The sequence below is a fragment of the Diospyros lotus genome, chromosome 10 (genome assembly GCF_014633365.1).
Source record: "Diospyros lotus cultivar Yz01 chromosome 10, ASM1463336v1, whole genome shotgun sequence".
NCBI classification, from domain to species: Eukaryota; Viridiplantae; Streptophyta; class Magnoliopsida; order Ericales; family Ebenaceae; genus Diospyros; species Diospyros lotus.
In genome coordinates, this window is record NC_068347.1 from 8,435,854 (window position 1) to 8,507,942 (window position 72,089).

A 72,089-nucleotide genomic window follows, 5' to 3' on the forward strand; every position below is an offset into this window, starting at 1 on the left:
GAGCCCCAACAGAAGACTTAACCCCTCCGGCATCCCTCGAGCGCTTCCCAACCAACGATCACCCTTCATCAGTAGTAAGTCCCTCGGAATACAACATTGAATAGGCATCAGAAGCAGTTGAAAGAACTGGCGCAGTGGTAGAAGATATAGAATCTATGGTTGGAATGGTGGTGCCTTCCTCGCCGTCGTTGCTAGCGTTCTCTCTTTTTCCCTCAAAGATAACCTTTGACATTTCCCTACTAAGACAGGGAACCGCTTCTACCTGTAAGGAACTAGTAGGAAGAAAGACTTAGAAAATAGTGCACCTTTAATGTAAGGAATGAGAAACAATGGAAAACTCAGAAGAGAAGAGACACACGCTTTATACTATTTCACACGTCACGTCTAGAAGAAAGTAAAACGCCATCAGGCACTTAGCAAAGCGCTAGGGGCATGCCACCTGTCACTCACCTGTCGCACATTCAAATCTCTCAAGGAAATCAGGAGTCGTTGTGAATACCTATAATAGTGCGCCTTCTTGGCGTAACACTCTATACCCCAAAATCCCGTGCGTCGTATACATCGAGGAGCTTCCTCTATCGTCGAAGCCAATCCCTACCTTGCAAGGACAGGGAGGCTGGCTACAGCCAGGGCGACCACCCTCTGGAAGCATACTCAAAACCTCATCGAGGGGAGCGCTATCTTTTCCTTTCAAGTTTAAATAGCGTATGCGGATAAGAACTCGGCCATACCCTAAACATGTCCCAATAGCAGCACGGGACCCCGCCGACGCACACTCACGGTAGCTAGCTAGCCGCCATTATCGGACATCACCTAGATAACGCCCCCATTTCCTAGGTGAAACTCCTCGAATCCCAAAACCATGCGTACTACGGGTCAGCTCACGGAAAACAACCTTACCTCGAAGGTCAAGCCGACCTCGAACGACCTTAGAGCTAGCGTTTATTTAAACAAAACCGAAGAAAGCTCGGCCAACTGCCTAAGTCAGATTTTAATCCAACTCTCCAAAACCAGCACATGCAGCAAAAATTGCCTAGGCCTCCATCCTCTAGTTCGAACGCTCATTTCTCGAGCATATGACCTGGGGGTTGTGGACTATCCAGGCCCAATCTCAGCCTAACGTCAGCCTGCCAAGGCATCATTGCAAACTCACATTTAGTATCGACGTGGCTGCCTTAGATCTCATCCTCATTAATGATGGATCCCATCCACATTAATGAGGGTCTAATCCCACCATGCTGCTGCCTGGAAACCTCCACCGTCGCCTGATACTTAGTCTCATCACCTGCAAACGCACGATGCATGCAAAAAGACATCTCCTTCTCCTATATCAGCCAGCTCTTTTTAGAGCCAATGTATGTTTTGCCCTCAGACCTATTGTAACACCCTATTCCCACTTACAGATGTCACTCGCAAATAATCAACTAACTATTCACACGCTAAGGCAAAAATGAAGAGACGGGCTACGTTTCAATGAGAAACGACCTAGGTGGGAACTAGGCTTTGCCCTCCCTTCACTCCACTTAAGGATCTAGGAAAATATAGAAAGACCTCACGAGAATAAATTCTGAAACCTTGGTGAAGCGTCACCCCTCTCTAGCTCTTAATGAAGAGCCAAGGATGACATTTCCCAGGATACGACAAAATAAGCTAACACACTTGCTTCATTTAAATTATGGCATAAGGCCTTAAATATAAGAAAATAATTTTCTTTGCCCCAACTATTAACCCATTTTTCTTACTTCCAAATCCTTTAGAAAATATTTGGGTTAATATTTCTTTGGAAAAAAATTTAATAAAATTTTCCTTATCAAATCTCCATTGATTTTCCTTTTATTTATTTCAAAAATACCTCAAATTCCCAATCCTTAGGAAGTAAATTTTTAAAATTCAAACATCAAGCTTCCTCATCTATTTTCCAAAATTCAAGGAAAATACACCTTTATTTTATTTTCTAAATTATAGGAATTTTCCCAAAATGCCTCAAAATTTACATTAATTTAATAATTATTTTGGAGGCTCAAATCCACCTTTATTTATTTATTTTTAAATATGCCTTATTCCCAGAAATTCTAAATAGCATAAATAAATAAAAGTAAATAAAAAAAATAAAACAGCAATAGGGAGGGGCAGCGGTCGCACTAACCGCGCCCAGCAGGCAGGCCGTGTGCGGGCTGGCCGCCTGGCCTAACGCGCGCGGGCCGCCTGGCCCCTCGTACGCGTGCGCGCGCGCCTACTACGCGCGGCCGCGCCCGTCACGCCCTTGGCGCACCACAACGTGCGCCCAGCCTCGCCAGCCGACATCCAACCAAAAAAAAAAATTTATTTTATATATATATTTTTCTTTTTTAACCCAAATTTTCCAGAATACTTAAACACCTCAAATACCTTCCAAAACATCCAAGTTTTCCTCAATCCATCCTTATTAAGCATACATACATATTCCACTAAATAAATACATCAATACACAAGACAAACATACACCATCACACACACTTGTCTTGCTCCACCTCCTTCAACCTTCCAACACTTTCTTTCCTTTAGAAGATTTCCCACCTACAAATAGGTCAAAGGATCTTATGAGCCATTGCTCAGTAAGGGTGCTATGCAAAAGTAAATGTAACATGAGAAAAACATGTAATGCAAATGCAATGAAATAAATAGGTAGTCCTCCATGCCCTCATAACCTCCATAGGTTAAGGCACCAACCAACCCCTCCCACATCACTAGTCCTCCATATGGCCATAGGTACATCAGAACATAAATCATGCAAATGTGACCATTACATGCAACTCATACAAGACACTTACTAATGCAAGCAAACCCCACCACTTGGGGTCATCCCTTATCTCTATTTCCTTGAAGCTTCAAGTCCTCACTTGTCAAGACTCTCTTTGGTTCAAGCCACCTTAGAAGAAAAGGATTCTTAGAGCATTAGATGATCTTGAAGACTAGAGGAATGAAAGGAGAAATGAAGACTTTCTTTCTTTCTTCTAGAAAAGATTTAAATCAAATCTTACCTTCCTTTCCTTTGGAATCTCACAAGAGAACTCCCCCTTGTTCTCTAATTTCTTCCACCAAGCAAAACTTTCACTTAGAGATTTTTCTTCTTTATATAAAATGTCTTGACATCTCACAAATTCAAGACTAATTTCTAGCCCTTAATCATTCTTTTGGAGAACAAATCCTAACCCTTGAAACTAACACAATCCTTGTGCTTTAAGAGGGTTTATTCTTAGCCATAGATCAAGATGAAATTAAATCTCCACCCTTAAAGAAAAGCACAATCCTTGCCATCTAGCCTCTTTAAATCTCCACCCTTGATGATAAACTAGAGATTAAATCTCCATCATCCATTCTTTTTATTAGGCTCATTAGATATTTATTTATTTGCAAATTTGGCAATCCATGCCACTTCCAAGAATCAATTGTAGCCATTAGATTTTGATCCTCTCCAAGCTAAATCCTTAACCATTGGATCAAGGCTCCAATTCCCATAATTACCTAATTTTTAAAATTAAGAAATATTGACTAATTTCAAGATTGACTATTTTCCAACATTTCTCATTTAATTTAAATGTCTTAGATTTTTAAGCATTTAATGGAGACTAATATCTATTTCTTTTTTATTTAATTTAAATCACTCTTGAAAAACATAATCCTTTTTAATTTGCATTTACTTTAATCCACTATTTTCCCACATAAGTGCATGACTAATATCCAATTTAATAAAGAATTTCTTTAATTCACACCATGATGACTCTCATTTAATGCTTGAGAGACCATTTTCCTCTTCTTTTTGAATTTCTTTTAATCTCCCTCTTGCTTCACAAGATCATGCCAAGTGTCACCAATCTACCCTACTTGGCTTTCATTTTAATTTCTAATTATCCATGCATTTAAACAAGAATTAAATTCTCCCAACAAATCCAATTCCCCAATTTATAAATATTTTCTCCACAAAAATAATTTACCTTTATGGGACGGGACTCCAAATTACCGTTTTGCCCTTCTTACGGCATCCTATATATATGTGTCTTCTCTTTGATTCAAGGGAAATTATGGAAATTTTCATATATCATAATTCCCTTAATCGACAATTTTATCATGACTCATCAAGGGTATTACACCTATTGATATATTGTCATTTCCTTGCTCTCTTACTCACTCGAGCGTCGGAGTACTTGCAGATGCTAACCGGGCCCTGGATAGACCCTTTGCTAGAGCCCGTGACCTGTCGTCGCGACCTCGCCTCCGATTGCCCTCTTTTGGTTAAGAAGGAACACATGTAAACATGCCAATGCCACAACACAACATGCATCATATAAACTCAACATTTCAAAACATGAATTTATAATGCACAAAATTCAATACACATCCATAAAACAATTTGGGAGAAACCTCTCACATGAAAACAACCTTCCACAAGTTAAACTATTCACATTCAACAAACCATTTCCTTGAAATCATAACACGATTAGGTAGAACAAATACCAAGTTTTTATGGTAAGAACGCTCACAAGTTTGGGGTAAGAACCACTCACAAATCAAACCATTTGTATAAACAAGCCAAGTTTTGGTAGTAAACTACTCACCATAAACCAAGTTTTTAAGTCAGAACTCACATCAAACATAACTTAGAATGCCTTGAATAACGTGCCTAGTCCTCGATTTTCGTGTCAGTCCTCAAATAATCGCACTAATTCATGACCTCAAGCCCCAATGATTCCTAGACATCATATTCATTCAAAATAATATCAATATCTATTTTTTCAGTTTTTCATAATTTTCTTCTTATTTTGTCCTCGAAAATTTCATAATAAATACCTCCTCAAGGTTTTCTCAAATTTTCCTTCACAATAATTCATAAAACAATATTCCTAATTTTCTAGAATTTTTTTGGGAATTTTTCAGATCTTTATCCTATTTTTTCTCTAATTTCCATAATTCCGTTTTCCTCAAAATTACAAAATAAATATTTCCTTCAATATTTTCCGGAAATTTTTCCCACAATAATTCATAAAATAGAATCCTTGATTTTTTTGAAAATTTTTGGAATTTTTATTCTATTTTTTTCTTCTTTTTCTTTCTTTTTCTATTTTTCCTTACATTTCCACGCGCTACCACGCGCTCGTAGCCACACCTCACGAAACCTTGATTTCTTTCTTCCCCCTTTCTCTCCTCGATGATCCGATCACGATGGTACGCCTTGGAACTCAAAAAGCCATCGGAAAAACCTTCAAACGGCCTGCCAAAGGCTCGACCATGATGTCTGTTGTGATTTTGGCCATCTTCAATAACAGCTTCAAATCGACCCGAAAACACCCCAAAATTTCCAAAAATGCTCATCTTCTCTTGGGGAACAAGAGCCCCTTAATCTCACCTCCAAAAACTTTCCAAAATGAGAGAAATTCGAAGCTCAAACTTGCGAAAACCCTCAGCCAAAACTCAACTATTTATAGCCAAATTCATCCGTTTTCCGACCAATCAGAAGCCATTGCTTCACCCTTATGCAACCTTGGCCCATGCTCGGCCATGCCCTGTCGAAGTACAACTGTTCCATAACCGGATTTGGCTCCCATGATTTGCGGTAGGCGGCAACCATGCTGTTCAACCATGCCTTTGTGCAGAAGTTCCAAAAATTGCACATTTGCCCCCTAAAAAACTTATTCTTACATTTTGGCCCTCAATCTCAAGCCCCTGAATTATCCAATAATTCCACCAAGTCCCTTAAATTCCAAAATCTTCATTTCACTCCAGAAGACTTGGAAAAACCATCGTTTCGACCTCTCAGGCAAAAATAAAAAATTTCACTTAGCCCCAAATATACGTAGATCGTGTTTGACCGTAATTACTTTTGTTTCTTCCCGAAACCACTTAAGGGTTGTTCCTTATGCTAAATATGAGCTTACTCAGGGTCCCGTTGACTTCCTGAAAGTCCCTTACGATCATTCGATTTCTCAAGCCGAATCATAGCTGTATTGAAAACTATCTCGATTCTGATTTCTTTTAATACCACAAATCCTATTTTGGAATGCTCATCAATACCGTATTATTTTCCTTAGACATCCAAGTTCCAGGGCACTCCCTGCAGCCAATACGGCTATTTATTTTACTATCAAACCCATTTTTCGATATTTTAAACTCCTTTAAATTACGTGGCACCCTTATACCAATATGGAGTATTACAATATCCGTCGCTAATTAGCGACGGAATAATTCTATCACTAAATTCCATCGTTAAAAACTATTTTTCTTGTAGTGAAACTGATGTACAATAAAAACAAATATCAATCTGATAATCAACAAATATACCTAAATGAACATAACCTGATAATCAACAAATATAACATCGACATGAAAATTAAGTAATAATAATTTCACAAATTACAATAAGCATAATATCATTTATTGTATAAAAAGATAATCAAATTACTTGTTTAGTTATTTTCAAAATACAAACATAATCAAAATTACAATACAACAAAGATATTTTCAATTCAATTTTAAATTAGTTACTCCAAATATCAATCTACAATTTAAAATTATAATATTAATCAATAATCATAATTATATATCAAATCGCATATATCAACCTACAAAAATACCAACACATCAAAAGTTTCCAATAATCACATACCTTATTTAGTTTCATGTGGCAGAAGAATCTCAGTGATGTTATCTTATATATAAAAACATAAAAATTAATAATTTTTACCAATATCAACTAATAAGGTGCTCACAAACCTATAAACAAGTTAGCCCGCGTGCCTCTATTCGAGACAGCTCACAAGCTTATAATCGATCCAGCTCATGAGCCTCTATTCGAGCCAACTCGTAAGCTGATGAGCCTAACTTTACTAAGTCCAAACTCAACTCGTTTATAAATTGAGCTTTAAAGTTAGGCTTATGCTTGTCTCGTTTACCTTAACGAATGAACTCGAATGAATTTTATCGAATCGAACACCGAATCCAGCTCGAAGAGCTTGGCTTATTTGCACCCTTATATTTATCTCCTATTTATACCTTGAAATGAGGAGGTAGGGACAGTGGATGGACACTTGTCACCATCTCTTTGGCCATGCATGGAGAGTGAATTATTTCAGTGACTTTAGCACGAATTAGGCTAATTTTCCTTTTAAGGCATATGTAATATCATATTGAAAAAGGTTATAGAAAATGAACCTAACATGCACTCGTGCGAGACAAGCATTAAACATGAAATTGCTTGGGATAGTGTCCCGCACACAAGACTATGCGGGATAGTACCCCGGTAGACATTCACCAGGACACTGCCCCGCGTATAATTTCCCCAGGACAAAGACCCACGGTTAATTGCATGTGTAATTATTTAAGTTAGGACTGCGCTATTTGTACAAAAGGGGTTCACAGAACCCCTTTACAGACGCGATATATCGCGAGATTTTGACATAAAAAAATCGCTTCATATCGCGATTTGTTCACCCCCTTCTTTCTTTCTTCCTCTTTCCCTGCCTCCATCGCCTTCACCTGCAACCTCGTCGCCGCCTCGCCTCCTGTCGCAGCTGCAACCTCACTGCCTCCCGCCTCTTCTCGTTGCCTCTCGTCGCCTCGTCTCTGCACCTTGCTGCCTCGCCTCCTCACCGCTACAACCTCCAGCAACCGGCAACCACCCAAACCAACCGAGGTGTAGCAGGCGGCGGCGATCGGTAGCCAGCGAGGGCGAGGAGAGAGAGAGACAGAGGAGAGGAGGCAAGGCGAGAGAGATACAGAGGAGAGAGAGTGTGTGTTGGCTTGAACAAATCAAGGGTAATTTGGTCATTTCATGATTCTATAAAGCTATTTGTACGCCCTCTTCTGTACAAATAGTTTTATCCTTTTAAGTTATTGGTTCTAGTGACTTGAGGTTTATCATCAAATAAGGTCGACCGCTACTAACGATAATGGCTAAAGAATGCATTATATATATATAATCTTAGTATTTGGCTACGAGACAGCGGATGCATGCTTCCTTCAAAACTGACACGGGAGCCTTATATTAATGGATATTACAGAATTCAACATTGGCGGCCATATTATAACATTAACATTGTTTTATTTCCTTCTTAAATTCCCTATTATATCATTGGATTGGGTAAGTCAAGTCTCCTCTTAAATGTTAAGTCGTCGAAAATGGGAATTACATATTATAAGTTATGTTTTCAGGGTGGTTGAAGTCTTCGAATTATCAAATTTTTTATACACTTGATTGTGTATATAAAGCTCGTTTGGCATCTTGAGCCTAACCCCAGGCCAGAAGGCATCATCTTATTTCATTTGATTTGATTAACTTGGTTCCACAATGGCACCTCCCAAACAAGGAGTGAATGCCAAGAACGGAAATAATGTCTTTCGGGGTAAGGCGACTCAGAGAACGAGATACGGCGAAAACAGCTCCGGAGCTCCAGATCAAGAGATAAATGTGGATGGTGGAAAAAACATCTTTGAAGGAGATTTCTCTCAGGAAGCTGAAGAAATCGCCGCCACCGGCGGAGGCAACAATCCCTATCAGCCGAATATTATTATTATGCCCCCTGATAATAGAAGGCCTGATCCAACGCCAAATCCAGGGCCAAGACCTAATCCAGGCGGCTTGCCTGGCCATACGCCAGGTCAAAGCACAGTTTCAGTGCCTGGAGCAGGAATGCAAACGGTTTGTCCAGCCTGTGGAATCATTTGGGCTAGGAATAATTCCATGGCTAATTACCAGACGCTGTTAAGAGGAGGCCATATATACTCCTAAGTCCTAAGTCCCAATCTATAATTTATATATTATGTATGTATCCTTGGTCGGTCTTGAATAATGCATGTCCTAAGTCCTAATCTACTATGTGTGTACTATGCTTCCATGTATGGAGGAGCACTTTGATTTCTGCGTCTTTCGACTTCTTCTCTTGTTCTTCCTAAGGGGTTGACCTTCTTGTATTCTATAATTTGAAAGATTATTGTTGTGTGTTTCTACGTACTGTCTAAACAAGACATCTATCTTCATGGCTACAACATATGTGCTTCTCTCTCTCTCTCTCTTATTCTCTTCGTGGATCACTTCTTACTTAGGCATTCGAGGGTTGGTTGCAGGGAGGAGTCACAAATTTTAGGCAGGATGGGTAAAAAAAAAAATAACATAAAAAATTAAAATAATATAATAATAAAAAATATATTGAAAATTAAATTTAAATTAAAAAAATCAACATAATTTCAAATATGCAATTGACAAATCTTGTACAAGATGTTGGTTTGTGGAAAGAAAGAGAAAATCATTAAAACATGCCTAGTACAAGATACTAGATATTGCTAATTTGCTACAGAGAAAATTGTCCCTATTCTTCCCAAATAACTTTGACAGTCCATAACACAATAGCAGATTCAGCAAGGAAAAACTGTAACGTAATTGTTTAGGCCTACTTTTCTAGCCATTTTACTGTTTAACTCAGATCTAGATATACTGTTTTTAAGAAATGCTATCAGAATATAAGGGAAGATCAATATTTCTATTTTTTTTTCTGATACGTTCAATTGCAACAAAAGGAAATTCACAACAGAGTCCCACAATGGTTGAACTTATCATCTCAACCAATATAACTTCCAATCTACTATTAAAGTCAAGCATAACCTTCTATTAACTTTGAAATTGATCATGTGCCATGACTTTTCTACAACTTCAAGTTCCACAACAAACATTCTCTCCAGAACAATGCCAAATTGCAATCCCCTCAACATTTTCCAAATAAAGTTATAAGCATTTCTATCACTTTAACTACCTTATGTTCCAGACTTCACTGAATCACTATACCTTTTGTATCACTAAACATCCATTGTCAACTTTTTTCTTAATAAAGAAAATTTTCAAAGAGAGCTCATCAAGAGATTGTACACTGGACTCAAAAGAAAAAGGTAAACTCATAACCTACAAAAATAAGAAACCCATAAACGCTCTAACAGTCACCGTCGGCCACCGTAGCCGATGGTTTCTGGCGATCAGAGGTAACCACCCGACACCCTTATCCTCATCGACCAACATACCCAAAAATTAACAAAATCCAACGGCCAATTGGTTATTTATGGGAAAGACCTTAGGCAGTTCTATTTTCACTGCAAGTTGTTGCAGAATCATCCTAAGAGACAAGCCTAACAGAGATGAATGTGGAGTGGGCTATATATGTCCACTATTGTGGCCATGAACTATGCCTGATCTAACCCTATTCTTGCAAATAAGATTTTTCACGTCATCAACTGATGATGTTGTGTATGGAAGCAAAAGAAACATCAAATCAGATATCAATTTCCCACGCAGCAATGGATAACATTTGAGTTTTGGAGTTCTTACTGACTTTTTGCTCACACTCTAGGGTCTTGAAAAAGGGGTAGGTAACATCATGAAGAAATTGTTTCATTGATATGTTCCAAGAAAAGAAAAAAATACGGGAGCGAGAGAGATGATAGAGTTGGTCAACGCTTGCTAGCTTATTAGTCAAAAAAAAAAATAGAGTAATTGAACCTTGCATCAGCTATAAAAAAAGACATCATGAACTTACCAACTATTAATGCATAGTGTTCTTCGACTCATCATTACTCTAGATGGTGAAAATGTTATTGACAGCAAATCAATATTGTGTTATTTATACAAAGGAATGGAAAAATTTGCAAGAAAGGAGGAAAAGGCGAGGCACAATCTTAAAGTGGAAGTAGGTGAACCTTGCGTTAACCAAGCATGCTCAACCACCTTCAAGATTGAGTTGAATTTTGAAGGGTCAAATAATGACCAAATGAGCTGAGTTTTTTATGCATGATAGTCCCATGGATGGACTAGCCTTGGAACACCCTTTTTTTTATATATAAATTTTAGAAAAATTTAGGTTGATCTAAAAATTAAAATATGGTGTGGGATAGTGGATTATGGTGTAGAAAACCTAAGAAAAACTTAATTGGAATGTGAGAGAACAATATAGGGTTCATTATCCAAAAAATAGAAGTGCAAAAATGTGAGATCAATGATTTAAAAATTGAAACGTTAAAGTATGAGAATGGTTTAAAAATTGAAGTACAAAGTGTGAGAATAATCTAAAAATCGAAGAGCAAAAATGTGAGAATGGTCCAAAAATTAAAAAAAAAGCAAAAATCGCAAGAATTATAGAGGAAAAACCTAGCATCAGAAATGCGAAATGTGTGAGATTGCAAACCGAAAATGTAAAAACGTGAGAATGATCTAAGATAACCCAAAATCAAAAGCAATAAACACGTAAAAATGATCTATAATAACCTAGAGTCAAAAGCAAAAAATGCATGAAACCAAATTAAAGTCGCAAATGCAAGAGAATCATGAGAATGGTCTAGGGTCTATCATCTACAAAGGATTGGAGAGTGAGCATAATACCCCTCTTTTAAAAAAAACAAACTGTGTTAAAAGTTTTGAACGATTTATGATTTAAAAGTTAAATTGCAAAATTTTATATACTATGTGAGTTACTAAAAACATGTTATGTAGAGAAAAAAGCACAAACCCAAAATTAGAAGTTCATAAAGTGTGAGAATGACGTATAAAGCTGAAATTCAAAAATGCGAGAACGATCTAATTCAAAAATGCAAGAACAATCTAAGGCAAACCTAGCTACGACATTTGAAGCAAAAGATCTAAAGTTTTTTCAACCAAGTTAGAGGTACCTCCAAACAAAAATATAGGCAAGAACTCCACAAACAAGATTACCCTATTAGCATTATGTCTCGATCTCTCAAAAGGTAATTGAGGTCAAGTTCTCAACAATTAATATATATGGATCATCAACATTCAATAAATACGTCAATCATCTCAGGGTTCTCTTAGTCACTTGAACAAGGCTTCAAAAGACTAGATGGTTCTCCAAGTCATTAACCAAGATGGCGATAGTCCTCAAACACCACCAACCTATAACATTAAAATATATATGTAATTTCAGGCAGAAGAGAAATAGAAAATCCAAGAGATAGAAAAGACTGGCATTAATTAAGGAAAAACCCTCGTGAAAAGTCTTCAAGAGAAGGCAGGTTGACAGTTACTCTTCCCTCTAGGAGTAGGGAATAATTGTTGTGTCCAAGAAAGTGGGTCGATGCCAAATGATAGGCTCGATCCTAAAAAAAGAGGCTTAAAAGCCTATCGAAAGAAGAAACCATCAAATGATCAAGATCGAGAGGGACACCAATCCAAGAGACCGAGAGACCTAAATGAGAGGCTTGCGAGAGACTTGCGATAGACTAAAGCAAGAGACTTGGTTGAGGGGCTAGTGTAACCGAGAGGCTGGTAAGGTCACCTGAGGACTAGTATGGTTGAGTGACTAAGACCGAGATCAAGTGATTTCGATGCCAACAAAAAATCATCTCGAAAATTTATGAGTTACTTGACAATTTCTATTCAAAAGACTCTTGTGCTCAAATATCCTCAACTACATATCCAAAAGAGAGCCTGAAATGATTGTTGGAAATTATGGCTCTCCCTTCACCTGTTAGTCTTCTCCCCCTTATAAATGGGTGGCCTCCTACTCTGGCAAATGTATGCTCACTACTCTGCTAACATAATAACTCTGTTTACTTTTTGTATTATATACTTCGGGTACGAGATTGACTTAAGTATTGGAGGGCTTGCAAGTGAGGCTTATCCACTCCCCCGATTTTTTTCTCTGTAGGTCTCTAAGAGACTACACTTGAGACTCTCTCTTACACAAAATTTATTGTTGTATTTTGACAATAACAAATAATAATAGAACGAAATACAAGTAGCCAGGAAGAAAACAAAATAGATAATAGAGGGTTTTCTCTGGGGGAAGGTTCATCCACTTCTGCCAAAATGGAAAGGCGTATATATATCACAAAACGTTATCCACATACTCCTCAATTATATGGGTAGAGAGTCCAATCACATAACCGTAGTGAGTGGATAACTTCGACGACCTGAGGCAACTTAAATAATAAAAGTCTAAGTCAGCAAAAGATAGTAAAAAATAAAATTGAATAATAATGACAAAAATAAAATAATAAATCACATCCATCTAACACAATTTACCCTAATATTTATTGACATGGGTAGTCACCGCACAGGCATTTGATGCTGCCATGATCAGTAACTGGGAAAGTCATGATATCTACCTAACGTATGATTTAATATAATGGATTACCTACTTGACCTGTAATTCTCAAAATATAGACATATGGATTTGTTCCAATTGGTGGAGGGATGTCCAAACTTCTTTATTAATTAGATTAATCAATCTAATCAGTTGTTAATTATATATTGTGGGAATTTTTCTGGGTAGAAGTCTTCTCTTTTTTAAGGGTTTAAGTCTTCGAATATCAAATATTATATTTGATTTGATCGATTACATATATATACAGCTTAAATATTCAATTAAAATAGTTGGTGTTCTTTATTAGATTAATTGCCTGCGTCTGTTGTGAATTATTGTGACCAGAATTATCTATTATATATGCTTTCTGGGTTGAAGTCTTCGGATATCCAAATTTATATTTGATTTGATTAAGGAGAAACATGCTCAACTTTGGAAATGATCAGTGCTTAAGGCTCCAGGTGCTCAGCATATGGTCCAATACTAACTAAAATCTTTAGCAAAAGGAAGTGTAACATCCTAAACTAATAATATTAAAAGAGAAAAACGGATAAAGCCCGAGGTTTATTTTTGTATTTAATCTAAGGATGGGTGAAATAAATACAAAAGATAAACAATAAATGCGTATTTAATGTAAAGATGGTGTAATAAATACAAAAGATAAACAATAAATGCATGGAAGATAAAAGGAGACCAAGTCAAGCTTATATAATGGAAAAGATAAACAATAAATGCATGGAAGATAAAAGGAGACTAAGTCAAGCTTATAATGGAAAAGGATTGCACTTCTCTCCCTCCTTTGGCTGAGAGTGGTCCCTATATATAAATCATTGAGATTTTCTAGAAAGCAAGACAGTGTTAAGATGGGACAAAATCTTTGAATTTTGGTGGTGTGAAAGCATTAGGCGAGGGATTATTGTAAAGGGTCTTGTCTGCTAATACTACATTATTATAACTCAACTTGTAGAGAAGGAAAGAGGAGAGCAAATGCAATGAGCTAGGGCAGACAAGGTGTCTCACCCCTTTATCAGTTGTTCCCTCCATGTCAGTAGCCTCTTGATCTTGAACATCTTGTTGATGTCATTGACTATCAACCTTGACACGGCCAATTCTTTTGAGTTCGAAGATACAATTTTTGAGTTTAAACTTTGGGAGTGTTGAAAAGTTTTTAGTCAAGATTACCCCATAAGGTGGAGGAATAGATTGGTTTGTATTATAAACAGCCACGTGTAGTAAGCGATGATGAAAGATGTTAGGTTAATCACTACTAAAAATCAATCAATTAGCGACGGATTCTTAATTAGTAACCTATTTTAATTTGTTACCAAAATCAAGTTGTTGGAATAATGCTGTCACAAAATTTGGCAATGGATTTCTCTATTCAATTATAAATTTGTGAATGATTATTAAGTCATCACAAATTATAAAAGACGAGATTTGTGACAAAACTTTTGAGGAATTTGCAATGATTTTGTTTGTCTTCTTAACTCGTCTTATAATGTATTTGAGGAATTTGAGACGAGATTGCAAAAATAAAATTTATTTTTTGAACTAACTTTTAAATTATATGATTGAATATCAAATACTGACATGAATCTCTATATGTTGTCACGCTAATTCCGCACACTAAAAATTCCTAATTTTACACATATTTATATTAAACACATAAACCTAATCTCCATGTACTTATGTTTCTTTATCTCTACTCAATATAATGATTGCAATCCTAAATCAAATAAATACTAGATTAATTATGAAAAATCTATTTCTAATTTAAATAGATAATCCATGCTTGCTTTATATGCTCATATTGCCTTCCTTTTACGGCAAGATCTTCAAACTTCATCATGTAAAGGATCTTCCTCACCTTTAGGAATAATTTTGACTTCAATGGCATTGTAAAAATATCAGCAATATGATTTTTTTGTAAGAAAATACTCAATGATGATTTTCTTATTTTTCTTCAAATCGCGAATGAAGTGACATGTCATGTCAATATGTTTAATTGTTGGGTCCGTGAAAAACTATATTATTGGATAATGCAATAGCTGATTTTTTATCACAAAAAGTTTATGAGTAGTCTACCTCTGTAGTTGAAGGAATTGCATAGTGTTAGGAAGACTACTAAAATATGGATAAATTAATTAATATATGGCATCCATATCCATATATACTTTATCTATTCTCAATATTTCTTGTCGGATCTGTATCTGTATATCTAAGTTTCAACAAACTCATAATGATTTAGAATCTTAATAGAAAGTTTTATTATTCTGAATACCTTTAATATATCTCAAAATTCACTTGGCAACCCACAAATGAGATTGTTTGATAACTTCCAATTGCTAGGGAATCCAACATTGAAAACAATATCTAGCCTAGTAAAAATCAAATACCTCCGTTATTAAATTAAATTAATGGGGTGAATATCGTATGTGATCTATTGTTAATGTGGCAGGATAGTCCCTAATCAAGACAAATTAATTATCAAAAAAGGCATTTCCTAAGGTGTCATCTAGTCATATTAATGAGGCAAAACACATAGTTATTGAGTTTGTGAATTTATTACTCTATGACTTTCGCTTAATTGGGATGTTAGGTGTTAGAAGAATTATAGCACATGGTAAACATCAATTGTAATAGATTCTCTTGAAGTAGGACTTCACTATCACGTATACTGTCATAAACCATTGCTAAGCGCTATTCAGGAACTCTTAGATTGTCATCGGGATATAAAGAGATACGGGTGATGGGTCAAGGTGTTGACCAGTGCCGAAATGAGTTTTGGTAATATTTGATTGCTATAAGACATTGGACCTAGAAAGTCACACACCATACTGTAAGGTAGCTTGCAATGGTAAGGGATAAGCTCCGGCGATTGATCTGTTTGGGGGTGGCTGACACCTGCAAGCACTCTGACGCTCAAATGAATAAAGGAGTAGAAAGTGACAGAATATCAGCGAGTCAGAAAGAATAACATATCTTGGCTCTAAAGAGAACGGGTTCATATAAAATAAGGAAGGGTCCTTCTGCATGCATACGTCGTGCGTGTTTGCGGGTAATAAGATTGAGTATCCGATGTTGATGAAGATTAATTCCTAGGTGACAGCATGGTATCAACGGAACCCTCATTAATGTAAAAGGAATTCGTCATTAATGAGAATGGAATTTAAGTGGGGGCGGGAATACCTATTATGGGACTGCAATGATACTGTTGCAGACTAATGCAGAGCCAAGGCTAGGCCGAGATTGGGCCTTGAGAGTTGGGCTAAGATTTGACCATGAGAGATAAGCCGAGATTGGATCAGGATGGTCCAATAATAATTGAATACATCAATAGAATTGCCCATTACTAATGTAACAAAACAAAAAGGAAAGTAGAGTGATATTTGGTTAATGTGTGGGTAACTTTGAAGATCTAAGTCAAATGAAATAAATAAATAAAAAGTCTAAGTCAGCAAAAGATATATTACAAAATAAAATTAAATAACAACTAAAAATAATAATATATTCATTCTTTATCCCACTAAATAAAATAAAATAATATGAATAAAAAATAAAATAATATATCACTTCTATCAAACACAATTTACCCTCATAATTATTTATTCAGCCACGACACTGACAGAGATGATATCTATCTAATGTATGAATTAATATAATGTATTACCTAAATTATTTCAAGGCAGGTGCAGGAATGACAATTGCGACCAAAATTATGAGGAACCGGTCTGAAATTGAATCAGTCAACATAATTAAAAATTATTTGATTGGATAATAGTTTAGTTTGAGAAAAAATTAAACATTATTTTAATGGGTATGGTTTGGTTATGATTTTCACTAAATCCAAACTAAAACTCAAATTGAATGTGTAGGTAATCAAACTAAACCGAACCTAATATACATATGTATAATATATATTTATTTATTTAATATATTATATGTACACATAATATACATATTGACTAATGTTTACAAGTATTTTAACTAATGCATTACAAATATACAAAATATTTAACATTTATAAAGTAATTAAAAAATAAAAATAAAATCTAATCTTAAATTATTTTATTTTTATCAAGAATTAGGTAACTTTATTAGATTTTGTCTTTGTTTGTTGTGGAGTTATCAAAAAATTTTATGAGTGCTATTTGCAAGAATTTGTTTTTGTTTGTTGGTATGAATCAAATTAAAAAAATCATGATTAAAACTAAAATCGAACCACAATCGAATTATTTAGTTATGGTTTTTAATTTTTAAAATCATGGTTTAATTTTGATTTTAATAATTTAAATTTGATTTAATTATGATTTTGATAAAAATTAAAATCAAATCGAACCATTACCAACGCTACGCAAGTGGCTATTAATTTACATTGACTGGTAATTTTCCAAATATAAACATATGAATATCATCATCTGCAACATTATTCCAATTGGTGCATGCAGGGATGTCCAAACTTCTTTATTAAATTAATTAAACTAATCCCTTGATAATTATTGTGGGAATATTTCTGGGTTGAAGTCTTCTCTTCGTTCAGGGTTGAAGTCTTCGAATATCAAATATTATATTTGATTGATTACATATACAGCTTAAATATCAAAATTGGTGCAGAAGCCTATAAACATTTTTTTTGGATTACTGAAATTAATTTTTTCTGAATTATTGTCAATCGAAATTTATATACTATTTTTCTGAGTTGACGTCTTTGAACTATGATGCACGAAAATATTTTGGGAGTGTCATTTCGAGATTTTCAAAACATTTATGTTTTTGAAATATCAAAAAAAGTAAAAGAAAAAAAAAAAACGTTCTACAACCGTTTTTACAAATTCAAAAGAAAGGGACAATTTCATAATATTAAAAAAATATCATAAAAGTATTTTCAGAATTTTTTTCATCTCTAATGCAGAATTTTTTATTTTTTTCAAAATTTATTTAAATGTATTATGAAATTTATGTTTATTTTTAAATTAAATAACTATTTCTATATTTAAAATTATATTTATAAAAAGACAATTACATTTTTTTATTAATGTGTTTCACTCGCGTTTTTATTTTTTAGTTTTTAAAAAAAATATTTTTTTTATTTTTATTTCATATTATATCTATCTTTTTATTTTCATTTTGTATCATATTTATTTTTTATTTCTGTTCCCTTGCAATCTACATTTTGTATTTCCAAATTTATATTTAATTTGATTAACGAGCAGAGACTTGGTAGTTTTACCAAGTCTTTTTATAAGAAGTCAACTCATTCATGGAGTGTATATATATAGTTGGATACTAGTTAGGCGTCGTTCCATTTGGATGGTTTTGTTGTAGTTAGATTGTTAATTTGCTCTCTGTCCGTGGAGGGGTCAGCCGGACTGTTCCCATCATTCTGGCCGGCGGTTTTGGTGCCGATTCTCGACTTTCAAGCAACAAAAAGTCCCTTCCCCGATGACAGGCTCCGGCACCACAACTCCCAGTATAGGAGGAGTCTCTGCGGTTAATGGGAACAACATCTTTGAGGGAGACGTCGTTCAAGAAAATATCTATATAAACGGTACCGGCGTTGTGGTTAATCCGACACAGCCTCAGCAGCCGCAGCCGCAGCCGCAGCCTAATCCTAATACTAGTGGCTCTCTTCAGCATACATCTGGTCCAAGTACGTATAGAAAACCTGGGGGAGGAATTGAAACCACTTGCCCAGCCTGTAAAAGGATTTGGACTCGCAATTTCAGGTCCATGACTAATTATCAAACTTTGCTAGCAGGAGGACACATATATTCCTGATTAGTCTTGATTTGTTTCGCCTATCTAAACATGATTGAATAATATTGATCTGCAGATCATGTCTTGCTTAATTCCATGTATGGAAGGAAGAGAGTGATTCTTAAATTGTGTTGTAGTCCATGTCGACTTTCGATCGACGTCTCTTGTTCTTTCTCTAAGGGTTGATCTTATTGTATTCTATAATTCCAAAGAAACATTAATGTTATAATGTTATGTTTTTATTTTCTATTTGTTTTTGTTCGGTAAGTAAGTTTATGCCATTTGAAATTAAGAAATTTATTAAGGGTGGAACTGGAACTCAGAAGATGAAGGAAATCAAAACAACTTCCTGCGTTTGCTCTGTGTTTTTCCTCTAGCTCACTCTCGATTATCTGTACACGCAGAAGTATCTTTCTAAGCAGGATCGGGTCAAGGGTTTAGAGGGCCCTGAGCCATCACTAATTTAGGGGTCCCAACCCCTTAATGAAAAATTAAAAATTTATTAATTTTATTTTAATAATAAAATTAAAATAATTATTTATTAAGCTGAAGGGGTTGGGGCGCTAGACAATTACCTTACCAGCCTACCCCTTCAGCCGGCCTTGTTTCTAAGGAATAAGCACACCTTCCACTCTCATGTGGGGCTGACTACCTTTGGGTGTTGAAAAAGTCAATCCTATTTCATTTAGGGTTCTTCATTATCAATCCATATCCTAGCTGATCCTACTTTATTTTAATTGGTTTTAGATTATTTATTTCTAATATCATCTATGATGCATGAAAATATTTTGAGAACGCTATTTTGACAATTTTGAATTTCAAAACGTTTTTATTTTTAAAATGCTAAAAAAAATATTTTCGGTTCATTTCTGTAATTTTAGAAACGTTTTGCAACTATTTTGTAATATTAGAAAAATAATATACATGTGTTTCCATTCATCAAGAGGTTAGAGATGAAAAAAAAAAAAAATTGTCTCTGAGTAAGTTAGAGAAGGAATTATTTATATCTCTAACTCAAAATTTTAATTTTTTTTTTTTAGAATTTGTTTGGATACATTATAGAATTTATGTTTATTTTTAAATCAAATAATTATTTTTTTATAATTTTCTATATTAAAAATTATATTTACAAAAATATCCCTATATATATATATTTTTTATTTATGTCATTTCTTCGTTTTCGTTTTATATGGTACACATTTTTCGTTTCTATTTTCGCACGCAACTTAGAGTATCATGCATCACTAATTTAGCTAAGGATTGGTTTTGAATGTTCCAATTTCTAATAGGGTTTTGCTTAATTACTTATACCAATTTGTATATTTATTTTGGGTATTTACCCTAATCGAACTAACTATATCTATTATCTTTGTTACTTTTGTATTTATGACTTGCACCTAACTTAGGAGTCATCTTCGTGTTTGATAAGATCTACTCACATATATATCAAAAAAGAGCAATAACCATCTTATGTGCAGGTTTTCAAATTACGATCATATCTGCTTTTCTCTATTCAATATTTGTATCATTGATTGAGTTAATGGATCGTCCCCATTATTTGGAGATGAAAACGACAACACATTGAGATCGAATAATGTTCGTTTGCGTTCGTATAGAATATTTAAAATGATATATCAATATGAAAGGTCCAAATTCACAACTTCATGTTTATCACGAGGGGCCACTACTAAGCCACCGTTTACGACTCTGTGTATCATTTTAATTTTTTTTATAGAATATGTTTTATATTTACTCAAAAATATTCTTGTGTCAGTGTCGGGTTTGCTTGACGAGGACATATAAAAAAAGAGATAGATGGGTGAGAAGGGGGGAGGGATGGGGCCATGCCCCAAGTGGGTCCCAACCTACACATTTCCTCTAATTTTACCCATATCAAGTAAATGTTATATTGCCTGGCGTAAGAACATAACAATTTCGTATATTTACTATTATTAGAACTTTTAGATTTTATTTATTTTTTTATCTAACATTCTCTATATTAAGTTATATTTTTTATGAATGTTTATTTAAATTAAATAAACAATTATACAACTATAAGAGGAGGAAGAAATAACATGAGCAATAATTGTTTAGTATGATCTACATATATGTAGGTGGGTGAGTGCAAATTACATACTCCTCACCGGAAGTAGTCGTTTTCCGATTAGTCCACCTAACTTTAATTTAGGCATTTAAGGACTCTTACCATACAACTTTTTGCTATTCATGCGTTAGTCCACCTCAATTTAGGCTAGAAATTTATAAACTCAACCTTATTACTTGGATGTAATATTTTGAAATTTGAAAATAAATAATAATTATTCAAATTGATGGTTGAGGACATTATGAAATATTTGAAAATTTAAGAGGGAGTATTTATTAATGTGGTTTTGGAAAAATAATAAAATAAAATTATTTTGGTGAATTTCTGAAAAGTTGGGGTGTGAGTGTAATAAGAGGAAATGAGAGTGTGGGGTGTGAGTGGCATTTTCGGAAAGTTGTGGGTGTTGGTATAAAATATGAAAAGTGACTAAAAGTCACTTTAAATTTAATTAAAAGCATGTATATGTTGAAGGTGGGCGCAGTCGCGCACAAGGACGATGCGCGGCAGGTTGCGGGTTCGATCCGTGGGGCCGTGCACGCAAGGCTGGGTTTTTGGCTGATTTAATTTGGTCAGGGGGAATCGAAACGATGTCGTTTCGGTCCCAAAGGCGGTGGGCGTGTGCGCAGCCCAGCGGCTACCACGTGCCCGCGCTTCTGCCCTTTATTTTGGGCAATTTAAAGGCCGATTTCGACCTTCTTCGAGTAGCTATTTTAGAGGGAAAAATGGGAGAAGAAGCAGCACGCACACAGTGAAGAAAATGGAGGAATTTGGAAGAAAATAGAAGAAAAGTTAGGAAATTGAACGATTTTTCGAGGCTATTCGGTGTTTAAAATATTCTGGTAAGTGGTTTAAATTACTAGAAGTGTTATATATTTAAATTATGGATTTTTCACGGTTAGATTATGTGGATTGTGCGATTAAACTCAATTAATTTGAGTCGTGAACTTGTTATTTTTTATAGAACGTTTTACTTCGTATCGGGAGTGCAAAAGAGGCAAGAATCGGCCAAATAAAGGTAAGCTCCTAACCCTCTCCTCATGTTCTTCATTTCCTGCGAGAGTCTTCGTTATTTTTCATATTTTAAACCCTCCCTCACCGTGACTCGGTTCTACGCATAAATAATAATAATCTGCGTAGTAACCATTTTATGACTTTTATTTTATTAATGAGTTTATTGTTAATGGAATGAGCTAAGTGAGGATATCTTGATGTCTTTCTTTTAACCGTTACGGAGCTTCATATCGCTCCGTTTTCCTTGGGAATGATGCCGAACCCAATAGGTCAGGTTCTTAGAAGAGTTGGTATGATTTATGGGATTATGTTAAAGAGTATAATTGGAAAAGTAAGTGGTTCATTTCCATGTTTATAAGAGATGAGAATGAGAACAGTATTATGATGTTCATGGGATTATGTACATGAAGAGTTATGGATAAATGTTGTGTAATGTTAAGTTTAAAAGATATAAAATTAATAGTCTCAGTGAGTGTGTCTAAGGGTATGGGGTACAAAGCCACTGACTGGTTATATGGGCGCCAGTCATCGGTTATTACGATAAATGCTAGACGGGCCAGAAGAGCTGGTACTGTCAGATTCCTACCTTGGCTTGTGCATATCATGATGTGTGTGCTATAAGGGGTTGGGTCGCATTCACTTGGGGACATGTTTTGTTTGTGACGGGATGCGTGAGCATTTGCATGACCCGGTTAGTCTAAGAGCCAACTTGGGTATCCTAGGTAAGCGTATGCATTTAGAGCATGCCGCATGTGTGTATTCCTATGTGGGCATAGTAGGGCCTGATGCTTGGTTTATGGGGGCCTTGTCATCAAGTTTATGCTACAGAGGCCATTGCATTTCTTATGTGTTGCATTGCATGGTTCTATTGTTACGGTTATTCTGGGCGGGAGTATCGTGCCAGGTGTCGGGAGTATCGACTCGGGTGAGCTTTGGCTCGACTTAGATATTAGCTTGGGGTTGGCCCGATGGAAAACCAAGATCGCGGAAGTATATGATTATGTGATGTATGATAGGAATAACATATGAGGGTATGATGGGTATTAGGAAAAGCATGTAACGAGTATCAGGAAAAGGCAAATGTTAAATGTCAGGAAAAGCCGGGTCCAAGAGAATGATGAAATGGTAGCCTATATTAGGCTACAACAGGTTTGTATGCGGGACTTGGGTGCCAATGTGTGACTTATGTGGGCCCCTAGTTCCTTTATGTGCAGTTAACTTTATGTTATGCATTTAGACGTAAAGCACATATGACTCATGACATGGCGTGATTGCATTGGCATGAATTACATGGGGTGTCATGGGAAGAGTCCAATCTTAAACCTATAGCCTTCCTTTCATGAGCTTACTGAGTCTCGGAACTCACGTTTGCTTTACATCATTCCAGGTAAGAGTATCTCAAGATCGCAGGTGCGTACGTTAGAGTTGGGTCCAGATCGTCTAGTCTGGATAGCAAGTGCAGAGCTCTCCCGAAACTAGATCATGGGTGTCATTGCGCCTTTGTTAAGGTTAATGTTTACGTTTTTGAGATTGACATATGATATGTAAGTCCAAGTGAGCCCAAGTGATGAATGGTTTTGTAAAGATAATTATTGGATGTTATAATAAAAAAAAAAAAGAGAAAGATTATGATTTAAATAAGAGTTGTTTGTGAGTTGTAGTTGTGTGATTGTTTGGTATCATTTTAGTAATAACTCTCTCACGGATCCTCTTTATGCCCGCGGAGGCTCTAGGAGGCGGGCCGTTACATGAGATGATCATTTTTGTGCAATCCCTAATGCTCGTGCCTTCCATTATATCAAAAGAGGTAAATCACAGGTTGGGTCTTTGACCCTTGTGCAGGGCGAGGATCAAACTTGCAACCTAACCGGATTAATACCAGCATATTACTCATCCGACCACTCGACTTATGCCTTGGGGGCAATTCAACCTTATGACTTTATTCTTATTTAGGTAATGTTTGTTAAAATGAGTAAAATAATGTTGGAATACTTTTCGAACCAAAATATGGAATGATCAAAATAAGATTAGGAAACATTTTAAGATTTTTATCAACCTATTTGTTAAATTTTTTGGACAAGAAGACATATGCGCCATTTTTTCTTATTAAGGTCTAAGATATGCTTATCTTAAGAGCGAGAGAGATAAGTATTTTTAAAAAATATCAAATAAAAAATCACATGATTTCTTTTTTAATAATTATCAGATAAATTTAATAAAAATATTAAAAAAATAAAAATTTAAAATAATTTTCATATCTTACATTTTCTAATATATACTTGATTAACAAACAGTGTTATGTCTTGTACTACCAACCCAAATGTCCACAAACCAATCATACCAAACAAAATACAACAACAATATAAATAATGATATTTCACTTCTTACATAAAAGTTCTAGAGACTTGACAATTCACTAGAGAATAAATATTCGATTACAATTTGGATTTACTAGAGTATAATTTGATATTTACTTGATTATAAACTTTGAGTATTCAATTACTTTTGCTATACCAAAGACTTGTCATCAACACTCGATTAAAAAAATATATTTAGTCAAGTACAATTTCATACTTAGTTGAATACAATTTAACTTGTAATCGATTATCTTCTCTATGAAGAAATGACTTACTCGAATATAATAAAATTTTACTCGATTGAAAGATAAGCATACTTAACTAAGATCAATTTAGTTCACTTGCTTACTTCAAATGAGATTGTTATTTAAGTAAAAGGATATTTTATTTGATTATAGGATGGGGTACATATATGTACTCAATTATAAATGATATTATACTCAATTAAAATGATGAGTATGGAAACTCAATTGCCTAGATTAATATTTTATTCTAGTAAAATAGAATTTGTACTCGATTAATATTATGATATACTCGATTGATTTTATGCCTTACTCGATTAAAACTCTATCAACTTAATTTCATCTCTAATATATTGTTTTGTGCATCATTGTCAAAACCATTTTCTCATTTTCTCATCACATCAAAATCTAATATATAACTTAACAATCTCCCCCTTTTTGATTGATGAGCCAATTTTGATGATGACAAAACACAAAGTAAATTATTCTCTTTACAAGAGAATTTCTCTATTCCTTCTTAAAAAAATTCTTTTCTCCCCCTTATTGAATTGATTGACTTCTCTTCCCCCCTCACTATTTTCTATTCTTGGAAAATTATTTTCAAGAATTCTAATATTTTCTCTCTTTTCCTTCTCTCCCTTTTTGTCATTACCAAAAAGGGCTCCCCTATAAAGTATGAGGGATTTTATTACACCTTTTATGTGTTCCCCTTGAATGTTATAATCTTAATAATTATGTGCTCCTCCGACTTATAAACTTGAGGATAGAAATATTGATCAAGGACAAATGTAAAAAAAAAATAAAAAAACTTCAAGTGATAGAATTCCATTAAACAGAAGTTTGATTGAAAAGATATTACAATGGAAAGTCTTGGAAATAGAATGATTGAGACCAAAAATACAATCTAAGCTAAAGCAACTAAGCGGTCTTCTTGGTCCACAATTGTTCTTGACTTCTTTTGAGCAGTGGACTTGATATGACTAGAGTGCTTGAGAGATTCCTTGATTTCTACTAGGTTGATTTCAATATTCTTTTATCTTTCTTCCAACTTATCTAACCTAGTGAGCACTTCTTGCCTATCTAGTAACCTTGTGATTGATCTTGTGAGAAATTCGGTTAGAGGAATATATGGACTAAGAATGATAGTTGTGTTTCCTAAGAAGCTACTTGAGAAGCTTTAAGAGTTAATTGAGAGGGACCAATTCAATTAGTTGGTTGAGAAGAAGGATCAGTCTCTTCTTGGTGTTCTGGTTGTTCTTCTTTTGAAGGCATTTTCCAAACACCATTTTCACATTTTATCCTCATTCTCTTTAGGGATTGATTCGAGTAGGTATCAAATAAGGAATGAAGAATGAGTCTTTTATGAATTTTATGACCATGGGTTTTGCTCAAAATGAGAGTGATAATCATCCCATAAGGAAGTTTGCCAAAAGTTTCGAAAATAACCAACTCATACATTTGAGTGAAAAGAAAGAAAGGTAGATTAAAATGAATGTTATGGATGGCACACCACATGATGATAAGATTAATGTAAGTTATAAAATTGTTGTTGCTAATATACAATAATAGATTTGTAAAGCGGGAAAAAGTAATATTAACGTTCTTTGCAAGGATGATCAAGGGACTTTGAGGACAAGATCAATAGGCCTCGTGGAAAATAATCAAGTGGCCTCATGAGATGGTGACTTGCTGATAAAAGGGAGACCTCAAATAACCGAGTGACCTTGAGAACCAAGTGGCCCTAAGAACAGAGTAGTCTTTGAGAATCGAGTGGTCTTCGAGAACCAAATGGCCTACCAAAATGAGCAAACAATGAAAAGCGTGAGAGGTTGTTCCCGCGCAAACCTTCTGATGCTTAAATTAGTCTTCGAGTGCTTAAGCATAAAAATATGGTAGAGTATCAAAGTAGGGATACTTGAGTGAGGAGGCATGCCTTCTATTTATAGAGGAGTATGAAGTAATCCTAATTGAATCGGGATTAGGATTATTTGTTAAAAAAATAAAATGAAAAACAAATGATCCAATCACACTTAAACACAATAGATTTTTACGTGGAAAACCCTAAAAGAGAAAAATCACGACCGTTAGGATGACAAAGAAAAAATATTATTATATAGTAAAGTTTACAACTACAAAGCTTAATATTCTCTCTCCAAACCCAAGTCCCAATTATACCCAATTCCTACCTCTTACTAGTCTCTTACAAGTGATTTCCACACACTTGAATAGCAAATCAAACATCCTATTTATAGACTAGTTTTCTTGTTCACCAAGACTAATGTTTCCTTGCCTAACAATAATTAACAATTGACTAGTAAATAGGATTACACACTAAACAAAAAACTAATATTACGAATAGGAAATAATCTTCAAGAATAATTAGGATTTCTCGTTAAAAATCCTAACAAACCACCACCTCAGCTAGAATTCTTAAAAAACATTCGTTCATTCTCCGATGACAACCATAACTATCTTTTACCAATAATCACCATGATCTCAATCACCAAGATCATCGTACCCCACTGTAAAAGATACAACCACTTAGGCACATACTGTCCTAAGATTTTCACAGCATAATGTCGAAAAGTACCTTACTGAAAAATTATGGTGCAACCCCCATGCTTGGCTTCCTTAGGAGCTCTTCGACCATCGACATCTTTTCGACCACACACCTTGCATCATCGCCAAGCCAATGCCTGTGTGCAAACTAGTGGATCCGCTAAAAGTATCACATCTTTTTTCGTGGCAACTTTAGTGGTCTAGCGACATGCCATGACGATGTATCCATCTCCTTAGAGGACATCTTCGTCTCCCAAAAAATTGAGAGACGAACTTCTAGCATCACAATCTTTGGAGTCCTTTTCCAAACTTGCTCTATCAGCTCGACAATCCCTTTTCACATTACCGGATTGTTTGCACTTCCAACATATCACTTTACCAGATTTTTCAAAGCCTTCAAGAGTTGGTTTTCCCTTCAACACCTTGTGTAACCCATGTTGGATCAAAATATCCTTGACATGTATTTGCCACAGGCCAAAATTGATCTTCCCATCGAACTTTTCAAATCAAACTTCATCATACTTGACATATCTTTTGAGTATAAGGCAACCAATAACTAAGACTCTAATACCACTTGTTGAAAACATAAGATGAGAAACAAAAGATCCAATCACACTTAAACATAAGAGATTCTTATGTGGAAAACCCTAAAAAGAAAAAACCACGACTGTCAGGATGAAAGAGAAAAAATATCACTATGTAGTAAAGTTTATAACTATAAAACTCAATATTCTCTCTCTAAGTCCAAGTTCCAATTACACCCAATTCCTAGCTCTCATTAGTCTCTCACAAGTGATTGGCACACACTTGAATAGCAAGTCAAACATCTTATTTATAGACTAGTTTCCTTGTTCACTAAGGCTAATGTTTCCTTGCCTAACAACAATTAACAACTAACTAGTAATTAAATAGGATTACACACTAAACATAAAACTAATATTAGGAATAGAAAATAATCTTAAAAAATAATTAAGAGATTTTTCGCTGAAAATCTCAACATTCTCTGTAGATAATGTTTATCTTGATTATCCCTAGTTTGACTAAGACTAAGATTGCTATAGATGGCATCTATCTCTTATGGATGACGCTTGTCATGAGATTTCTCATAAAAGGTGTTTATCTCAATTATTCCAAAGTAGATTGCTATAGATGGCATCTATCTTTTATGGATGACGCTTATCACGAGATTTCTCATAAAAGGTGTTTATCTCAATTATTCCAAAGTCATTGTGGGATTAGGACTCTTAATTTTCTGTTGCTTATCTTCTAGGAATATTCAAATTTGAGGAATGCCTCGAGAGGGTCCGTTAGCTTCGAGGGAGACTCTTGGGGGTTGAACAACATTCATGGCCCAGAGGCCACTTAGAACCGAGAGACCACTCGGTTAACCACTTGGTTTCTTCCACATACTTTTGTATTTTACCCCAGGAGAGTCCGTTGGCTTTGAGGGAGTTGAGGAACATCTTGTGACCATGGAGTCACTTAGGATTGAGAGGCCTCTCGGCTAGCCTTTCGGTTTGCAATCGAGTGGTGGGCTCTGGGCCACCTCTTTGCGCTTTTACTTGTTCGCCTCTTCCAATTGTTTAATTGCTGCTTCATACCAAGCTTTAATTATTTAATTGTTTAATTGCTGCTCCTCCAATTGTTCAATTGCTAAGTTTCAAGCTTCTCACATTATTTAAATTGATTTAATACTGTTAAGATTTATGATTCAAAATGTATTTTCATATATTTGCTATGTGCATTTTGTTTGCATTTTGATATATGCATTTGGGTTTCATCTTACTGTCATTTAAATGAATTTTTTGAATGAGCATATAATCTGTTATTTTTTCCTATATAGGCTAAGTTCTATTGGGTTGTGATATTCTATGGTGCAAGCCCATTTTCGTGAGGCCCATTCTAGCCCAGCTCGTTTCTTGCTTCTATATTAGCGTAGCTTTATGCCCTAATTGATTCAGATAGCTTACTTTCTCATTTTCTGAAACCCTAGTTTGGTGGGCATGAGATGAGACTCTCTCTCGCTCGTAAATCCTTCTCTTGTTCGATTGGCTTTGGTTTGTGGTAAGATCACTTGGTAAGGTTGTATTGTTTTAATCACTGTTGTTGGATGTAATTGATAGATCAGATTCTTGACACGATCTTTAGATCGGTAGAACAGATCCTATACTTGTTCTTGTATTTTGTTTTCTGTTTTCAGCTTATGTATTTGCAATACGTTTTGTTCTTGTTGTGATCTTATAATCCGATTGTAATCGAAAGTTATTAGTGGATTGACTAGAGGCGGAACCTCTACCGTGAGTAGGATCTTTTGATCCCAACACGTAAAAGCTTTGTGTTCTTGTGTTCTTTACTTTTCTCGATTTATGCTCGATCTTGTGGTTGGACCGAGATTCAGGTTACATGGAAAACCAACAAGTGGTATCAAAGCCCTAGGGATTCAAGATCCGGGTTGAACCATTTTAGATCCAGAAAGGTAAACACGAAGTTCATTTCAGATCTTCGATTGGGTAAGAAATTTCGCGTTCACGATATATACTGTTTTTCCCTAATTTTGTATGATATTATGGTTTCCCTAATTCTTTCTGAGCTCTTGATTCTGTTTAACATCTAATAAGTTTTTCATTCTATTTTGGTCTAATATTGTATTGAATTCTTGATTTTGTTTTTAAATCTAAATTGTTTTCTTTCCTTAAAATCAGTGTTTAAATTCTTATTTGTCTAAAAGGTTTAGAGAGTGTCTGATAGGACTGCTTATCTTGTCCGATTCTTGATTAACTTGTTTTTTGGCCTGCTCATAAATCTTTTTATATGACTCCATCTAAATTGGAAGTAGATAAATTTGATGGTCATGGTGATTTTAGCATGTGGCAGAAAAAGATGAAGGCAGTGCTTGTCCAACACCGGTGCGTGAAGGCTTTGGTGGAAATAAAGGAGGAAAAGGATAATCAACTCTCCATGACCGCCCAAGAAAGGCAGGACATGGATGAGATGGATTTTTCCTTGATCATTCTCAGTCTAGCAGACAATGTCCTACACCAGGTAAATGAAGAAAAATCAATTGCAAAGGTATGGTCTAAGTTGGAGTCCTTGTATATGATTAAGGCTCTAACTAATAAAATATTTTTGAAAGAACAGTTGTTTGGATTTAAAAAGAACCCTGCAAAAACCCTAGAGGAAAACCTAGATGAATTTAAAGTGATTACAATAGAATTAGCTAATACTAATGAAAAAATTTCTGATGAGAATCAAGCTATTATTTTGTTAAACTCTTTGCCAGAAGCTTATAAAGACCTTAAAACAACAATTAAATATGGTAGATCTTCTTTGACCTCAGAAGATGTGTTGTCGGCCCATTCCAGCCCAGCTCGTTTCTTGCGGCTATATAAGGGCAGCTTCATGCTCTAATTGCTTCAAATCGCTTACTCTCTCATATTCTGAAACCCTAGTTCGGCGCGCATGAAGTGAGACTCTCTCTCGCTTGTAAATGCTTCTCTTGTTCGATTGACTTTAGTTTGTGGTAAGATCACTTGGTAAGGCTGTATTGTTTTAATCTCTATTGTTGAATCACTTAAGCTATGAGAGATTGGATGTAACTGATAGATCAGATTCTTGACACGATCTTGAGATCGGTAGAACAGATCCTATACTTGTTTGTGTATTTTGTTTTCTGTTTTCAATTTATGTATTTGCAATATGTTTTGTTCTTGTTGTGATCTAGTAATTCGGTTGTAATCGAAATCTATTAATGGATTGACTAGAGGCGGAGCCTCTGCCGCGAGTAGGATCTTTTGATCTGAATACGTAAAAGTTTTGTGTTCTTGTGTTCTTTATTTTTCTAGATTTATGCTCGATCTTGTGGTTTGGCCAAGATTCAAATTGTGTGGAAAACCAACAAATACTCAATTGCAAGTGTCATATTTTAATGTTGTCGGAGTGGTGGCCACTCAGTTAAGTTAATGGGCTGTGGCTTGCTTTCATCCTGCTGTGCGCGACCAAGCCTCCTACATGTGTCTTGCTTGTGCGTGGGCCAAGCTACCTCAATTAATCCGATCTTTAATCTCAATTTTCCTCCACCTCCAATTATTTAATGGGTATTTTTATAATTCAAGTGAATTTGGAAAGTTAAGTGACGCAAGTGAAGTTGAAAAAATAATGCAAGTGAGTTGGGAAATAAAGTGAAGTTAAAGCACCATTGAAAGTAGGATGTTGCACATGTACTTTGATTTGCTAATGAGCAAGTGGCCACTCAGTCATTGTCTTTCTCTTTTTATTTGACTCTTCCTTTATTGGTTTTACCGTTGGGTTGTGCATTTTGGCTCACTTAGATATGTATTTTATCCAAGTATCCATTTATAAGTCTAACCTAGATTCACCATTTAAATTGGTTTCATATCCATTTTTTTTTTTATTTGCAGAGCATATCAAAAATGAAATGAGCTCCCTCGAATGCTAATTGAGGTAACTATGAAATGATGAAGAATCTGATGTTTTGGATCTAAGAATTCATGAGAACTAGGATGATTGACAGCTAAGAAGGATTTTTTCTTACCAGTCAGAGAAAACCAAATTTCATCATAATCTACTTCGATATCATCTTGAATTTTCTTACAGGTATTGGTGTTAGTGTCCTAATGCTAGAATTAGATGACATCTAGTGTGTGTGTTAGACCCAATAATATAATCTTGCATATTAATAAATAGTCATATCTTTATTCATACTTATCCAATTATATATAAATGAGTCCGTAGGTATTCTTATGATCTTATTCTTAAGTTGTTAAGAATATATGATAAAAATCTATAACACATAATTTCTTAAAGTAATTATCAGTTCTTAGATTTCTCGAAAGGGGAATATGATTAATCAATTACAGACTAGCACATGGATTATTATCATTGATTAGTATGGAATGCTAATGAAAATAGATTGTGAATAATATTTCATATTGTGTGAGATATAGATAGTAGACATGTGGATAGGTGCTGGTTGAATATCTATTGAATGTGATGCATGTAATAGACCACATAGTTGAGAGGATTAATTATCTATTACTAGCATTTGATTGTGTAAGTGGTCATCAGATCAGAGACGATACAGTTGTCTTGCATGCTGGTGTCAGATATTTCATTGTGCGAAACCGCCTGAGTATGAGGTGGGAATGTCCTCTATGTGGTCTTTGTTCAATAGCCTATGAAGGCAAGTGATCGCTGATAGGATTCATTGACATCTGGCGTGAGGTGAATATCCTGTGTGAACTTAGTTGGTTAGGGATTGAAAAAACCTTGGCAAAGGTATACACGTTCGAAAAAGAATTTTTGATATTGGAAAGAGTTCGAATGTGTCATCTCAATCACACCTGATATACCCTAAAAAATGCACTTGTATTTGGTTAAGGAGCAGATCCAAACGTTGGACTAAAAATGGGTTTGAACCAATACAAAAAGGCAAGGGAGTCGCTTAAGACCAAGCGGGTGAAGACCTACTCGATCATTTGACCGAGTGATTGGGGGGCCTTCTCTCCCCAAAAGAACAGAACTCACTAGGTCATATGACCGAGTGAGTGGGGGGGCCTTCTCTCCCCAAAGAGATGTGACTCACTTAGTCATATGACTGAGTGAGTAAGGGGCCCTTATCGTTCTCTTTCTTCTACCCTTCAAGGCATGAAGAAGCAAGCCACTCGGTTAACCGATCGAGTGGGTGTCACTCACTTACACCTCATCCCTTGGATACACCATCACAGCCATGAAACTCTCAAGACGATCACGAAACTCTTAACATGGGCCGCGAGACTCTCAAGATGGCTACCACGTGTCCCAGTTTTCTCTTTTCTATAAATAGGAGGCCTCACCCCTACCTCAAGTACGCTATCTCTAGTACTTTGAATACACTCTTGCTCTCTTACTCTTAAGAACTGACTTAAGCATCAGAAGGTTTGCGTAGGGACATCCATCTGTGCCCTAACTGTGCGTTCATCTTACAGGTTTCTCAGTCATCAAGAGTCACTCGGTCATCAGAACGCCTCTCGTCAAATCCAAGGGAGTCTCTCGTTCATTAAGTCTTCCGTTCAAAAGATCTCGAAAGTCTCTCGTCGCTCAACATACACGAGACCCACAAGACTCTCAAGACTCTTAGCACCCACAAGACTTTCAAGACTCCCAGGACCCTCGAGACTCATAAGACTCTACACTTTCGAGATTCTCGTGATCAACTACACACATTATATTCTCCTACATTTAAAATAAATTATTGTATTTTGACAACAACAACACCATATTAGATCTTGGCATAGTTACCAAGTCTTATAAGTTTTATCAGTCCATGGCTTTCACTTGGTCAAGATGTTAGTTGATGGAAGAATTATAATGCACGGTAATAAAAAATCCTAATAGGTTTATTCAAAGTATTGACTTCACTAATAATAAGATCGTCCTAACATAATACTAGTCGTCGCTCAAGATCTTTCGAGATACTTTGAAAAGATGGTGGGATCCTCATTGTAGATCTAAATGTTCGATCGAAGTCAAAAAGTTTAACATGTCTCGATTGCTACTCAACTGTGAATCTAGAAAGTCACACGCAAAAGTAGGCATCTATGTTGCACGAAAACGAAAACGGGAAACGTTTCCTATAAGAAACGGAAACACGGAAATATAAATTTTTTTAAAAAAATAGGCATAAATAAGGTTCGAAACGGAAACGATAAATGACTCTTATGAGATATTTTTGTGCAATATAGACGGGCATAATATCGGATTAATGAATTTGAGTTGGTATAATGTTCTTATCCATCATTAATAATTAATAGAGATTAAATTATCATTAAGAGTTAATAGTTAATTAAATTATCATTAATAATTAATGATAATTTTAATTTTTATATACTTGTTATATAAATTATATATTGTGTATAAAAATTAATAATTAATAAAATTAAAAAAGAGGTTTGATTGCCTTTTCAAAAGTCAAAATTGAAAAAGAGAATCGGAAGAATGGCATGTGGAAGCAGTAGGCTTTTATGAAAAATCACTCTCCGCACACGGAGGGCGAAAATGAAATAAGACAAAATTTGGGGCAGCTTTGTAGGCCCAACCAATTGCACGTGCAAGAGAAGAAAGGGTTTGAGGGCTAAGGGCGGGAGAATTGTTCTCCCTACCCATGATATTTATATATATATATATAACGAAAAATTTTAATTTATTTATGTATATATTTAATTATTATTTAATCTATTAAAATTATATAAATATGAATAAATTATAATTAGCACCCTTAAAATTTGAAAAATAATTGACAAGCTTAACTTATTGAAATTGACAAAGATCGCATTATTTATAGTTACAAAAATAGATTGAAAGGCTTTTTTACCCTCCTCATCTATTTAGCCAAGATGGTCTCTTACTTCTCCCTTTCTCTCTTATCTAGGGATGTGCAATCGGTTTTAACCGAACCGAATCGCCCAAAAATTGTGAACCGAACCGAACCGAACCAAATGCAATAACCGAACCGAACCGAACCAAATGCAATAATCGAACCGAACCGACTGACCAACCCCAACAAACCGATCTAACCGAAACCGATCTAACCGAACCCTAAACCATGCTAACCGAACCGAAACCGAAAACCGAACTGGAAACAAACTAAGAGACCAGATTTGCTGTTGCTGCCGGCCACCTAGCCGGCCGGCGATTCCGATGATCAGAACTGATCATCGGATTCCCCCAACCACGGTGACCCACATACCCAAAAACTAAAAGCATCTAATGGTTGGATTTTAGTAGATCTAGGTTTCAAAATTTCAATGTAAAAGAGAAATAGAGTGCAAACTTACCGAAAAACCATCGGTGCAATCTTCGTCTTCGTCTCCGGCCTTTGTCTTCTTCTTCGGCATCGACGACGGATGGTGGAGGGAGAGAGAACAGATGAAGTGATGAAGTCAAAAAGCCTTTGGCCAGTGCCTAATCCACGAAGCTTCGAAGAGCCTTCGTCTTCCCCATCGCCTTCGAAGAGCCTTCGTCTTCCCCATCGCCTTCGCTTTTGCCTTCGCCTTTGCCTTCGTATTCGCCATCGCCAGATCTGTGAACTCGAAATCCAATCGAGATGAAATGTTGAGACGCGAGAGAGAGATAGAGAGAGAGAAGAACGAAGAACAGAGAAATGAAATGTCGCGCCCGCGTGCGTGACTCGTGAGGGGGGGAGTTCGGTTCGCGTGAGGGGGGGTTGCGGCCGGTTCGGTTCAAGTGAGTGAGGCTATGTTTTACAAGTTCGGTTCGGTTCAGTTTTTTTGGTATTTTTATCAAAATAACCGAACCGAACCGAATAACCGATTTTTAAACAAAAATATAACCGAACCGAACCATTATTTTTGAAAAACCGAATCGAATCGACCGAACTTTTCGATTCGGTTCGGTTAGTTCGGTTTAACCGAATTTTTGCTCACCCCTACTCTTATCTCTCTTTGTCTTTTTATCTAACTAATGGTGATGGATCCCAATTACCTATTAGGTTGCAAACCGCTTAGTCTCTCTAATTTATCGTTCAATCACCATAGTTTTCCCTCATTTTTGCTCTTGGTCTTCATTTCTTCCCAATGCAAAGGTGATTATACGGGTGGCAATTCGTGTTGGTGGGTCGTAATCGTGTCGTGTCGAGACACACGTATAACAGGTATCAGGCTTAACTCGAACACGACTCGTTTAATAATCGTGTCAAATTTCTTAAATCCGAACACGACACGTTTATTAAACGTGTAACATGACACGACCCGTTTAACTAAATGTGTCGTGTCGTGTCATGTCGTATCACCTGTTAACCTGTTTAACCCGTTTAATTTAAACAGGTCGTGTTGTGTCACCTGTTAAACGTGTTATTTAGTTTTAAACGTGTTATTTCATGTATAATTGTGTTAACGTGTTCAGATCAACCCACTAACCCTTTTAATTAAACGTGTCATTTCGTATATAATCGTATTAACATGTTCGGTTCAATCCGTTAACACGTTTAACTAAACGTGTCATTTCGTGTCTAAACAGGTTAGATGAGTTGGCCCGCCTAAGACACGAAAATAGTCATGTCATAAACGAATTGACCCAAACCCAATTAACCCTAACTTTAACCCACTTAACTCCATGTTGTTATATCGTGTCGTGTAATTGAATCATGTACAAAATTACCAGCCCTAAGTGATCATTCATCTTCAATTGACCACTCCTTAGTCAATCGTAGTTCATGATGCTAACGACTCTTCGTGATGTACTGTTATCTCTTTTTTTTTTTTCTCTTTTTCACCCTCTTGCCCATAGATAACCCCATTTGTGATGGGTTTCCCAAAACTCCATTGTCAATCTCTTTCTTTTTCTTTCTCATGCACGCACATTGTTGGTCAACGCTAAGTTTTACTATGGTAACGATTCTCTTTCTTACCCCATCTCCTTCCCCGTTCTATTTTTTTGTTTGTAAAATATGGATAAAATTAATTATTTTAAATTTTAAAGAAATAGGATGCCACCTTTTTTTTAATTTATGGACATGCATGTTTTTTTATGTTTTTTCAAAATTTCAAATGTGAAGTGTTATGGGGTTTATGTTTATTTAAATTTTAAATAGAAAATAATAAAGTTGCATTTGTTTAAATTTCAAAACGCAAAAATCATATCAATTTTTTATTTAAGTTTTAAATTTACTAAAAAAAACTAATAAATAACTTAAAGGAATATTTTTGAAATAAAAAATTATAAAATAATATAATATTTTAAAAACGTTTGAATTTTAAACTTATTCTAATATTTATATAAATAACTGAATAATAAATTAAAAATTGTTCAAAAATCCCAATACATAGAAAAATACATTAGTCAAAAAATTTTAATGTGGGATTATTCTAATATTTAATATCTAAAAATTAATTAAATAATAAAATAAAAAAATAGTTTTTGTTTGAGTTTTAAAACTGTGACTGAAAGGTGAGTTTGTTTTAACTATCTACTAAAAAATTTTTTTTTTTTTTTGTTTGGGCAAAACTCATGAAATATTTCTCTGTCTTATCCCGGGTAGGTCTCATATTTAAAATATGTCGGGTCAAATATTATTAATATTTTTAGCACCTCAATTTTTTTTTTTATATGCCAAATTGCTAACAAGGCTCTGGACATAGCCTTGCCGGGTCCCGAGGCAAGTCCCGTGTTGGACATTGGTTCGGGCAAGCCCATACGGGGCAACCCTCCTCTTGCTTACAACCTTCTTAATAAGCATCCGGTACACCACACACTTCATGCTATAAGATATGTCTTGGCAAACAATTTTGGTCCAATCCATGCTTAACTCACTAGGTTAAGTCACTTTCCATGCATCGCCAAGGAGATTGTGATAAGTGCCCAGCCACTTGTCCTTATCCCCTCACTTGGGAATATAAATAAGGGTCCATCCACTGTTTTTAAGGGATCAATTTATAAAAACTCGAATAGAACACATATATTTGCTCATCTTAAGCATACTTATCGTTTAACTTGCTTGTTTTTCTTTTGATTTGTTTCTTCAACGTGTTGACTGATATATATAAGCATTAAAGGGACTGCATGGGATAATTTCCAGCATGTTTTCTAATCACATTTCAATCCTGCAAAGCACTTCATATCTTCACAAGATCGATCTCCTCTAGGACGAAGGCCTCCTTCTTCTCATCAAAGATTACAACCTCTCCTCGAGGAAGAAGCCCTTCCTTCTCAAGTACTGGACATGTCCTGCACAACGACACCTGCTTCTTCAAGGATTTGGAGTTACTCCTTCAAGACCTAAAGTCACACTGCACCTAGCTAGCAACAACTCATATCCTCCCAACTCCTCGATGACCTGTCCCTAACTCCTGGGAGAACATCCTCCTACATTGCTTCACAATGTTGATCTTTTTGTGCTACAACCGTGCTCTACCTCCACAACGTTTAGATTCCAAGATTGCAATTTTAATTGTTGTATTTCAATAACAATAGAATTACATGTAATCTATTTTTTCTATAGCAACAAAATCCCATCTACGTGAATATATATCTTAATAAGAATTACTACTTTTAATCATCTAATAATATGATTAAAACAAATTTTGATGCTTAATTACAGTATAAACTCCCAGCAGGTAACTATATAAATTGTAGATTACAAGATCAGACTCTTAAGAAAAAGCCAAAACACAAACACAGACGAATTACAACACAATATTCTAAAAATCACACTCCTCTATGTCCAGGCGATCGAGATGCATGTAACATGTTCAAGATCATCTCCCTAAACATCATTATTTAATCATCTTTAGATAAGAGAAACAAAGAGCCAGTAGAGTAATTAGGCTCAGTTAGGAGTAAACATGGCCTCCTCGTAACAGTGTTTGGTAATTAGCCATGGAATTATTGCGAGCCCAAATGATTTCACAGGCAGGACAACTTGTTTGCATTCCTCCTCCAGGTTTTGTGTAGGTACTTGGACCAGGTGTATGATTAGGAATGCCGCCGGGATTAGCATTAGGATCACCAATGATAACAATAACAGGCTGAGGGCCAGGGCCGAAGCCTCCTGGTGGGACGAAGCCTCCTGGTGGCACGTAGCGGCCCGGTGGCACGTAGCCGCCTGGTGGGACGAAGCCGCCTGGGGGGACGCCGCCGCCTGGGGGGACGAAGCCGCCTGGGGGGACGCCGCCGCCTGGGCCGCCTCCGGGGATAAAGTTTGCGTTATTTTGATTGGGACCTCCCATTGTAGAAACAAAATTAATCAGCTGGTAAAATGAAATGAAAAATGAGGCCTCCTGGCCTGGCCTGGGGTTTGAGATGACAGAGACTAGCTGTCCGTCTATCTATTTATATACTCCACCACGCATAACTTGACTTCCATAATAGAATTGGTAAAATTTCCCAGGCTGGCTGGCGGATCGATCTCATCCACTCTATACTCATAAATCAAATATAGAAAGACTTCAACCCAAAAATATTATAAATATATAATTCCAAGTCTTGTTCTCACCAAAAAGAAATTTGCAGTCTTGTTGACAAACTGATTGTTTTAATTAATCTAATAAAGTTTATACATCTCTGTACCAATTTGGATATTTATTTATTTAAGCTTATATTGACAACTATCCATGCATGAATCTAAACAGAAATATTATCTTTACCCAGAGTTTTGTACATTTCTTTAAACGCTCTATTAAATAATGAGTATAAGGTACAAATTTTATATACAAATAATATTTTATGAATGTAAATAGCCACCTATCCTGAATTATATAACCCAATCATTCATATTTTGTTAATTCATATGTTTGGTAGATATCTGACTTTCCTAGGTAGTGATGGAAGCATGCTTAATTACATGGGAGTATTAGTTGTTTGGGTGTGATGGAGAATATCTAATTAACTTTGGGCAAAATTATAAAAACATTTTTTTTTTTTTGAAGTTTTCAAAAAGCAGTATGCGTCCTAGGATACTTAGATAAAAATTTGGCCCAAAGCAAACAAGTATTCGAGATTCTAAATCTAGGTCAAGATCTAATTTAAGAGTATATCAAACTCAAGTAGCTAGATAACCCAATCCATATGATTGGATCCACCCTAATCTAGACCAAAACTCCACCTAGTAAGACTAATCCATGGGTTGAGATCTGATTGTCCACTTGGTATGATCATTGCTCTCTATTAGCCCAATCGAGGAACATAGAATTTTTACTCAATTATTATTTTGATATATTTTATTAATTTTATGTCTTATTCGATTAAAATTTTATTAACTTTCATATTTAATAAATTATTTTGAATATTATGGTCATAACATCAAAACCTAATAGGACTAAAATAGCACATCAAGCTAAAAAATTAAGATATTTAATACACAAGTGTTGTTTGTGAAAGTTGGTTAAAACTAACTTTTCAATCACATTCACTTGGTTATATAGAAATATTTAATGAAATTTTACTAGATTTTCAAAGAGTAATAAATTGAGATTGCTACTCAACTAAAAAATACTTCTTTCTTGATCAAAGAAAAGTTATTCTACTAAGTACACAACATGACATATTTCATTAAAATACAATTATCCAAATAACTATTCATAATCACACATATAAGTCAAGTAATTTATTACTACTTGACTGATATAGAACAAATGAAAATTTTCTAGATTGCAAATACGTTGAGCACAATATATATTACTCAATCAGAAGTTTTCATTTTCTAAATTCAAATAAAGATCATTCATTCTAGATTATGCATAAAAAAAACAAAAACAAAAAAAAAATGTAGCATACAATTCAAAAATGCAGCAACATGATTTTTCAATCTTATTTATCTAGTCATGCATAAGTTGAATAACTTATTATTTGATTGAAACAAAACATATATGATTTTGTTTTATTCTATAACCTTTAAAGCATCATCATACACATATACTACTAATGCATATTACGAGTAATTCTTGGAATATAGATACTCTAGAATTTTATTACTCAAATGTATTGAAATTATACTTGATTCACAAGTTAGACTAGGCACATAAAACAACACTTGAATGTATTGCTTATTAAGCAACAAAAATTCAATTTTATAAGTTCTTCAGGAGTTCCTTTTTAAATTTTAGGATTTGAGAACTTTAGCAATTTGATATTAAATATCAAATAGGAAATTTAAGAATTTATATGTAAGATAGATTTGCTTTTCAAGAAATGCTGCCACATATTTTGAACACTCAAAACACATGACCTCCACATGATACTTATGCATTATGGATATTTAGAATATCTCTTGAAATCCTATAATAACCTATTAAGATAGAGCAAGAACATTCTTAACATCTCCTTAAAAATATGATAATTGAACATATGCTAAAATATAAAACAACCTATCATCACAAGCTCATCATAACATATGAGAACATTAAAGTTTGAGCATAAAACATTTATCATCAAAACATTTTAATAGCAAACTCAACACCCCAGGTAAGCCCAAAAAAGACCTAGTAAGGACATACTGTGACAAAAAGGTCATCTCAGCTTCAACTAAAAGACCACATTCAAGACAATTGTTTCTCACAGACAAGGTAAGTAAATTGTTATCTTAGTACGATTATTTGTGAAATACTTTGCAAAGATTTATAAATATTCAATGAAGTACTAACACTTAGTGTAGTAAAAATATGCAATATGAGCAAGAATATAAAATTAAGAAATGAACATGAAAGCGTCAAAAGAAAACAACTTTCATTAATGATAAAAGGAAAGTACATAATGTTATATAAAAAATAGAAAACCTAACTAAGGCTAGATGGGAGCTCCACAGGAGGCGTCAAAGAAAAGACAAGAGGATGGAATGTAGTACCTGGAATCTTTATAGGATTTGTCTATTTTAAAGAACATGATATGCCTTGAAAATCTAAGGAAAAGTAGGAAAATCTTGAGGGCAAAAAATGGTGATTCTTAGAAATGAGGGACAAAATATAATTTCTTAAAAATATTTGGAGGATAGTTTGAGGCAATGGTTAGCACTCAAGGGTAAAAGGATCCTAGAAGAGGCCTTAAAATATTTTTGAGAAACAAAAGGATGACATTTCAAGGGGGCAAAGTGAGCTTTTAGAAACCTAGGGGTGAAAGTGTAATTTGTGGAAACCTTGGGGCTGGAATCGTAATATTGGAAAACTAGCTAAAAATATCTATAAAAAATATCAAGAATTAACCAATCAAAGGCATCCAAGTGTCCCTAAGGTGTGGAAGCACCCTATTGGCCGAAAACTTCTATATAAACCATAGTCATTCAACTAAAATCCATTCCAAGCCAAGTTTGAGCCAATCTTTGGCTAAATTGAGGGGTGTAAAGGTGAGAATTGTATAGGGGGAATTTTGGAGGAAATGAAAGAGAAAAATGGGGGAAAATGAAAGAGAATGAGAGGTTTGCTAGAAAACGGACAGCCACCGGGAAACACCTGCAACCGTAAGAAAAAATAAAAGGTAAATCCAATTTCTCAGCATAATCTTATAGAGAACTGAACGAGAAGTCTGTAAGTTCAAACGGAAGGCGAAATGGAGCTCAGATAAGGGAGATTTGGCTATTTTAAATGGCAGCCCGAAAGTCCGGCGAAAGGGGCAGCGGCGCCTATAACACACGCGTTGTGGACTGCTACAAGTGGTCGCGCATGGCCACCCTTCTGGTGGCGTGTGCTGGCGCGTGTGAAGCCTCATTCCCTTCAAACTTTTATGTAATGCTCATCTTTTAATTCCCTACAACCCTATATAAAAATATTTTGAGTTTGTGACACGAAACTCCTGCAACTGCGGCAAAACCAAGGCCGATATCCTGTGAACAGTAACTTTGAAAGGTAAACCGGCAAGATGAGTGGTTCTTGCATCCAATAAACTACATATTGGTTATATGCTGGTTTATTTGTGTGATGTTTGTGGCTTACACTTCATGTTTCTCTTTGTTTAAGCATATTTCCTTGTTCCTATATGCATCACCGGTATTGTGGGTGGTTGATGAGGTGGGTGTGGTGATTTGGGGAAGGAATTTGGTGCCTTCAATGGGGCTAAGGAGTCTGGTGCCCTCGGTAGGGCTAAGGACGTCTGACCCTATAATACCCTTGGTGAGTTATGATAAAATTGTCAATTAAGAGAATAATAGTATAGGGAAATTTCCATAATTGCCCTTGATTTAAAGAGAAGGCACATAATATATAGGATGCCTTAAGAAGGGCAAAACGGTAATTTGGAGTCCCATCCCATAAAAGATAAATTATTTTTGGAGAAAATATTTATATTGGAGAATTGATTTTGGGAGAATTTAATTCTTGTTTAAATGCATGGATAATTAGAAATTAAATGGAAGCCAAGTAGGTTAGATTGGTAACACATGGCAAGATCTCATGAAAGGGATTAAATTAAAAATATGGGAATAAGAAATTGTTGGATTAAGTATAAGTGGGACACTTGGCATGATCTTGTGAAGCAAGAGTGGGATTAAAAGAAATTCGAAAAGAAAAGAAAAATAGTCTCTCAAGCATTAAATGAGAGTCATTATGGTGAGAATTAAAAAAATTCCTTATTAAATAGAAATTAGTCATGCATTTATGTGGGAAAATAGTGGATTAAAATAAATGCAAATTAAAGGAGATTATGTCTTTCAAGAGTAATTTAAATTAAATAAAAAAGAAATATATATTAGTCTCCATTATATGCTTGAAAATTTATGGGATTTAAATTAAATGAGAAATGGGGAAAATAGTCAATCTTGAAATTAGTCATTCTTTCTTAATTTTTGAAAATTGGAGAATTATGGGAATTGGAGATTTGATCCAATGGTTGAGGATTTAGCTTGAAAATGATTAAGATCTAATGGCTACAATTGAGTCTTGAAAGTGGCATGGATTGTTAAATTTGCAAATTAAATAAATATCTAATAAGTCTAATAAAAGAATGGATGATGGAGATTTAGTCTCTAGTTTATCGTCAAGGGTGGAGATTTAAAGAGGCTAGATGGCAAGGATTGTGTTTCTCTAAAGAGTAGAGATGGGTGCCCTTAAAATCAAAGGCTAGGATTAAGTTTATCAAAAGCACAAGGATTGTGCTAGTTTCAAGGGTTGTGATTTATTCTTCAAAAAGATTGATCAAGAGCTAGTAATTAGTCTTGAACTTGTGAGATGTCAAGACATTATATAAAAGAAGAGAAATCTCTAAGATGAGGTTTTGCTTGGTGAAGAAAATAGAGAACAAAGGAGAGTTCTCTTGTGAGCTTCCAAATGAGAGAAAGGTAAGCCTTGATTTAAATCTCTTCTAGAAAGAAAGAAAATCTTCATTTCTCTAGTCTTCAAAATCATTAATGCTTTAAGAATTCTTTTCTTAAGGTGGTTGAAAGCCAAAGAGAGAGTCTTGGCAAGTGAGGGCTTGAAGCTTCAAAGAAAAAAAGGTAAGGGATGACCCCAAGTGGTGGGGTTTGCTTGCATTTGTAATTGTTTTGTATGAGTTGCATGTAATGGTCATATTTGCATGTTTTGTGTTCTAGTGGACCTATGGCCATATGGAGGACTAGTGATGTGGGTGGGGTTAGTTGGTGCCTTAACCTATGTGCTTATGAGGGCATGGAGGACTACCCATTATATGCATTGCATTTGCATTACATGTTTATTTCTCATGTTACATTTACTTTTGCATAGCACTCTTACTGAGCATTGGCTCATAAGATCCTTTGACCTCTATGTAGGTGGGGAATCTTCTAAAGGAAAGAGAGTTTTGGAAGGTTAAAGGTAATGGAGCAAGAGAAATGCATGTGAAGTTAAATGTATTTTGTTGATTTAGTGGATGTTGATGTATTTATTTTAGTTAAATATGTATGAATGCTTAATGTGGATGAATGGTGGAAAACTTAGATGTTTTGGAAGGCATTTGAGGTATATAAGCATTTTGGAAAGTTTGAGTTAAAAAGGAAAAAATATATATATAGTTTTTAAATTAAGAAAATTTAGTGGCAGCAAGCTGGGCGTGCCTGGGCGCAGCAAGTGCAGCTGCGCGCAGCAGGCCAGCGCGCTGGGGCCCGGCTGGGCTACCGCTGCTCGTCCCCCTGCTGCTGTTTGAAATTTATTTTTTATTATTATTTTTTTTCTGTTTATTTAATTATATATGATATTTTTGGAATTTTTGAAATAAAAGCATGTTTAAATAAATAAATAAATAAATGATTATTTAAACCTCCAAATTAATTATTAAATTAATATAAATTTTGAGAAAATTGTGGGAAAATTCCTATATTTTGAAAAATAAATAAGGGAGTATTTTCCTTGAATTTAAAAATGGATGAGGATGCTTGATATTTGAATTTCAAAAATTTATTTCCTAAAAGTTGGAAATTTGAGGTATTTTGAAATAATTAAAAAGAAAAATCAATGGAGATTTGATAAGGAAAATTTTATTAAATTTTTCCAAAGAAATGTTAATCCAAATATTTCTAAAGGATTTGGAAGTGAGAAAATGGGTTAATAGTTGGGGCAAAGAAAAATTATTTTCTTATAATTAAGGCCTTATGCCATAATTTAAATGAAACAAGTGAGTTAGTTTATTTTGTTAAATCCTGGGAAGTCATTCTTAGCTCTTCATTAAGAGCTTGAGAATGGGTGACAATTTGTGAGGTTTCGGGTTTTATTTTCGCGGGGTCGTTTTGATATTTCTCGGATCCTTGAGTGGAGCGAAGGGAGGGCAAAGCCTAGTTCCCACCTAGGTCGTTTCTCATTGAAACGTAGCCGTCTCTTTATCTTTGCCCTAGCATGTGAATAGTTAGCTGATTATTCGTAAGTAATCCCCGTAGGTAGGAGCGGGGCGTTACAGTTTGGTATCAGAGCGTGGTTTTAGTTTGAGATGGGATTTCATGATTGTTGGGCATTATAGTTATGTTGATATGATTGTTATGGTGGTGATGTCCTTGGGTTAATGTCTATGGTGTGGTGTTTGTGCGTAGGTATGGAGAGACGAACCCCATTTCGTTCAGTGTGGCTAGTGCGAGACTATATCCGGAGGTTGAAGGCCCAATGGACTTTAGCCCTATCAATCATGAAACTCGGTGAGTCCATCCAGCGTTACCTCAACAGGGTGGAGGACCTCATAGTGGAGACCCCGGGCACAGCCTTACCTCCTGGATTATTGGGAGAAGTAAAGGTGCACTATGTGAAGGAGTTACTCCATGGCAAATGGAGGCGATACGCGAGGAGGATTGCTAGGCAGCCATGAGTGTCTCAAAACTTTGCCTTATTCGTTGAGATGATCTGAGCAATGGACATGTGGCAGTCTAGAGAGGTCGTCCGTGGGCATGTGGGACCGGATGAAGTAGAGAGCAAAGACAAATCAACAAACCCTCCAATAGTCCAATCCAAGAAGCCAGAAGGAGCCAAATTTAAAAAGGAAAGGTATTGCAAGAAGTGCCTGAAAAGATATGCTAGCAAAAAGTGTGGGACGCAAAAGCAAGGGAGCATGTTGCTTTGTTTGTGGAGAAACTGGACATTTTGCGAGAGACTGCCCTTCGAGGAAAACATTGAAGATTGAGGAAGCGGCCAAAAATGAGGTGACATATTGCTATGCTTGTAAACAACGGGGACACTATGCATGGAACTGCCCCCAGCAAGGTAAGTCTGACCAAGGAAAGAAGCCAGAAGGAAAATCAGGTCCATAACCAGCTCGAGTGTTTCATCTGACAAAGGCGGAGGCGGATACTGACCCGAGCGTGGTGGAAGGTACGCTCTTCATCCACACTACTCCTGTGCATGCATTGGTGGACCCTGGTGCCACTCATTCATTCATAGCAAATGAGTTTGCTAAGAGTTTGGGTCTTGAACCCTCAATAATAGGGCATGGAGTTAGGATTCAGTCTCCAATTGGGGAGACTACGGAGACTAATTTAATAGTCCGAGATTGTGATGTGGATATTGAGGACGAGAAATTTAAGATAAATTTGATACTTATGGAGATGCATGATTTCGATGTCATCCTAGGTATGGATTTTCTTTCTCGATATTGCGCCAGTATGAACTGTTTGGGAAAGACAGTGGAATTGGAATGTCCGGGGGGAAAGGTGGTGAAGTTTAAGGGACCACGGTTTGCTAGGCAGTTAAAATTTGTATCAGCCTTGAAAGTGTGCAAATGGTTGAAAAATGGAGCATATGGATTTATAGCTCATGTTATGGTGGTCGACGATAAGTCAGAAAAGAAGCTGGAGGATGTAGAAGTAGTGAGGGAGTTCTTGGATGTTTTTCCAAAAGACTTATCAGAGCTACCTCTAGATCGAGAAGTGGAGTTTGCCATTGAACTGTTGCCGGAAACAACACCAATTTCTATACCCATTTATCGAATGGTCCCGGCTGAATTGAGGGAGCTTAAAGTACAACTTCAAGATTTGATGGATAAAGGATTTATTCGACCAAGTATTTCCCCATGGGGAGTTCCAGTTTTGTTTGTAAAGAAGAAAGATGGCAGTTTGCAATTGTGTATCAATTTTCGAGCACTCAATAAAGTGACAGTGAAAAATAAGTACCCATTGCCCAGAATTGGAGAGTTATTTGATCAATTGAAAGGCGCCAGAATATTTTCAAAAATTGATCTGCGCTCGGGGTACTATCAACTGAAAGTTAGAAGTGAGGATATACCCAAGACGGTGTTTCGATGTCGATATGGACACTTCGAATTTTTGGTGATGCCATTCGGGTTAACCAATGCATCTGCAACTTTTATGGATCTCATGAATAGAGTGTTTAAACCATTTCTAGACCAGTTTGTGATCGTCTTTATCAATGATATCTTGGTGTACTCAGCTAGTGAGGCGGAGCACTGTGATCATTTGAGGATGGTGCTAGAGAAGTTGTGTAACGAAAGGCTATATGCCAAAATTTCCAAATGTAGCTTCTAGCTGAGAGAAGTGGTGTTTCTTGGCCATGTAATTTCGAGTGACGGTGTATCAGTGGATCCATCCAAGATAGAGGCCATTAAGAACTGGCACCGACCAAGGTCAGTGTTTAAAGTGAGAAGTTTTCTGGGGTTAGCTGGATACTATCGACAATTCGTTGAAGGATTTTCGAAAATTGCTCTACCACTGACTCGTTTAACTCATAAGAATGTGAAGTTTGTATGGGATGACAAGTGTGAACAGAGTTTTGAGGAACTTAAGAAGCGGTTAACCACAACGCCGATTTTGACCCTACCTGAGGGTTCTGGAGGATTCGTGGTCTATAGTGATGCTTCGGGATCGGGATTAGGCTGCCTATTGATGCAGCATGGTAAAGTGATTGTTTATGGGTCGCGTCAATTATGACCTCATGAGAAGAACTACCCTGTCCATGATTTGGAACTGGCTACAGTTATCCACGCCTTGAAGATTTGGCGACATTATTTATATGGTGAGAAATTTGAGATATATACCGATCATAAAAGCCTAAAGTATATCTTCTCCAAAAAGAAGCTGAACATGAGACATCGCCGATGGATGAAGTTCTTGAAGAACTACGATTGCACCATCCATTATCATCCAGGGCAGGCGAATGTTGTGGCGAATGCCCTTAGTCGTAAGGATCTTGCAGTCGCGACTGGGATGATGATGCGGGAATGGTAGCTGATAAAGGTGTTCAGTAGCCTAGCCGTGGGTGTAGTGCCTGAGAACAGAATGTCCATGGTGGCTAGTCTGCAAATTCAGCCAGGTTGGTGGGAGGAGATATGTCAGGCTACCGGGGAGGATCAGAGGCTTCACCAATGGGTGGATGAGAAGGGTCAGCCAGTGAATATAGGTTTTGAGTACAAGGATGGAATCTTGAGGATGAACGGGCGAATTTATATTCCTAATAATGAAGAATTAAGGCAAAGGATTCTAGATGAAGCGCATCGATCAAAGTACATTGTTCATCCAGGGGCAAACAAGATGTATAAGGACTTGAGGTAAGTTTATTGGTGACCTAGAATGAAGTGAGGTGTGGCTTAGTATGTAGCCAAGTGTGACGCATGCCAGCGTATTAAGATCGAGCATTAGTGACCAGCGGGATTGTTACGACCGTTAGAGATTCCAGAATGGAAGTGGGAGTACATTTCTATGGATTTCATCGTGGGATTGCCTAGGACAACAAGGAAGAAAGACTCGATATGGGTTGTTGTCGACAGGCTAACAAATTCGGCTCATTTTATACCTGTTCGAACTGGTCAAGGTGCGGAAGAGTTGTCATGGATTTATGTCCGGGAGATTGTGCGGCTGCATGGGACCCCAGTCAGCATTGTGTCTGATAGAGATTCAAAATTTTTGTCGAGATTTTGGACGTGTTTGCAAGAGGAATTGGGAACGAGATTGAATTTTAGTACTGCATATCACCCCCAAACAGACGGCTAGATAGAGCGGGTGAACCAGGTTTTGGAAGACATGTTGCGGGCATGTGTCTTGGAATTTGGAGGAAGTTGGGACGAGTACTTGCCATTAGTGGAGTTCTCATATAATAATAGCTATCAGAGTAGCATTGGCATGGCACCGTATGAAGCGTTGTATGGCAGGCAATTCAGATTGCCTTCATGCTGGCTTGAGGTGGGCGAAAGGCAGTTGGCCAGGATTGAAATGGTGCAGCAAGCCTCTGAGAAGATTGATGTGGCGAGAAGGTGTATGAAGATTGCTCAAGATTGCCAAAAGTACTATGCGGATCACCGCACTTGGGATTTGGAATTTCAAGAAAGGGATTGAGTATTTCTTCGGATTTCACCACAAAGACCATCAATGAGGAATCGAAAGCAATGGAAGCTTAGTCCAAGGTTTATGGGACTGTATAGGATCATTGAGCGAGTGGGTCCTTTGGCCTATCAATTGGCCTTGCCTAACGAATTAGCTAGATTTCATGATGTGTTCCATGTGTCACAATTGCGGAAGTACATACCGGATCCAAGAATGGAAGTTCCTGAGGAAGAGGTTGAGATTCATCAGAACCTAACCTATATTGAGAGGCCAGCGAAAATCTTGGACCGCAAGGAGAAGAAGTTGAGGAATAAATCAATTCTTCTAGTTAAAGTTCAGTGGAACCATCACTCTGATCGGGAAGCAACATGGGAGCTAGAAGAAGATTTAAGGCGCAATTTCCCAAATTATTTGTTGATGTAATGGAAGAGTAGCTTTGATGTATTGATCAATTCTATTAATGGAAATGAAATTTCGAGGATGAAATTCTTTTAAGAGGGGTGAAATGTAATAGCCTTGGTGAGTTATGATAAAATTGTCAATTAAGAGAATAATGGTATAGAAAAATTTCCATAATTGCCCTTGAATTAAAGAGAAGGCACATAATATATAGAATGCCTTAAGAAGGGCAAAACGATAATTTGGAGTCTCATCCCATAAAAGGTAAATTATTTTTGGAGAAAATATTTATATTGGAGAATTGATTTTAGGAGAATTTAATTCTTGTTTAAATGCATGGATAATTAGAAATTAAATGGAAGTCAAGTAGGTTAGATTGGTAACACTTGGCAAGATCTCATGAAAGGGATTAAATTAAAAATATGGGAATAAGAAATTGTTGGATTAAGTGTAAGTGAGACACTTGGCATGATCTTGTGAAGCAAGAGTGAGATTAAAAGAAATTCAAAAAGAAAAGAAAAATAGTCTCTCAATCATTAAATGAGAGTCATTATGGTGAGAATTAAAGAAATTCCTTATTAAATAGAAATTAGTTATGCATTTATGTGGGAAAATGGTGGATTAAAATTGTAATACCTGAGATACAGTAAATATCCTGATTTTAGGCCCTAGAGAAATTTCAGTGAGTATGTATAAATTTAGTAGCAAAATTTATTTAATGATATAAGGTATGTGACCCTAAAGAAATTATTAGAGTATAAATTTATTTTTAGTGGTATGTAATTAATTTAGTTTAAATCATATAGTATAAATATGCTTATAAATAGTGCTTATGCTAGAAATTATAGTATGTACTATTATATGTATAAATATGTAAATAAGTATAAATGTATATGTATATGTATGTAAATGTATATGTATATGAATGTATATGTATATATATATAAATATAAAAAAAAATGCAAAATCTGGCAGAAGATCGAAGCAGGCGCGCACCATGCTCTGGCCGCGCCTACAAACAAGAAATCAGGGTAAGGGGGGCGTTTAATGGGAAATGGCCATAGGAATGGCCTCAAGGACGCGTGGCACCCTCGATTTGACCGTTCGAGGCCGAGTTTGGCTATAAATAGCTGCGATCAAGCAACCCCATTCATCTAAAAATTTTTACTTCTTAGAGCAGTGGATTGAGGTAGCATTTGCGAGTTTTAAAAGTAGGGTTGTGATCCTTGCATTGTGGGCAAGCTTCCTGGAGCATTTGGTGGCCAACGGAGCAGCGAAGAAGAGGAAATCAAGCTCGTCGGAAAACACGCAAGTCGTCGGAGCTACGCCTTCGATCGACAAATCGAGGTACTTCTTGTGTTTTTTTCTCGATTTTAAGGCCATATTTGGGTTCGGGAATTCGGGTTTAGGGGGGGTAGGGCCTCGTTTCGAAGCTCGGGGGCTCAGGAGGTTCGCTGGCAGCGAGGAAGCCGCCAGAGAAGAAGAACCAGACTGGGCGCATGGCTGCACGCGCTCGCGAGTAGGAAGAAGGCGTGTGCCTTCCACGCACCCGTAAGTAAATAAATAAAAGAAAAGAAAATGAAAGAAAACAAAAGAAATAAAAAAAAATAAAAAATAAAAGAAATAAAATCTTGAAATTTTTTTTATTAAATCTGGAATTTTATTTATGTCTTGTTTTATGAAAAAATATTCTGGAGAATGTTAAATTAGTCATTTATTTAAATAGTTCTTCTATTATGGAAATAAGGAAAAAAATAGGAAATTAATTTGGAAAATTCCAAGAAAATTTCAGAATACTAGAAATATTATTTAAGGAATATTAGTAAAGAGAAATTAGATTTTATGATAGTCTAGATAATTTTTATGTAATTTTTGAAGAAATAAGGCTTAGAAATAAAGAGAAATTATAGAAATTATGAAAAAAAATAGTAAAATGATATTCTAAGAATAAATTTAATGTTTTTGGAGTCCTTGAGGACGAGAAGATTGAGCAATAGCCGCTCGACAAGATTTTCGAGGAGAACACGCTTTTCGAGACAATTTAACTGTAAGTGTACCGTTTCAAGCTTAGTACGATTATAAATGTTTATATTCGAGAATGCTTACATCATATTGACATACTATGAAATGTACCCATCACTTAGATTGCATCCATGACATGATTATGAAATGCATAAATACACGTTGATGTCATTGCCCATATGCATATGAGGCCGTAGGGAGTACGAACTGGCACTGTTGCCTTACCAAGGGTGCACCCATACACCCCGGCTTCGAAAGAGATGGCCGTTAAAATGGTAGGTAGCATGAGGGGTGCAGTTGACACCTACGAGGAAAGACATTGCATACACACATGACATACCATTATGTACCCTTACTTAGATGATTCATCATCTAACTTGGGTTTGCCCCTGGAACATTCAACCTTCCAGTCGGGATTTGCAGTGATGATACAGAGGTTGAAGATGTGTAGTGACGCGAGACGTCAAGAAATGAGTAAATGTGCCATGTTATGTTGTAATATGAATAGTTCAAAAATTAAGTACCTTTTAATTTATTTTCAGAAGCTTATGTATCAACTTTATAATAAATGCCATGTTCAATTATTATGTAATGCCATGAGCAGGTTCGATTCAGCTTCCGCTTTATATGATTGTATTTACCTTTAGTGTATAAATTAAGCACTAGATAGGTTTTAGGGAATTTCAGAAATAATGTAATAAAAAAAAAAAACAAATGAGACCCAAATTTCCTAAGGCATAACACGCCCTAAGAAGGTGGGCTGTTACAGTTGGTATCAGAGCTCAACTAAGTAGAATACCTAGAAAGAAAAACTTAGCACTTATATTGAGGATCTAAGAAGGTTATGAGTACCAACTCGAAGACAGTTAGGGGTACTAACGGAAGTTGTGATGTGACGGGATGGCTGGAAATTTCTCAGAGCAGGTCTTAGTTGATCATTGGGCACACCGTCTGGAGAACCGGATCCCAGAACCAAATGAGGGTATTATGGAACACCTAGTTCAAATGGAAGAAATCCTTGACGACGTACCCCGGAGTTATCGACTCTAGCCTAATCTAGTCCAGCTCCAGATAGACATGATGGTCTGTGTTTTGGAGGGTGACCTACAGGACTTCGTAGATTGGGTTCAACAAGGCGAGCAGTTCCCTGAATTTCGTCTTTACTGCACACGGATTCGTGAGCTACTAGTGGAGCTATACGAGCCGGTACTAGCGGATGAGCTCGACGAAGAAATGGAGGACCTGCTCGAGGAGGAAGAGGAAGAAGATATGGAGAACCCGATCGAGCTAGGAGAAGTAGGAGAGATGGGAGACCCGATTGAAGCAGAAGAAGAAGAAGAAGAAGAAGAAGAAGAAGAAGAAGACAACATACCTATATTCTGGGCTGGAGATGACCTTCTCGAGTTCGAGGACACGAACTCCGAGGACGAGGAAGAGATTGAAGAAGTAATGAATGATCCCGAGGCACCACCATACGAATCTGAAGATGAGAAGAACGTTTGGATATGGAGGTCATCAGGACCAAAATAAATCTATCCAAGAAATGCTCTAACTATCTACGTGACTTGTATAGTGTGTTGTTTATGATCTATGTGACTTATGTATCATGCACCTATGATATTTTGCAGTCGAATGTATAATATTTGTAGAATTAATGAAGGATTTACCTTATCGGATGGCAAGACCCTGTTATCGAATCCAGAATGCTACTTTCTTTCAAATGGTAAACACTTAAAGGAGATTGACAATAGGACCTAGGACACCCAACCAACAAGCTGGCCATATAGAAAGAAACGCAAGTGGGCACCAAGGAGACTAGAAGCAGTCGATTGGATCAAATGGAACGAATTTTGGGAAGCATGGTGGGGTTCATGCAAGGGACTCACTCCCGGGATGGCCATACGGTCAACATGCTCGACCTCTACCGTCGACAGAACCCTCCCGTCTTTCAAGGAAAACTTGGCGTAGACCCCAACGAAGGGGAATTCTGGATCGAGCAAACAAAGAAGCTACTATACCACCTACATTATGGAGAATAAGAGAAAGTCAACTGTGCCACCTTCATGCTGCAAGATGAAGCAGATAGATGGTGGAAAGGGGGCAAGAGGGCAATGACCCCCTCGAGCTAGGGCACCCTACGTCACTTGGGAGCAATTCAAGGAACTCTTCAATGAGAAGTACTTTCCCCTGAATTTAAGAATGAAGAAGGAGAGAGAATTCATGGAGCTAAAGCAAACCAGGGACATGACTGTCGCCCAGTACAAGGACACTTTTAGCCGATTGATCAGGTACATGCCTATTTATGAAGGGGACGAAAGGATCAAAGCACGAAAGTTTTTGGGGGGGGCTGAATCTAAAGTTTGAGAGGGCGTTGAGTAGTATAAGTACCCAGTCTTATACAGAAGTGGTATTGCAAGCCTTTACCACTGAGGCTAACCTAAGCCAGATCGAAGCTATCCAAAGAGAAAGTCAGCAAGGGAGCGGTTATAAAGCAGGCAAGAAGCTGGAACTCCAGAAGCCGAAGTTCAAGCCTGGTACTCCATGCACAAGATGCCAGAAGCAACACCCTGGAAGGCCATGCCGGCTTGGAACAAAAGGTTGTTATAACTGTGGAGAAATGGGACATCTTAACCAGAACTGGCCAGAAAAAGGGATCACTTGTTTCAACTGCCAGCATACGAGTCATTTTGCAAAGGACTGTCCCAAGCCGCGACTAATAAGTCAACCTCAGGGGATGACCGGAAATGCTAGAGTCCACAAGGAAGGGTGTTTTACTTAACTCGACAAAATGCAGCAGAAGACCCAGCAGTAATCGAAGGTACCATGTCTATATCTGGCATACCTATGCATGTCTTGATAGATTCAGGAGCAAGTCATTCATTCATTTCACATGCATTTGCTGAAGTACTAGGAGAAAAATCAGAAAACTTAAATTGTCGTATGATTGTGGTAACCCCAATGGGGAAGTCTCTAGAAACCTCTTCAGGATACAAAAATAGGAAGATTCAGATAGAAGAAGTTGAGTTCCTGGTGGATCTAATCCCTCTGGAATTTTAATATTTTGATGTGATTTTAGGAATGGATTTCCTAACCAAATACAACGCTACATTGGACTGTAAAGCTAAGATAGTCTATCTCAAGAGCGGAGGCTCGAACGTCAAGTTTCGAGGGAAAAAGAGGGCAAGTGAGCGGAAGTGGATCTCGGCTCTAAAGGCTGAGAAACTATTACGTCAAGGGGTACAGGGATACTTGGCTTGTGTTCAAGAGAAAAGCAAAGAGCCCTTAAAAATCGAAGAAGTGCGAATCGTTAGAGAATTCGGGGATGTGTTTCCCGAAGAACTGCCTGGATTGCCACCCTAGAGGGAGATCGAGTTTTCAATAGAAATCGTGCCAAGAGCAGGTCCGATTTCAATACCCTCGTATAAAATGGCCCCTGCAGAATTAAGAGAATTGAAGATCCAACTTCAAGAGTTGTTGGACAAGGGGTTCATCAGACCAAGTATGTCGCCATGGGGTGCACTAGTACTTTTTGTTAAGAAAAAAGACGGGAGCCTAAGGATGTGTATAGACTATCGACAACTAAACAAGATAATTGTCAAGAATAAGTACCCACTTCCCAGGATAGAGGAGCTATTTGACCAGTTACAAGGAGCCAAGGTCTTCTCAAAAATTGACTTGAGATCAGGATATTATCAATTGAGGATCAAGGCAGAAGATGTGCCCAAGACAGCTTTTCGTTAGCGATACGGGCACTACAAATTTTTGGTGATGCCGTTAGGGCTAACCAATGCCCCAGTAGCTTTTATGGATACTATGAATCGAGTCTTCAGACCATTTTTGGACAAGTTTGTGATCATATTTATAGACGACATACTAATATACTCTCCCTCAGAAGCAGAACACGAGTCACATTTAAGGGTAATATTGCAAATATTATAGAAACATAAGTTGGATGCCAAATTCTCGAAATGTGAATTTTGGTTATACCAAGTGGCATTCTTAGGGCACGTTATATCAGCCGAAGGAATATCGATTGACCCGACCAAGATAGCAACTGTGACGAATTGGAAGCAATGTTGATCGGTAACTGAAGTCAAGAGTTTCTTGGGATTGGCTGGGTATTATAGAAAGTTTGTGGAAGGGTTTTCCAGAATTGCAACACACCTCACCAAGTTAACTCAGAAAGGGGTGAAGTTCGATTGGAGTGAATGATACAAAGAAAGCTTTCAGGCGCTTAAAGACAAGCTGACGACCACTCCAGTACTGGCTATGCCAAATGAGTCAGGAGGATTTATGGTATACACTGACGCCTCAAGAAATGGTATGGGGTGCGTATTGATGCAGCATGGTAGGGTCATTGCCTATTGGTGGCCCGGAATGAAGAAAAGTATGGCAAGGTACGTTAGTCAATGTGACACGTGCCAAAGAATTAAGATTGAGCACCAAAAACCCGGTGGGAGTCTGCAACCATTAGAAGTCTCATAGTGGAAATGGGAGCATATTATAATAGATTTCGTGACAGGATTGCCAAGAAGTCCCAAAGGGAATGATGTCATTTGGGTGATCGTTGACAGATTGTCTAAGTCTGCTCATTTTTTGGCCATGAAAGTAAGCCAACCAATCAGCAAGTTAGCTCAGCAATATCTTAATGAGATTGTTAGGTTGCATGGAGTGCCTGTAAGCATTGTGTCAGACCGCGACCCAAGATTCACATCTAGGTTCTAGGGAAGCTTACAGAAATGTTTAGATACTCATCTTAGACTAAGTATAGCTTACCATCCCCAGACTGATGGTCAATCAGAAAGAACCATTCAGACCCTAGAAGATATGTTGCGAGCATGTGCTATCGATTTTTCAGGTAGTTGGGAAGAGCACTTACCATTAGTAGAGTTCGCTTACAATAACAGCTACCACAATAGCATTAGAATGACCCCCTATGAAGCCCTATACGGACGAAAATGTAGATCCCCGATATGTTGGACTGAGATAGGAAAACGACAAATCTTGGGACCCGAGATAGTTCAGGAGATAACTGAAAAGATAAAGATCATTTGAGAAAGAATCAAGGAAGCTCAGGACCGTCAGAAGTCCTACGCGGATACGAGAAGAAGGAATTTGGAGTTCCAAGTTGGTGATAAAGTGTACCTAAAGATATCTCCACTAAGAATGGTGACTTAAAGTAACAAGACAAAGGGTAAGTTAAGCCCCAGGTATATAGGACCATATGATATAGTGGAGAGAATTGGACCCGTTGCTTATCGACTTGCCCTACCCTTGGCCCTATCAAACCTCCACGATGTATTTCATGTATCGCAACTCCGTAAGCATGAGCCAGATCCCTCCCAGGTAATGCCAGCTGAAGCTATCGAGATTCAAGAAAATCTTTCGTACATTGAGAAACCCGTCAAAATTTTGGATCATAGAGATCAAGTCCTGAGAAACAAGTCAATTCCTCTTGTGCAAGTTTTGTGGAGAAACCCGATAAGTGAGGAGATAACTTGGGAGCGAGAAGAAGACATGAAGCTCAATTTTTCATACCTTTTTGAAGACCCTATGGGTGAGGAGTGATCAAATTTTGAGGATAAAATTTTTGTAAGGAGGGGAGAATGTAATACCCTGAGATACCGTAAATATCCTGATTTTAGGCCCTAGAGAAATTTCAGTGAGTATGTATAAATTTAGTAGCGAAATTTATTTAATGATATAAAGTATGTGACCCTAAAGAAATTATTAGAGTATAAATTTATTTTTAGTGGTACGTAATTAATTTAGTTTAAATTATAAAGTATAAATATGCTTATAAATAGTGCTTATGCCAGAAATTATAGTATGTACTATTATATGTATAAATATGTAAATAAGTATAAATGTATATGTATATGTATATGTATATGTATGTAAATGTATATGTATATGAATGTATATGTATATATATATATATAAATATATAAAAAATGCAAAATCTGGCAGAAGATCGGAGCAGGCGCGCGCCATGCTCTGATCGCGCCTGCAAACAAGAAATCAGGGTAAGAGGGGTCGTTTAATGGGAAATGGCCTTAGGAATGGCCTCAGGGATGCGTGGTACCCTCGATTTGATCGTTCGTGGCTGAGTTTGGCTATAAATAGCGGCGATAAAGCAACCCCATTCATCCAAAATTTTTTACTTCTTAGAGCAATCGATTGAGGCAGCGTTTGCGAGTTTTGAAAGTAGGGTTGTGATCCTTGCATCGTGGGCAAGCTTCCTAGAGCATTTGGTGGCCAACAGAGCAGCGGAGAAGAAGAAATCAAGCTTGTCGGAAAACACGCAAGTCGCCGGAGCTGCGCCTTCGATCGACAAATCGAGATACTTCTTGTATTTTTTTCTCGATTTTAAGACCATATTTGGGTTCGGGAGGTCGGGTTTAGGGGGGTAGGGCCTCGTTTCGAAGCTCGGGGGCTTGGGAGGTTCGCCGACGGCGAAGAAGCCGCCGGAGAAGAAGAACCAGACCGGGCGCATAGCTGCACACGCCCGCAGGTAGGAAGAAGGCGCGTGCTTTCCACGCGCCCGCAAGAAAATAAATAAAAGAAAAAAAAAGAAATAAAGAAAAAATAAAAAATAAAAGAAATAAAATCTTGAAATTTTTTTATTAAATTTGGAATTCTATTTATGTCTTGTTTTATAAAAAAATATTCTGGAAAATGTTAAATTAGTCATTTATTTAAATAGTTCTTCTATTATGGAAATAAGGAAAAAATAGGAAATTAATTTGGAAAATTCCAAGAAAATTCCAGAATACTAGAAATATTATTTAAGGAACATTAGTAAATAGAAATTAGATTTTATGATAGTCTAGATAATTTTTATGTATTTTTTGAAGAAATAAGGCTTAGAAATAAAGAGATATTATAGAAATTATGGAAAAAATAGTAAAATGATATTCTAAAAATAAATTTAATGTTTTAGGAGTCCTTGAGGATGAGAAGATTGAGTAATAGCTGCTCGACATGATTTTCGAGGTTAACACGCTTTTCGAGACAATTTAGCTGTAAGTGTACCGTTTCAAGCTTAATACGATTATAAATGTTTATATTCAAGAATACTTACATCATATTGGCATACTATGAGATGTACCCATCACTTAGATTGCATCTATGACATGATTATGAAATGCATAAATACACGTTGATGTCATTGATCACATGCATATGAGGCCGTAGGGATACCAAGGGTGCACCCATACACCCCGACTTCGAAAGAGGTGGCCGCTAAAATGGTAGGTAGCATGAGGGGTGCAGTTGACACTTACGATGGAAGACATTGCATACACACATGACATAGCATTATGTACCCTTACTTAGATGATTCATCATCTAACTTGGGTTTGCCCCTGGAACATTCAACGTTCTAGTCGGGATTTGCAGTGATGATACAGAGGTTGAAGATGTGTAGTGACGCGAGAGGTCAAGAAACGAGTAAATGTGCCATGTTATGTTGTAATATGAATAGTTCAAAAATTATGTACCTTTTAATTTATTTTCAGAAGCTTATGTATCAACTTTATAATAAATGCCATATTCAATTATTATGTAATGCCATGAGCAAGTTCGATTCAGCTTCCGTTTTATAAGATTGTATTTACCTCTAGTGTATAAATTAAGCACTAGATAGGTCTTAGGGAATTTCAGGAATAATGTAATAAAAAAAAATAAATAAATAAAACCCAAATTTCCTAAGACATAACACGCCCTGAGAAGGTGGGCTGTTACAAAAATAATTGCAAATTAAAGGAGATTATGTCTTTCAAGAGTAATTTAAATTAAATAAAAAAAAATAGATATTAGTCACCATTAAATACTTGAAAATCTATGGGATTTAAATTAAATGAGAAATGGGGAAAATAATCAATCTTGAAATTAGTCATTCTTTCTTAATTTTGAAAATTGGAGAATTATGGGAATTGGAGATTTGATCCAATGGTTGAGGATTTAGCTTGAAAAGGATTAAGATCTAATGGCTACAATTGAGTCTTGAAAGTGGCATGGATTGCCAAATTTGAAAATTAAATAAATATCTAATAAGCCTAATGAAAGAATGGATGATGGAGATTTAGTTTCTAGTTTATCATCAAGGGTGGAGATTTAAAGAGGCTAGATAGCAAGGATTGTGTTTCTCTAGAGAGTAGAGATGGGTTCCCTTAAAATCAAAGGCTAGGATTAAGTTTATCAAAAGCACAAGGATTGTGCTAGTTTCAAGGGTTGGGATTTATTCTTTAAAAAGATTGATCAAGGGCTAGTAATTAGTCTTGAACTTATGAGATGTCAAGACATTATATAAAGGAAGAGAAATCTCTAAGATGAGGTTTTACTTGGTGAAGAAATTAGAGAACAAAGGAGAGTTCTCTTGTGAGATTCCAAAGGAGAGAAAGGTAAGCCTTGATTTAAATCTCTTCTAGAAAGAAAGAAAGTCTCCATTTCTCCTTTCATCTCTCTAGTCTTCAAGATCATTAATGCTTTAAGAATTCTTTTCTTAAGGTGGTTGAAACCCAAAAAGAGAGTCTTGGTAAGTGAGGGCTTGAAGGTTCAAGGAAAAAGAGGTAAGGGATGACCCCAAGTAGTGGGGCTTGCTTGCATTTGTAATTGTTTTGTATGAGTTGCATGTAATGGTCATATTTGCATGTTTTGTGTTCTTATGGACCTATGGCCATATGGAGGACTAGTGATGTGGGAGAGGTTGGTTGGTGCCTTAACCTATGTGGTTATGAGGGCATGGAGGACTACCCATTATATGCATTGCATTTGCATTACATGTTTATTTCTCATGTTACATTTACTTTTGCATAGCACCCTTACTGAGCATTGGCTCATAAGATCCTTTGACCTCTATATAGGTGGGGAATCTTCTAAAGGAAAGAGAGTTTTGGAAGGTTAAAGGTAATGGAGCAAGAGAAATGCATGTAAAGTTAAATGTATTTTGTTGATTTAGTGGATGTTGATATATTTATTTTAGTTAAATATGTATGAATGCTTAATGTGGATGAATGGTGGAAAACTTAGATGTTTTGGAAGGCATTTGAGGTATATAAGCATTTTGGAAAGTTTGGTTAAAATGAAAAAATATATATATATTTTTTTAAAATTAAGAAAATTTCGTGGTAGCAAGCTGGGCGCGCGGCTGGGGGCGGCAGGCGTGGCCCCGCGCAGACCCGCGCACTGGGGGGTAACTGGGCTACCGCTACCCACCCCCCTGCAGTTGTTTGAAATTTTTTCTATTTATTTAATTAGATATGATATTCTGGGAAGTTCTGAAATCATGTTTAAATAAATAAATAAATGATTATTTAAGCCTCCAAATTAATTATTAAATTAATATAAATTTTGAGGAAATTGTGAGAAAATTCCTATATTTTGGAAAATAAATAATGGAGTATTTTCTTTGAATTTAAAAATGGATGAGGATGCTTGATGTTTGAATTTCAAAAATTTATTTCCTAAAGGTTGGAAATTTGAGGTATTTTGAAATAATTAAAAAGAAAAATCAATGGAGATTTGATAAGGAAAAATTTATTAAATTTTTCCAAAGAAATGTTAATCCAAATATTTCTAAAGGATTTGGAAGTGAGAAAATGGGTTAATAGTTGGAGCAAAGAAAAATTATTTTCTTATAATTAAGGCCTTATGGCATAATTTAAATGAAACAAGTGAGTTAGTTTATTTTGTCGAATCCTGGGAAGTCATCCTTAGCTCTTCATTAAGAGCTTGAGAAGGGGTGACACTTTGGGAGGTTTCGGGTTTTATTTTCGCGGGGTTGTTTCGATATTTCCGGGATCCTTGAGTGGAGCGAAGGGAGGGCAAAGCCTAGTTCCCACCTAGGTCGTTTCTCATTGAAATATAATCGTCTCTTTATCTTTTCCCTAGCATGTTAATAGTAAGTTGATTATTCACAAGTAACACCCGTAAGTGGGAGCGGGGCATTATAGACCCCAATCACATGCCTCGATGGGCTAAGGTGTTTGAGGAGACTCCATTCTCACATTGCATTTTACATCTACATGCATAATTACCTTTGAACCATCTCACTTAGATGTTAATATGTAACTTGGGGGTTTGATACCCCTGGAACATTCCATGTTCCAGGAATGATAACTGTGGCAGGTACTGGGGAGATAAGTAGAAGAACCGGAAAGGAAGTAGCCGAGACTTAATTCGAGTCCTTTAATTTCCATTGTGTCTATTTTAAGTGTTGTGAACATACGCCTCAAGTGATGTACTATTAAACCCTATAAGAGTATGAGAGTTGTATGTTGTACTTATTTCTTTAATCTTAAGAAGATTATGCTGTAGTTGGGGAATAACTATTGTTTCGGTGGGTACGTCTTTAAAATTTAAGGGTTGTGTTTGGTTTCTTTTACTTCTACTTTGTGTGCGGGTATATATGTGTTCGTTGTAACAGCCCACTTCTTCAGGGCATGTTATGCCTTAGGAAATTTGGTCTTTATTATTATTATTTTTTTTTATTACATTATCCCGAAATTCCCTAAGACCGTATCTAGTGCTAGACGAGATATCTACAATAGAAAATAAATACAAAGCAGAAGCTGAATCGAACCTGCTCATATAATAATAACTAGACATGACATTCATTACAAAGTTAATTCATAAGCGTCTGACAATACAATGTACATAATTCTTAAACTACTCATATTACAACATAACATGATACATTTACTCGCTTCTTGACGTCTCACGTCACTACATATCACCATTCTCGGAATCATCTCTACAAGTCCCGACTGGAACGTTGAATGTTCCAGGGGCGAACCCAAGTTAGATGATGAACCATCTAAGTAAGGGTACATAATGCTATGTCATGAGTGTATGCAATGTCTTTCATCGTAGGTGTCAACTGCACCCCTCATGCTACCTACCATTTTAGCGACCACCTCTTTCGAAGCCGGGGTGTATGGGTGCACCCTTGGTAAGGCAGCGGTGCCAATTCGTACTCCCTACGGCCTCATATGCGTGTGATCAATGATATCAACGTGTATTCATGCATTTCATAGTCATGTATGCATTCTACGTGATAGATACATATCAGGGCATGTCAATATGATGAAAACATTTTCGAGAAAGTACTACTTACCTTCTCAAGCTTATCGGGCTACCTCGATATCCGTGCCTTGCCTCGATTTGCGTGCCAACCTCAAAATTTGTACCAGTCTCTTCAACTTCAGCCTCAAAGTATCCTAATCACCATAATTATTTAAATAAATATTAAAACCTATTTTTCCATAATTTCTAACATTTTTTATAATTTTCTCTCTATTTCTTCCTAATTTCCCTCAACAAATCCAAACTAAATATTTCGAAATTATTTTCTCAAATATTTCACTATGACAATTCATAAAATAATATTCTAGAATTTTTGAAATTTTCTAAGGAATTTTACTCACCTTAACTTAGCATCTCGGATTTTCCTCGGTATGCGTGCCCTATCCTTGAAACGCGTGCCCGGCTCGTTTTCTCATCCAAAATCTCCGAAATATTAATAAATCATTATTTCGGAATTTTCTAGGATTCTTTTCCACATTTCCTCTATTTTTCCTATTTCCTTTCATTTCCTTTTCTTTTCTTCTTTTTCTTTTTTTTTCCTTTTTTTTCTTTTTCTTTTCCCTCTCTTCTTCTTCTTCCTCCTCTTCCCGCCTCCTACGCCTGCAACTTCTTCTTCTTCTTCCTCCCTTCTCTGTTTTAGTCTTGCGTGCGCGAACCAGCTTCACCTAGCTGTTGTGCCGCCGCGATCATGGCCTCGCCGCCGCTTGCCAATGCTTCCGCGCCTCCGCCAGCTGCCCTCGCTCCATCATGCGCGGCCGTAGTCACCGCTGTCGGCCTCACTGTGCGTAGCCACTGGCTGCGGCCACTGCTACATACGCAGCGGCTTAGCCGCTGCTTGCTTGCGCTTCCAGCGCATCCGGCCACCACAGCCTCGCCGGCCTCCATCGTGGTCCCTGCCCTGCTTGCGTCGCCCAGCTTGCTGTCACGATGGTTGCTGCTCGGCTGCCCCTGCTCCACTTGATCTTGCGGCCATGGCCGCTTGAAGCTTGCGGCTACTTGCTACTTTGGGCTGCCACCAACTGGCCTCTTTCTCGATCTCCCTCTGTTGCCCAGCCCAAGCTCTCTCTCTCTCTCTCGCGCATTTCTCGGCCATTTCTCACGCTTTAACTTTCGGCCATAGCTCTCACTGCAACTCTCTGTTGCTTGCCCTGCTCAAACCCCTCAAACTCTCTTCTATTTGTAACTAAGGAAGCTTGGCCACCACTTCAGCCAACTTGGCGTATGAAACACTTAAATTCCCTTCTGCAACTTGGCCGCCAAGCATATTAGAAAATCTCCACAATTTTTGCTGCCATTCCCTTAAATCTTGCTGGCAAAATTTCTCCAATTGCAGCCAAAATCGTGGCCATTAAAGCTTCTCAGAAGCTGGCCACGCGCACGTGCATAAATGTGTTTATATATGTATAATTATGTATAGTACACTAATATTTATAAAAAATTATACCATTAAATTCTAATTATCACTTGGGCAACTTCCTTATTACAATCATGCCCTCAAACATCGACTAAATTTGCATTTTAATATCGAAAATCCACAATTAATAATTCAATTCTTAGTTGAAAAGGACGATTTCGCCCCAGTGACCATACCGGACTGTTGTTTAATCCCGAAACCACTGAAGTGTTGCTTATTACTCAAAACCGGAGCCCCCCTAGGGTTCCGTTAATTTTTTGGGAGTCTTTTACAACGATTTGGTTTCACAGCCTAAATGACAGTTGTATTTTAGCTGTACCGAAAATTGTTCCCGATCCGATTTCTTTTGATACCATAAATCTTATCTCGGAACGCTCGTCGAGACCATATAATTTTCTTTAGACAATTTTGCTCCGAGGCATTCCCTGTAGTTGATTCGGTACCTGAAATTGCTATAAAATTAATTTTTCGGTATTCTAAACCTATTGAAATTACGTGGCAGCCTCATACGAACACGGGATATTACATTCGTGATGTTGCAATTATGTCCGAAGTGATCTATTGTAAACAGTTGCTAAGAAACTTGGAAGTGACCTAAGTATATGTATGCATCTTTAATGACTCATGGAAATCCTAGCTATTTAAGCTCTCAGGTTTAATCCTTGCTTCCATTGATAAAGGATTTCCAATAACGCCCAAGTGTTGTAAATGTTAAACATAGCCACCTTGTGGATCGAAAATACGAGGCGTTACATGGAAGGAAACTGTTGTTTCCAAAAATACAACAATTAAATTTTATGACATGCGACCAACTGTTGTAGGCACTCAAGCCTGGTGTCTAGTGAAATAAGGTTGCCATAAGAAAAGTTGTCACAAAGAAGTTCACCTTAAGGATTTTTACCACAAGGATACTCGCCTCAAAGATATCCACCTTAAGGATCTCGCCGTATGGATGTTTGCCTGAAAGGTCTTGCCTCAAGGATATCCGCCTTAAGGATCTTGCCGTCAGAATCTTCACCTCAAGGGTCTTGCCTTAAGGATATTAGCCTTACGGATCTCTCTGTAAGGATCTCACCTCAAGAATTTTGCCTTAAGGATCTAGCCACGGGGATATTCGCCTCAATGGCCTCGCCATAAGGATTTCTCCTCAAGGATGTTGCCCTATTGAGACTCAAAAATGGGTTAGAAGGTTTGCAGAATCCTCGCCCACGATGACCCTCTGATGCCTAAGTCAGTAACGAATGAAGATAATTTTTCACGAAAACAATAAAAATGTAGTTAATGTGTCAAAATTTTATCAAATTCGAAAGTCCCTTTCATTGTCTTGTAGCTGGGTATTTATAGGGCATGATTCTTAAGGATGCTTGGTGTTAACACGTGTCACTCGTTGAGTAAGACTCTTGATCTCACTGGGAGAAAGCTCTTGTTGCAAGGTCCATGGCACCGCAAGGACAATTGGCCAAGACAAGTCCTTTGTCGCAAGGACTTCCATGCATGAGGTGCTTGGATGCAAGTCCAAACTGCCTCAAACTCATTGCCAGAAGCCACCTTGCTACGAGGGCCTCTTGCCGTGAGCCTGCTGTTGTCGTAAGCCACCTTGCCTTAATACCCTTTGCCACAAGGCCCTCTGTCGTAAGGCTCTCTTTTCGTGCGGCTTAGAGCACCTTACTGCGAGCCTTAATATTATTTTTGATTTAAAAAATCCTCATTTTTCTCCATCCCGACTTTTATGGTACAACAACAACCAATGAGCCTTAGTTGTCCACTGAAGTGTCTAAGACTTTTGTCACCCTCACAACTGATGAACGAGAATTTGCCAAGTCTTCAACCACATCCTAGGAAGTTGCATCCAAATCCTTGAGAGCATCGATCATCTTACCACCCTCAGGGTCTTAGGAATACGGTTCCTAGGGGCTACAAGGTTTTCCAAGTCATCCTCAAAGTTGGATGGAAGGAAAGCCCATAAGCTCTTAGGATCTAGGTCGTAGCAATGCTAATTTGAGACCTCAAAGTGTAATGACACGTTTATTTATGAATTAACGTAAATTTGTATGTAAGGAATTGAGTGGGAAAAAATTAAACTTAATGTATTTTTTATTAGGGGAGTTCTAGCAATTATTCAGAAATATTGGGGTTTAAGTGTAATTTTAGAAATTGGTGGTGAAATCATGTTAAATATAAAATATGCATAATATTAATTGAGGGAGCTTGTAGGTGAGTTGGTGCATGCGCTTAAAGGGTTGGAGAAGGTCATGAGATCAAACCCGCGGCAGTGCAAGGAAAAAGGCTGGGTTTTTTAAACCCAACCAGGTGCCAAAACGGCGCCAAATGGTGCTCATAGGCTGCCCGCACGACCTTACTGCGCCACATAGGGCTCTGCATGGCCCTACTACATGCCACGCAGCTGCCAGCCGCTACCGCTTAGCGCAACTGCCATGCTACATGTCCCGAGCGTTTTTACCACCAAAAATTGATATCCTTTTGCCTCCACTCTGCTTCTACATCATTTTTTCTTCAAGTGCAATAGCCTATATATATATGGTGAAGGTTTGAGTGAAATGAAAGAATGCCAGAGAGAGATTGGAAAGATTTTGGTGGCGTGGGTAGGCTTAATTTTGTCAAGGAGAAGCTTGAGTTGTGATGTCAGCAACCCTAGTACATTGCGAGGGTTAAGGTAAATATCTAAGGCAAGTTCCCTTCTCATTTTGCAAGTTATTTCCCTTTTCTAGTAAATTATTTCATGTTTCTTCTATCTTGTATGCTCTGAAACACTCTATTGCCCTTTCTCATTTTGGACTTCAGTCCTGTAGGCATATAAGTATGGCTTCCATTGTTAATAGCAAGTTATATGCTTGATGCTTCTATTTGGGTTTTGCGTATATGCCATCTTTTCTGACAGAGCCTTCTCAAATTCCTCGAATGTGGGGTCTCGGATGATAGGGACGTTACAATTTTTCAAAGCCTGTCCAAGCAAGAAATTGAGAGAAATTTAGGGGTGTTACACAAAGTCCTCCACATCGTGATAAAGTTGTAACTTGGGAGCCAATCATAAGAGTTGTGAGTTGGCTGCATTTCTAATTAATCTTGGACATATTTTGATTAATATCTGTATTTCTCTTATAATGCGTGGCAATACGTTCATCTTTATATTTTACTATTTAGATGAGTCCCAAAGAGTGTAGCAATGTCAATCAAGTTATGATGAGATCATTTTAATGAGATTTAATGACTGATGCTTCATTCTTTAACTATTCCTGGTCATAGAACTATAGAGTGGGGCCTCTATAGTACCGTCAAGACCAGTACACACTATGCATGCTCGTAAGAAGGGTAGTTGATCTCATTGACTACTTGTGTAGTGACACTAATGCAAGTGTGTAGGTGCTCATTAGTGAATGAGTTCACTGAATGACCTAACTTGAGAACACCCAAATGGTAATTCTTACTAAATATCAATTGGGAGTTCTATGTGGCGACATGTGCTAGTAATCTCTTTTCCTGAGATACCACAGTTATCTTGTATAAGGAGTGTCATGTTTTGATGCCATTGTATGGGGTCCAGTAAGATGGGTCCCTAATAGGATGGTTATTGAATATGATCTAAATCATACAAAGGTAGGTGAGTACGCAAGATGGAATCTATCGACTCTAGTAAGATTTCAAAGGTATATGCCCTATGTGAATGATGAAGTCACAACTCGAGAAGTCGTTGGCCAACGTAGATAGTTCAGAATTAATAAGAGTTATTAATTCGACTATATGAGTTGTGGACTTAACATTCGTACACATAGTGTTGGTTATTAGAAGTTTGACATTTTACCATACTTCTAGACTATATTGGGGTATTATGATAGAGGGATCGAATAGCACTGAAACTTGTCACGGAAAGGTTCATTAGAAGTGCCATTTGCATTTCATTATGATATGGGGGCTATGATACGTTGCTAGATGTCAATCTTGGTCTAAGGGCAAGATAATAGTTTTACTCATGTGATGAAATAAATTAAGGATCATAATCAAAAGAGTTTTATTAGGAGTAGGATTCTATAAATTGCCCTTTGCCATTTTCATAGTGAACCTATAAGGTCACACACAAACAAAGAGGAATTTTAGTGGGACCGAAAAATGTTTTTGGGGCCCATAAGAATTCGTGGATTTTTGGGGCAAGCTAGCACTCACGGAAAAGTCCATGAGATGTCGACAAAATGAACAAAAAGTAAAACAAGGTAAGAAACCCATTATTGGGTTTGGGCCTTGGTCCAACATGTTTATAACTTGTTTGGGTTTTCTTTAAATCCCTAGTTTGACTAGGTTTTGGGTTGGGCCTTGGCCCAACATGTTTATAATATGTTGGACCAACTATAAATACCTAGTTTGACTAGAGTTTGTGTATGACTCTCCATTTTGCCTCATAACCCCTTTGGTATTTTAGAGAGAAAGTTGGTTTTTTGAGAAAAACCAACCATATTTCTAAGTGTTGGATTAGATCTTGCATACTTGATGCAAGGAGATCGAAGGGGCGTGCTCATAGACATCGATTGAAGCATCTCTTTGGCGTGGATCACTTATAGAGGGTGGGTAACACCTCGTGGCACAAAGATTCATCCATTCTTCAACGGACAATCAAAAGGTTTGATTTTTCGTTATATATTTACATTCTTGAAGTGATTATATATTTGCAAACTAGATCCGTTCATTTTTGGGTTTCAAGATTAGCCAAAGAGTTTGGTTGATCCAAATAATTTTTAAATTTCCGCTACGTTTGGATCCAAGAAACCCAACACATCGGGGGTAAAGATAAGCTCAAGAAACTTCTGTCTTGGATGCTATGACTTTAGGAAAGAACGGGCTAAGAAGAAACCATACTTGGTGAAACAGCTAGTATACCATATGTTCCTATTGTAACAGTCTTGGGATAGATGATACTCCTTAACTACCTCAGCCTGAATGGATTAGTAGTCCTTCTTTAGCTGTCATTTAGAGGCTCAAAGCTGTTATTGTAGATCTAATTCTCGAGCTTGGCTAGAGGCCAACTCCTAAGCCTATTGAGTCTTCTCTTAGAAATTGTCTTGTCTGTAGTTCTCAACTTTTCGAGCTCTAGTTGGCACTCCCACTTGGGTTACCTCAATTCTTTGATCTCTTCCTTGAGGGTACGGACTAAAATGTTCATCAAATAGTTAGGAACACAATTCCTCAACATCTCTCTCCAACTACCAACATTGACTCTATTGGTGCTCTATGTTTGTATCCCATCTTTCTTTCTCTTTTCTCCACCTCCATGTATTGATGGTAGGCTCACACTTGGGAATTGGCAACTACCATTCCTGCCATTCCTTGGAGCCCCTGATGACAAGATTAAGAAAAATGTTTATTAAAAGAAATTCCTAAAAGAGATAAAGAGAATTCAAGCATGTACCTCAATCAGCTATCTCTTTAGACTATCAACAACTCGGGGAACATTCTTAAAGAATCAATGCTCATCTCAAGGTAGAATAGTAAAATAAATTAGATGAGACTCAATCTCCAATTCATCTACGAAATCATAATCGATCACTCTAAGATTTATCACTACAAGGACACAACAAAAAGAAAATAGAGTAATTTGAACTATTTTGACAAAGAAAGCTTACTAAGATGCAAGGAATATACCCTTAGGAAAGGACTACTCCTATGGGGTCGTGGAGGTGTGTGAAGAGGAGACCCTAATGGAATTCTCAGTAAAGTCATCCTAGTCTCCTACCATCTCTTTGGCTAGAGAAGCATCACCAAGTGGGGATGTCCATGGCATAGGTGGGGAATGGGATGGTCTCGGCACATCCTTGAGAGAGATGCCCCATCCCGTAGCTAAGTTGTTCTTGGGAGTCAAAATGTCGAGAAAATGGCATGGTCCTTGAGACATCAATCCCTCTATGGCCCGGTTATATACAATGCAAGCCTGCTTAGGTTTGGGGAGCTTTCCCCCTAGATCTTTCTTTTGCTAACCCAACACCATTTAAGTGGGGCGTTCTATCTTGACGAGGGCTCAACCATAAATCATCTAGACTCGAAGTTGTTAGCTTTGTTGGGTAAGTCGAAAAATAACTTTTTGAGTCCAACCAACCTTTGAATAGTGAAGAAGCTGAATCCTTGATCCACTTTTCTTAGATGATAGAGAAGCATCCAAAGAACCTAACAGAGGGAACCACACTCCTTTAATGGCATAAGATAGAAAAACCAATCAGTTGTGCCCAACCATTAGGATAACGTTGGGCAAGGACGATGTGATTCACTCTCAAAATCTACATGTCAAACTCAATAATTGGAAAATGAAGGCCTGAGATGAGAGAGGCATCACGAATCCCTATACAATTCCTAACAACCTTAGTAGAGCAAACCTCCTCCTAATTAAGTAGTCTTATGTTCAAGCTAGAGGGAAAATGAAATGACTTTTAAATTCTCACTAAGTCTTTTTCCTCAAGTCTAGAGCTCCTCCCTAGAAGGATCCTAGTTCTTTGAGGAGAAGGCACATTCTCGAGGTTCTTAGTTTTAGCCATAAGTCTTCAAAAAGGGTCTTTGAGTGAGTACCTTGAAAGTCTCTAGGTGAGTACGTTGATGCTATATTGGAAACTAATTAGAAGCTTTGAGAAACTATTGTTAGTCTTAGGGAAACTATGAACTTCACAGGTGACTAGATATCACAAGCACTAGGAAAGTATCAAAAACATCTTGTGAGTGATTGGGATTTATGCTTTCTGGGAGAATTGCAAGTCAGTCTCTCAAGAAGATTTGTCGAGAAGTTTAAAGGAGAAAGGTACAAATAAGTTGGCTAAGTCTAAGGATCTTTTTTATAAGAAGGACCACGAGAGACAAAGGTCAAAAAATCTAAACCATACGAGATAGCAGGAAATGAAAAGTCGAGAGATCCAAGCCATACAATCTATGTTAAGGCTTTATTACTCTAAGAATAAATGAACTCACATAAGAGTGTAGTCTTCCAAAGAGTACCAAGCAAATACTTTTCCCCTGGGATACTAAGAAGAAAGAGTATGAAGCAATTGTTGTACCCTAGAACGGGCCCGAGCCCAAGGAAAGAGGCCTAAAAAGGAAAAGGCCCAAAAGGAATAGGCCTAGAGCTTTTGGGGAGACTTCCTTTAGAAATGAGGTATTTAGGAGATCCTTTGAGTGTATCTTGGGTGATTAAGTCTCCTAGGTGACTTTGGGTGACCCTTGAAAGGACACTCACAGGTTCCCCAAGTGAAGTTATTCTAGAAACCTATTCAACTCACTCTAAAGAAATCTTTCTAAAAGACCAAGTGATCTCACCTGGAGGCCTCTCGTGTATCTTTGAGAGACCCTTCCAAGAGCCTCTCATGGGTCATCCAACCTCAGAAGCCTTTATCTTGACAACAATAGACTTTTCTAAGAGATTCTCAAACCCTTCAGAAGTGGTATCTGGAAGACTACTCATGCCACTAGATTACGAAAAATGAGTCAAACTTACCTCTAATGTGATGGCTTGAAAATCCAAAAAAAGGTAATCCGAAGAGATGTGGGTATTCCTCCACCTGTCAAATTCACCCTCTCTTTGAATAAGGAAAAATCCCTCTAGTTGAGATACGCTTATAACTCTAGTTCAACTACACTTCTACTAGTACTACATTCTCACTCAAGACTACATTCTCACTCAAGGAAAGACTAACTTAAACATTGAAAAACTTACGTAGGAGACCACTTTTTATAAATAGGAAAAATCCCTTCTATTAAGGTATATACTCAGAACTCCAGTTCAACTACACTTCTACTATTACTATATTCTCACTCAAAAAGAGATCAACTTAAGTATC

At 36.9% G+C, this 72,089-nt stretch overlaps 3 protein-coding genes across 3 annotated transcripts; 2 read left to right on the top strand and 1 right to left on the bottom strand.

Annotated features, from left to right (window-relative positions):
• Positions 1–38,487: 38,487 nt before the first annotated feature.
• Positions 38,488–38,883, bottom strand: LOC127811077 (U1 small nuclear ribonucleoprotein C-like). The gene has a single exon (XM_052350789.1). It carries the CDS (start codon positions 38,881–38,883, stop codon positions 38,488–38,490), a length of 396 nt encoding a protein of 131 aa, XP_052206749.1.
• A 9,425-nt stretch (positions 38,884–48,308) lies between these two features.
• On the top strand, positions 48,309–49,355 carry LOC127811078 (uncharacterized). The gene is made up of 3 exons (XM_052350790.1): positions 48,309–48,571; positions 48,749–48,893; positions 49,014–49,355. Exons 1-3 carry the CDS (start codon positions 48,309–48,311, stop codon positions 49,353–49,355), a joined length of 750 nt encoding a protein of 249 aa, XP_052206750.1.
• Positions 49,356–49,388: 33 nt separating this feature from the next.
• On the top strand, positions 49,389–49,766 carry LOC127811080 (uncharacterized). Its single transcript, XM_052350791.1, has one exon. The coding sequence runs from the start codon at positions 49,389–49,391 to the stop codon at positions 49,764–49,766; it is 378 nt and encodes a 125-aa protein (XP_052206751.1).
• Positions 49,767–72,089: the final 22,323 nt, after the last annotated feature.

Coding starts and splice junctions, on each gene's coding strand:
- LOC127811077 (XM_052350789.1), bottom strand. CDS start 38,883: ATGGGAGGTCCCAATCAAAATAACGCAAACTTTATCCCCGGAGGCGGC.
- LOC127811078 (XM_052350790.1), top strand. CDS start 48,309: ATGGTGGCTAGTCTGCAAATTCAGCCAGGTTGGTGGGAGGAGATATGT. Junction 48,572..48,748: donor AAGATGTATAAGGACTTGAG/GTAAGTTTATTG, acceptor GGGATTGCCTAG/GACAACAAGGAAGAAAGACT. Junction 48,894..49,013: donor TGCGGCTGCATGGGACCCCA/GTCAGCATTGTG, acceptor ACAGACGGCTAG/ATAGAGCGGGTGAACCAGGT.
- LOC127811080 (XM_052350791.1), top strand. CDS start 49,389: ATGAGGAATCGAAAGCAATGGAAGCTTAGTCCAAGGTTTATGGGACTG.